The sequence below is a fragment of the Podarcis muralis genome, chromosome W, assembly GCF_964188315.1.
Source record: "Podarcis muralis chromosome W, rPodMur119.hap1.1, whole genome shotgun sequence".
In the NCBI taxonomy this organism is placed as follows: domain Eukaryota; kingdom Metazoa; phylum Chordata; class Lepidosauria; order Squamata; family Lacertidae; genus Podarcis; species Podarcis muralis.
The window spans coordinates 14,701,167-14,762,114 of NC_135674.1; the positions used below are offsets into that span (position 1 = coordinate 14,701,167).

A 60,948-nucleotide genomic window follows, 5' to 3' on the forward strand; every position below is an offset into this window, starting at 1 on the left:
TTCTTACAGCTCCGCTGAAGATGCCCAGTCTGTCCACAATTGCAACGTTCAATGCTACAGCATGCTCTTCAGTAGCAACATCAGTGAGGGAATTAGAACTCCGTTCCTCCCTCCCCCTGTGAGCAACATCCATTGCAGCTTGTTCAGGAACAGCAACAGTAACAGTTCCTTCACGCCCCCATCTGGGGTCAAAGCTCTCCTCAGCTTTCGATGAGCTCTTAGGAACTTGGCCAGCATCATCTTGGCTCACCCCTTCTGGGGTAGTTATCCATCCAGACCATGATGAATAACTGTCTTTAGTCAGGGGAGGTGGATAAGGTAAGCCTCCCCCCTTCTTGGCATCCATTTTGAACCCAAGCCTCAGCTCTCACTCTTGAGCCTGTAAAAAACCAAAAGTCTTTGCTGGGTTGTTTACTGCATACTCTGGCAGGCAAACTGCAAGCTGTTTCTCAGTCCTTGCACAGCAGCGAAGATAGCCAAAACAACTTTCTCTTCCCAGGCTCTCTCTGAGCCATCCCCTTAGTCAGTACTTTTCCACTTATTGACGGTCGTTGCTTAGCAACTGTGCATTCCAATCTTTGAACAGGAAATCTTATCAACCACAAGAATTCCTGGTATGCAAGCCTAGCTTCCAAGCTGCAGGCTTCTTCTATCAGAGCTGTTTTTCTCCCAAACGCAGCTCCCGTGAACCAGAGAATGAATCAATCTGCGTTCACACTTTTAGCCCGAAATTCAGCATACCTTGGGGCTCCGTTGCTGGTAAAACACCTCCTCTCGGTGTCCAGCCGTCTGTTCAGCTTCTGGCTGCACGCAGACGTTATCTTCTTTCCCTTGGTGCAGAGGATGACAAACGATCCCATCAGCCTCTCATTCTGCATTTCCATGGATCAGTAAACCACCGGCAATGCTACCAGTTGTCAGAATTAAGCCTTATCAGAGGAATTGGCCACTCTCCAGGCACCGGGCTTAATTCCTTGTTGACCTCCCCGTCTGCGACTCCCGGCAAGACCAGGCGAGATCTTCTATCGGCGATCCTCCTCTAACGTGAGAAGGACACACCACTCCTCCCCTCTTCCCTGCCATCCCCAGGGAGGGGAAAGAGACAGACAGAAATGTATTTACATGCCTTTATTTCTGTCTTTCCAGCAGTACAAAGAAACGTGTCTGCACTCTCTTAACACCAACAGCAGAGAGTGCAGACACGTTTCTTTTATCCGTGGGTCAAGGGTGAAGAAGCCCCTCTCAGCCTCCCCATCAGCATCACAGCACGCCCCACCTCAGGCCCCCCACGGCCATCCCGATTCCCGACAGAGGCGAGGCGGAAACGCGGCAGCCACCCCACAATCTTCTCCCCACCTCTGAGGGGAGTGAATGAGGCGAGGTGGCAGCTGGGAAGGGAAGATGAGGCTGGGTCAGGACGATCGCTCGCTCGCTACCGCTGCCCCCCCCTCGGCCTTTCCCTCCTCCTCTCCAGGCCTGAGACGACCTGAAGCATCTCCTTCTCCTCTCCCTCGGTCTAGGAAGATGGCCATTGTGGGGAGGGCTCACTCGCCCGGCTACTTGGGCCACCTTTCTCTCCACCATCTTCACCACCACCACCGTTGTTTGTTGTGTCCCAAAAGCAAGGAAGGATTGGACTCTGATTAATAAAAATACACACAAGGCTTGACCAGCAAGACTCTGGGAGGAAGTGCCAATAATAATCCTGTCCACCCCTTGGCCCAGGTCGTTTTATTCAAAAAAGAACTTTTTATACAGTGTTTGTAAGAACCAATCAGATATCCTCTGAGCAATTAAAAAAACCCCACGTGGGACAAAGTCAGATCAGAAGAAAACCTTTTAACTACAAAAGACTACATTGACCATGCATACATATCTGATAACTCTCCTGTGTGAGTGTCTGAGGGCCCTGCTCCTTCCTGCCACTCACCATCTGGCCTGGGGCGGGGCCTGAAGCCTCATAAGGACTGCTGCGCTCTGCTGCCCAGGAGGACTCTCCTGTATGAGTGTCTGAGGGCCCTGCTCCTTCCTGCCACTCACCATCTGGCCCAGGGCAGGGCCTGAAGCCTCACAGGAACTGCTGCGCTCTGCTGCCCAGGAGGACTCTCCTGTGTGAGTGTCTGGGGGCCCTGCTCCTTCCTGCCACTCACCATCTGGCCTGGGGCGGGGCCTGAAGCCTCACAGGAACTGCTGCGCTCTGCTGCCCAGGAGGACTCTCCTGTGTGAGTGTCTGGGGGCCCTGCTCCTCCCTGCCACTTACCACCTGGCCCAGGGCAGGGCCTGACGGGCCTCACTAGGACAGTTGCTGTTATTGCTGGAGGGGTGCAGAGTGCTTTTAAAATGCTTTTTAAATTTTCTTTTGAATTTTTTGTATGTGGGGTGGGTGGGGGTGGGATGGATGTTTATTGGGCCTGGGAATTTGCTTGATTTTACGTTTTTGTAATTTTTACTGTTTTTTGTTTGTATTGTTTTATTGGTTGTTTTTTTTAAAGGTGTTATTTTGTTCTTAAGGGGAAGGGTCAGGGCTGCCAGGGAGTAGGTCCCAGCCAATAAAATGGCTGGGGCATGTTCCACAGGGGGGGATGCACTGGGACAACCGATCTCAGTGATCACGGGTAGGAGGAGGAGTTACGCTAAGACCAGACCATGTCATTACAGAGGAGGCAGGTTTAGTCGTTGTCTGAGGACTATCCCTGCCTCCGGGTCTGGTCCTGACCGGATGGATACTAGAATCAGCAAGGGATACCCACATGACCTGATGGTGCTGCTGTGCAATGCCAGGTCAATGATTCATAAGACCACTGCCATCCATGACTTGATCATGGATGGAGGACTTGACCTGGCATGTGTAACAGAGACTTGGTTGGATGAAGCAGATGGGCCTGTCCTTGCCGCCGCTTGTCCACCAGATTTCTCTTACGCACAGCAACCCAGGTCATGTGGGCGGGGAGGGGGGGTTGCAGTGATTTTTAGGAAGTCATTAATTTGCACCAGGCGTCCTATTGGGAAGACCCAGTTTTCTGAGTGCATGTTCTGGAAGTTGGGCAATAGGGGCAGTACAGGATTCCTTTTGGTGTACCGACCTCCCCGCTGCACCAAGGATTCCCTGCCCGAGCTGCTTCAGGTTGTGGCGGATGTTCTCCTGGAGACACCTAGCTTGGTTGTCCTAGGGGATTTTAATATCCATGCCGACATGACCTTTCAAGGGGCCGCTCGGGACTTCGTGGAAAGCATGGCCTCCATGGGGCTGTCCCTGAATAAGTCTGGCCCAACCCATAGCCGCGGACATGCCTTGGACCTGGTGTTTACCTCTATGGATGTTGGTGATCTGACACGAAGTAAATGCGAAACGAAAGAAGTGCCATGGTCAGATCACTTCCTGGTGCAACTGGACTTCTCTGCGACCCATCCCCTCTGCAGGGAGGTGGGACCGATTCGGATGGTCCGCCCCCGCCACTTAATGGATCCAAATGGTTTCCAGAGAGTGGTAGGGGATGCTTTATCCCATGTTGATGGCCTTTCAGCCGATTCCCTGGTGGCCCGCTGGAATGTGGAGTTAACCAGGGCTATTGACTGTTTGGCTCCGGAGCGCCCTCTCCGATTGCATGGAGCCCGGACAGCCCCGTGGTTTTCCACGGATCTGAGGGCAATGAAACAATCGTTGAGACGGCTAGAGCGCCGGTGGTGGATAACTCATTCCGAATCTGACCGGACACAGGTTAGAGCTCAACGTCGAGCCTACCACTTGGAGATAGCGACGGCGAAGAAGACATTCTTCGCCGCCTCTATTGCATCTGCAGAAAACAGCAGCAGGAGACTTTTTCAGGTGGTTCACAATTTAGCGGAACCACCTGAGACATCGGGGCCCAGTAGGGGCCACATGATCTCCTGCAATGATTTTGCAAAGTTTTTTGCAGATAAAATCGCTCAGATTCGGGAAGAAGTAGACTCCACCGTGGGAGCAGGGCCAGGGCGGCAGAGTGCTAGAGTCCTGTCTAGTCAAGTTGTGTGGGATCAATTCCAATCTGTTACTTCCGAGGATGTGGACAGGCTGCTTGGACGAGTGAAGCCAACCACCTGTCTCCTGGATCCTTGCCCATCCTGGCTTATAAAAGCTAGCCGGGAAGGACTGGGCGATGGGCTTCGTGGGGTGGTGAATGCTTCCCTCCGTGAGGGAGCCTTCCCAGATCCGCTGAAAGAGGCGGTTATTAAACCGCTTCTTAAAAAAACATCTTTAGATGCGGCCACGATGGCCAATTATCGCCCAGTCTCAAATCTTCCATTCTTGGGCAAGGTGATTGAGCGTGTGGTTGCTGAACAACTCCAGGCACGCCTGGAAGAAGCGGACCATTTGGATCCCTTCCAGTCAGGATTCAGGCCTCATCATGGGACTGAAACTGCCTTGGTCGCACTGGTTGATGATCTCCGGCGGGCTAGGGACAAAGGTGAGAGCTGTTTCCTAGTTCTGCTGGATCTCTCAGCGGCCTTTGATACCATCGACCATAACATCCTTCTGGACCGTCTTGAGGGGCTGGGAGCTGGGGGCACTGTTATACAGTGGTTCCGCTCCTTCCTCCTGGGCCGTGTTCAGAAAGTGGTGGTGGGGGATGAGTGTTCAGACCCCTGGGCTCTCACTTGTGGGGTGCCTCAGGGTTCTGTCCTCTCCCCCATGCTTTTCAACATTTACATGCAGCCACTGGGAGAGATCATCAGGAGGTTTGGACTGGGTGTTCATCAGTATGCGGATGATACCCAGCTCTACCTCTCTTTTAAGTCAGAACCAGTGAAGGCGGTGAAGGTCCTGTGTGAGTATCTGGAGGCGGTTGGAGGATGGATGGCGGATAACAGATTGAGGTTGAATCCTGACAAGACAGAAGTACTGTTTTTGGGGGACAGGAGGCGGGCAGGTGTGGAGGATTCCCTGGTCCTAAATGGGGTAACTGTGCCCCTGAAGGACCAGGTGCGCAGCCTGGGAGTCATTTTGTTTGTTTTTTTTATAAATTTTTATTAATTTTCCAACACAAAATAAAAACAAAACAATACACAATACATACACAAACAAACATATAAACACGTATAATTTCATAACCTCTTTTTCATAAATCTTACTTTCCGGACTTCCCCATGCCTCCCCTTTCCTGCATCCCTGTTTTATAATTTCTTCAGCAACCCCTCACTTCAATTAACTAATTGCTTATTTTCTTTTCTTTTCCCCCCCTTCTTCTCTTACTTAAACAATTACAGCTGAAATTCTATATTTTTCTTTTCCCTTGACATTTTAGCACTCATTAATTTTACAACAGTTCTTAAGATAAACTTTAAATTTCTTCCTGTCTTCTTCCACCGTCTCTTTTCCTTGGTCACGGATTCTACCAGTCATCTCCGCCAGTCCCATATAATCAATCACCTTCGTCTGCCATTCTTCCAGCGTGGGTAGTTCTTGTGTCTTCCAATACTTTGCTAAGAGAATCCTTGCTGCTGTAGTTGCATACATAAAAAACATCCTATCCTTCCTTGACACCAATTGGCCGACCATGCCCAGGAGAAAAGCCTCTGGTTTCTTATGAAAGGTACATTTAAGGACCTTCTTAATTTCATTATAGATCATTTCCCAGAAGGCCTTAATCCTCGGGCACGTCCACCAAAGGTGATAAAAGGTACCTTCCGTTTCATTACATTTCCAGCATTTATTATTGGGCAAATGATAGATCTTTGCGAGCTTGACTGGGGTCATGTACCACCTATAAATCATTTTCATAATATTTTCTCTTAAGGCATTACATGCCGTGAACTTTATACCGGTGGTCCATAACTGTTCCCAGTCCGCAAACATAATGTCATGACCAATGTCTTGTGCCCACTTAATCATAGCTGATTTGACTGTTTCATCTTGTGTATTCCACTTCAACAGCAAGTTATACATTCTTGACAAGTTCTTAGTATTGGGTTCTAACAATTCTGTTTCTAGTTTTGACCTCTCCATCTGGAAGCCAATTTTCCTGTCTTGTTTAAATACCTCCATTATTTGGTGATAGTGAAGCCAATCTCTTACTTTAAACTTCAATTTCTCATAACTCTGTAATTTAACTTTTTCACCATCTTGCTCTATAATCTCACAATATTTTGGCCATTTAGATTCCATATTAAGTTTTTTCACCTCTTTAGCTTCCATTGGCGACAACCACCTAGGGGTTTTGTTTTCCAACAAATCTTTATAGCGTGTCCAAACATTATATAGTGCTTTCCTAACAATATGGTTTTTTAATCCTTTATGAGTTTTTACCTTGTCATACCATAGATATGCATGCCAACCAAATCTATTGTTAAACCCTTCCAAATCCAAAATGTCCGTGTTCTCAAGAAGTAGCCATTCTTTCAACCAGCAGAAAGCTGCCGATTCATAATACAGTCTTAAGTCCGGCAGGGCAAACCCCCCTCTATCTTTTGCATCAGTTAATATCTTAAATTTTATTCTGGGCTTTTTGCCCTGCCAGACAAATTTGGATATATCTTTCTGCCACTTCCTGAAACAGTCCATTTTGTCCACAATCTGTAATGTCTGAAACAAAAATAACATTCTAGGCAATACATTCATCTTGATAACAGCAATTCGGCCTAACAAGGAAAGTCTCAAACTTGACCATATTTCTAGATCTTTTTTTACCTCTGTCCAACATTTATCATAGTTGTCTTTAAATAAATTCACATTCTTAGATGTCAAGTTAATCCCCAAGTATTTCACTTTCTTTGCCACCGTTAACCCCGTTTCACTCTGAAACCTCTCTTTTTCAACGTTTGTTAGATTTTTCTCCAATACTTTAGTTTTTTGCTTATTCAACTTAAATCCTGCTACTTGACCAAATACTTGAATTAATTCTAGAACTCTTTTCGTACTAGTGTCTGGCTGTTGCAATGTCAATACTAAGTCATCTGCAAAAGCCCTCAATTTATATTGTTTGGCTCCGACCTGAACTCCTTTAACCAGCTGGTCCCCTCTAATCATATTTAACAAAACCTCCAAGACAGATATAAAAAGTAGTGGGGATATTGGGCACCCCTGTCGTGTTCCTTTTTCTATAGGAAATTCTTCAGTAACCACATTATTTACAATTAACTTTGCTTTTTGTTCAGAATATATTGCACCTATACCATTTTCAAAACCTTGGCCTACCCCCATCCCTTGGAGATTCTTCTTCATAAAGCTCCAAGAAATATTGTCAAAGGCTTTCTCCGCGTCCACAAAAATTAAAACAGCCTTCGTATTAATATTTGCTTCTAACAATTCCATAATGTCTATTATATTTCTCACATTGTCTGACAAATGTCTCCCTGGGAGAAAGCCAGCCTGGTCCTTATGAATCTTCTTCAGTCTTTTTGCCAAAATGTCTGCAAAAAATTTGTAATCCACATTTAGTAGTGATATAGGGCGGTAGTTCTTAATCTGGTTCTTTTCAGTCTCAGTTTTTGGTATAAGTGTAATAAACGCTTCTTTCCACGATTCAGGTGCCTTTTTCCCCTCCATAATTTCATTACAGACCTCCTTCAACAGTTGTACCAACCATTCCTTCAAAGCTTTGTAATATCTGGAAGTCAGTCCATCTGGTCCTGGAGATTTTCCCAGTTGCATATTCTGAATGGCACCCTCTATTTCTTTTTCTGTTATTTTCTCATTCAAAACCATTTTACTTTGTTGTGAAATTTTTTGTAATCCATATTTCTTAAGAAATTCATCTATTTCTCCTTCTTTCACCGGCCCTTGTGCATACAGTCTTCTGAAATAACTCTGAAAACAATTACTGATCTCATTTGGCTTATAAATGTTCCTTCCTTCCACTTCTAAACTCGTGACCGTATTCAATTTTTGTCTTTTCTTCAATTGCCATGCAAGAAGTTTCCCACATTTATCTGCTGATTCAAATGTCCTTTGTCTCATTTGTTTGATTTTCCATTCTATCTCTTGATTCATCAATTCCATATACTGCATCTGATAATACTTAATTTCTCTCAATATCTCATGTGACTTTGGTTTAGACCTCAATTTCTTTTCTCCTTCTTTCATCTTTTCCAGAATCTTATCTTTCTTCTCATTTTGTTTCTTCCTCTTTATAGAATTCTGTTGTATTAGAAAACCTCGCATCACGGCTTTACTTGCGTCCCAAATTATTCTTTTTTCCACCTCTGTATTCAGATTTATCTCAAAATAGTCCTTCAAAGTTTTTTGGGCCTTCTTGTAGATCTCTTCATCTCTAAAAAGGGTGTCATTCATTCTCCATCTGAAGGAACCAGCTGTTGTTAGTTTCATCTCCATCTTTACGGCGTTATGGTCAGAGCAAGTCTTTGGGCAGATTTCTACTTTTTTTATCTTTGGAGCCATGCCACTAGTAACCCAAATTTGGTCGATTCTTGTCCATGTCATTTTTGCTTCAGAGAAAAAAGTTCCCTCTCTCTCAAGAGGGTTTCTTGTTCTCCAAATGTCAATCAAGTCCATATTTTCAGTCACTGTGCCCCTGAAGGACCAGGTGCGCAGCCTGGGAGTCATTTTGGACTCACAGCTGTCCATGGAGGCACAGGTCAAATCTGTATCCAGGGCAGCTGTTTACCAGCTCCATCTGGTACGTAGGCTGAGACCCTATCTGCCTGCGGACTGTCTCGCCAGAGTGGTGCATGCTCTGGTTATCTCCCGCTTGGACTACTGCAATGCGCTCTACGTGGGGCTACCTTTGAAGGTGACCCGGAAACTACAACTAATCCAGAATGCGGCAGCTAGACTGGTGACTGGGAGCGGCCGCCGAGACCATATAACACCGGTCTTGAAAGACCTACATTGGCTCCCAGTACGTTTCCGAGCACAATTCAAAGTGTTGGTGCTGACCTTTAAAGCCCTAAATGGCCTCGGTCCAGTATATCTGAAGGAGCGTCTCCTCCCCCATCGTTCTGCCAGGACACTGAGGTCCAGTTCCGAGGGCCTTCTGGCAGTTCCCTCACTGCGAGAGGCCAAGTTACAGGGAACCAGGCAGAGGGCCTTCTCGGTAGTGGCGCCCGCCCTGTGGAACACCCTCCCATCAGATGTCAAAGCGATAAACAACTACCTGACATTCAGAAGACATCTGAAGGCAGCCCTGTTCAGGGAAGTTTTTAATATGTGATATTTCAGTGTATTTTTTATCTTTGTTGGAAGCCGCCCAGAGTGGCTAGGGAAACCCAGCCAGATGGGCGGGGTACAAATAATAAATTATTATTATTATTATTATTATTATTATTATTATTATTATTATTATATAAAGAAAACAGGACTAAAGGAGGAAGGCATTCAGCAAAACCCCGGAGGTCATAAACAGGCAGGAAAGGAAGGAAGGATGGCAAGGAAAGGGTATTTACCATCTCCTTGTGAACTCTCTTCCTGGCCCTTAAGATCTACCTAAAGATTAACAAACTACATCAAAGCTACCTTCTATCTTTATGACCCAGGATGCTTGGTGAATCAACTGGCCTGTGTATTTAGAATGCTTATACGTGCCTGTCAGGCGTAGAGAAAGCAAATGGCAGAGGTGCAGAGGCTTGTGGAATTTGATCAGAAATTATTGTCAATCAAGCCCAGTCAACGCAATGCTTTCATTGCGGACACAATGGCTTGCTCCATATTTCATAATTCCTCATAGCAATCCCACCTGACCCCCACACTCTGGATATTTGCACCCCCACAGTTGTTGTTGTTGTTGTTGTTATTTTCCGTCCTTAACCCTAAGGTCCCTAGGGCAGGTTTCAACATTTAAAACAATTTTTTTTATATCTTTTGTTTTGTTTTATTGTTTGTTTGTTTGTTTGTTTTTTAAATAAAATTGAATGCACCACCTGATTGTGTTGTCGTTTTTTTACACAAAAATAATCCCTCAAAGCAGTTTGCAAAAAGGTGAAATGGCAGAGAATCGAGAAAAACAATCCCTGGCTTCCTGTTTCCGGCGGTGGAAAATGGCAGATCCCACACGATCGGACCTCAGCCGTTCCGATAATTCAGGGCTGATATGGGGGTAATTAGCCCTGGCAGCCTTCCCAGGGCAGGGGAGGACTGTCTTGACGACCCGCGGTTTGCCCCAGATTGCCGATGTGGCAGACGGCAGGGGCACTGAGTCACGGAGCAAGGGACGGACTGACACTCCTGTGACGCCACCCCATAGCCGGACGCATCTGTTTGGGAAAATATAAAGATTTGAAAAACAAACAAACAAACAAACAAACAATCTTTATTACGGTCCAGAGACCAACAAAACATTACAAATCAATACAGAATTCATACAGCCTACCCCCAGGTTAATCAAGCACTTTGTTTGGAATATAGGGCTCATTTGTTCTTTCAACCACCGATAAAAACTTTGCCACTGCCAAAGTTCTAGCTTTTGTCCGGTCTTCCAGTAGGAACCTGACATAGTGAGCCTCTGACTTTCCCGGGAAAGGCACCAGCAAGGGTAGTATCAGTTCAGCCCTGGCCTGCTCATACTTCGCACAATGTAACAAAATATGATTTATGGACTCGATGTCTTGAGCACACGAGCAAAGTCTGTCCTGGTAGGGAACTCCTCTCAACCTACCATCCAGCACTGCAGAGGGGAAGACATTCAGTCTGGCCTTGGTGAAAAGGCTTCGATAGTTAGGTACTGTCAGGTTTTTGATGTAAGGTGTTAACTCAAAGACATACCCATATTGAACTCCTGCTGCCAGTGGACTACAGACTGCGTGTGACCGAGATCGCAAGTCACTGTGTGCATTGTCCCATAATCTTTGCTTTAAAGCCTTTTGGGCGCCTTCATAGCCCAGGTAATACAGTTGGGGGGGAGACAGACCAATAGAGGTGGCTTTTTTAGCCATGGTTTTCTGCCATTTGCTGACAAATTCCTCATTGGTGATATGTTGGTACAGACCCTTCCCTAGATTAAACACTGAAATCCTGAGCCAATGTCTTAGGGCAGCCCACCATGCTCTAGCTGAAATTGGGCATTCACCAGCTTCCAACAGAAGTACGGAGTTGGGGACGCAGTTAGGTACCTGCAGCAGAGATCGTATAAATTTTGCCTGAAAGCCATCTAGCTTTGGCAGGTCCCCATTATGCCAGACATTTGCTGCATACAGGAGTTGGGAAACGGGCTTTGCGTTGAAAACCCTTAAGGCTGCTGGAACATATTTGCCGCCCTTTGTGAAGAAGAATTTATGTATGGCTAGCTTTGTAATCTCCGCCTTTTGAAGGGAGGTTTGCCAGTGGTGCTTCCAAGATCTTGTATGATGGAATGTGAGCCCTAGGTAGCTGAAGTATTTTACCTGTTCGAGGTTATGGCCATCCAGCACCCATTTAGACTGGGAGAATCTTCTTTCGAAGACTAAGATTTTAGATTTTTCATAATTAATGGATAAACCATTTCCAGAACAGTAATCAGAAAATTTCCTCAACAGATAATTTAAGCCCGGCCTGGAACGCGAGATGATGGCTGCGTCATCAGCATACAACAACAAAGGGGTCCTTCTCATTCCTATTTTTGGAATGTGTCCATCTGGGTCCATTAAGTTCTCTTCTAGGTCATTTAGGAATAGGCAGAACAATGTGGGGGCCAAAATACAACCCTGTCTCACCCCCCTAGTCATCTCGATGCTGTTCGATAGCTGTCCCTGTCGACCGCATCGGACCTGCAGTTTGGTTCCATTGTACAGGGCTTTTATAAGAAAGAGAAGTCGTTTGTCCTGCAAGATCAGACTCAATTTGGACCATAGCTGGGATCTGGGGATGGAGTCAAATGCTGATTTCAGGTCCATAAAGGCCACGAAGAGTTTACCCTGTAGGTGTCTGGTATACTTCTCAGCTAGGAAGGACAGCATTAGACAGTGGTCTGTTGTTGAATGATTCTCACGGAAAGCTGCCTGGGCTTCAGATAGTATATTATGTTCATTTAGAAAAGTTGTCAATTTGCTACTGAGGAAATGGGCATATAGTTTCCCAATTATTGAGAGCAGGCTAATAGGCCTATAATTGGAAGGTACATTTGGGTGGCCTCTCTTAAAGATTGGGACTACTATAGCATGTTTCCAGCTATATGGTACCTTACCAGAGTTATTTACTACCGTAAAGAGTGCTGCCAGAAGCGGGGCCCACCAGTGCTGGTTTGATGTAATCACCTCAGCTGGGATAAAGTCTTTCCCCGGAGCCTTTCCGCTCTTCAGCTTCCCAATTAATGTATGGACTTCCTCCACAGTTACCGGCCTCCAATTAGGGAGCAGTGACAATTGTACCCTGTCATCCTCCTGTGAACTGGAAGGGAGGTTTGGACTTTCCATAAATATATTTCTGAAGTGGTTCTCCCAAACCTGAGCTGGAATGACACAGCTGGGGGCTGAGGAGCTATTTCTCATTGAGTCGGAGACCAGTTGCCAAAAGAGTTTAGTTTCATTGTTTAGTGAGGCATTCAATAGTAGGGACCAGGAATTTTGTTCGGACTGCCTTTTTTTTGAGGCCAAAAGGGCTTTGTACTCTTTTTTGATTTTGAAATAAGATTGAGGTAAGTAGCTTAATCCAGCGTTTCTATAGGCCAAATAGGCGTTCCTTAGGGCTTCCTTCTTTGTGTGGCACTCTTGGTCAAACCAACTGCGCCCTTTCGCAGTGCGTGGCTTGCCGGCTGAGTTTATGTTAACCGAGACCACATCCTGCAAGGACTCAATGAGATTTTCGTAGGCTGTCAGGGAGGAGTCTATTGATAAATTGTTTATTATAATTGATCTTAACTTAAATGCAGTTTGTGAATTCAATCTGTTCTCAACTGCAATTGCTATCTCAGGTGTCCATTTTTTCCTACGCAATGCTGGATCATTTGCTTTGTCTATGTCCTCATGTTCTATGTGAGAGTGCTGAATTGAATTTTGGCCGGTAATGGAGATGATAAGAGGTAAGTGGTCACTTTCAGTCCTATTATCTATTGTGAATTTTTTAATTGATTCGAAGGCCTGTCTGTTAGTGAGACAGTAGTCTACTGTGCTGGCCCCATTTGAATTTATGAATGTGTACTCGCCTTCTCTGTCCCCGGGGAATGCCCCATTAGCAATGATCAGATCCAGACTTATTTGTAAAAAAGCCAGGCAGAATCCAGCATAGTTGATTTGGCAATCTTTCGAATGTCTACGTGGGGGTGGGTTTAGCAAGAGGGCGCTATTTTCCTTTAGATCTCTTAATATTGGGAATTTTATTTCCAGGCTATCATCATTTGAGCCTATTCTGGCATTCATATCTCCCATTAGGTAAAATGGTGAGCCAGGGTACCTAATTTGTAGGGAATAAAGGAAACTATGGATTTTACGCCACGTGCTCTCTATCTGTGTTTGCACTGTATATGGTGGAATATACACTGAAACAAAAATAATACTCTTGGATTCCATATGCAAGGTGATCCCCAGTGCCAGCTGCTCGAAAACTGAGCACTCAATAACTTGTGACGTCAATTGAGTGGAAACCAGAGTTACTAGGCCCCCCCTCGGTCGTCCCCTTCCAAGCGGTTTAGAGGCCTTGATTTCATAGACGTCGTAACCGTCAAGAGCTATGTTATCAGTTGCCCAAGTTTCCTGCAGCATTATTATGTCAAAACCCATTATATAATCACGAAATGGCTCGTCCCCAAGTTTGTTAGCCCAACCCGCTATGTTCCATGAGATAATGTTAAAGCTGCTCGTTCCATAACTGGCTTGGCTTCATTGTGGTGGGGAAATTGTTATCAGCTCTCCCACTGGTTCGGTAATGATGCAACCGTTCTTAGGGTATGCACGGTGTTGTTGTTCTCGGGGTTGATTTGCAGCATTTTCCCGATTTCCTGGCATCGACGGTGTTATTTGGATTGCTGGTGCCATCGGGGGGTCTTCGTCAAAGATAATTAAATCTGTCTCTGGCTTTCTATGTGTCCCATTTCCCTTGGGAGGGTCGTCACTTGGCATTGGCTGATCAGATTCCAGTTGGGATAGAGGGTGGTGAAATTCTGGATCTGCCAAAGGCGTAATGGAGAGTCCTATCTTTGAATTATCTAGCTTGGGCTGGCGTTCTTTGTGTGTTTGACCTTTTTGGTCTGATGTTTTCCTCTCCAAGTGAGTGTTGCAGCTGGGTTCACCGCACATATTCATCTTTGACGGCCCTTCCGAATGAATCATGGCCCTGTGGCGAAAGCCCTTCGGCAGAGAGGGTGCTGATTGCTTGGAGTTGGTCCGGCTATATGACAAGTTTGGCAGTAGTTGTTTTCGTTCTGTGTCTTTAAAAACACGCCTCAAAACAATATTATAGTCCTGTAAAATGGCCCTATATTTCAATAGCATTTTAGGGGTAGCTGAGTCAGAAAATGTCAGCGTGAGTCTAGTGTGCTGGGGGTCCGTGCAAAGCAAGTTTATCGCGATCAGAGTGTTGCAATGGATATTTAGTAAAAGCTTAAAGTTTCTCTTCACACTGTCGATTGATTTCCAGTAAGGCAGGATACCATTAAAAGGATATATGTCCAGAGCTACTTGAGTACTTTGTAGGATCAGGTCCCTACTTTCGCTTTTGTTGTTTTTAGTATTTGTAGTCTCTTGGTTATCAAGTCTGGGCCGGTTGCACCCCTGTACATGATGGTCTAGAGGGAGGGCAACGCTATGGTCGGTCTCTTTAGTACTGAGTTGGCTATTTTTGGCTGTCAGGAGCACCAACTCCGCCAGGAGAGACGTTACCTTTTGTAATTTGATGTTAATTTCCTCCACTGTTCTTGCAGTCAGCAGACAGTGGTCCGCGAGTATTTCTGCATAGAGCGGTGCCCCCTCAGATGGTAGTTCATGGGATAATTCATGAGCGCTCATCTCAGCATTCTCCCCTGGGCGATCTCCGCCCAATAAAGCATCCCCACCTACCTGGGAATGAGTTCTGTTTGGTGTGGTAGGTTCTGAGTTCTGTGCTTTTACAAAATCATCCATTTTGCTCTGCTTTCTCTTCTGTGGGCTCCCTTCTGGAGATGAGGCCGGTCGTTTCTTTTTCCTAGTCATTTTCCAGGGATAGAGCCGCTGTAAATCAGAGCAGCTTCTGCTGTAAATCAGGAAGCTCGGCGTCTACCCACGATAGGGCGTCTAATCTCCACTCCTGCTGGGCTGGAGCTAATTAGGGCTTTCTAGACTTTCTGTAACTCAGGCCCTTGACCTAAGCTTTGTAAATTAATAGCTGCCAACTAACAAAAATAAAGAACTGAGGCTGATAAAAGCTAATAAAAACTGATAAAAAAAGCTAGTAGAAACTGATAAAAATAATAAAAACAGCATCAACTGATGCGGAGTTCAAGTCGACGCTACTACTAACGACGACGCCATCTTTCCTTTCGAACAGAAAAACAAACAGACACGCTCTGAACTGACGAAGCTGGGAAAAAACCTGCAGTATGTACAGTCTCTGGTGCAAAAGATTGAACTTCAAAGAGATCCTCATCATGATGTTTGGAATCTGGAGGGGCTTGGTATGTTGTTTTTTCTTCTTCCTCTAACATTAACAATTCGTATTGCATGCCAAGCCTCATTAAGAACCTAAATTGCTCTTCAAAAAGTGAGTACAGGTGGACTTTCATATATAATTGGGACCTATTCGCAGCCGCTTTTCTTCTAAGATTTGAAATGCCTGTTAAAGACGAAAACAAAGAACAAAGGACAAAATGGCTTCTACCCACCACACACTTATGGAATATCTGAAATACTTCCCTGATTAAGAGAAACAGGAGCTAACTGGTGGTTGGTCATAAAGACTGGAAACAATATTATATATACAACTGTTTGCAAAATGAAGTTTTTTATTATGAGCGAGAGAGAGGGCTAAATGGATGTCTGGCAGCCCCCCTCTAGGGCCCGGAGGGGGGATTGGGGGGATTCCAAAGGCCAATTGTTAACTGTCTGATATATGGCTACATTGCAAACAGTCTGCTTAAGAATAAATTAACAAGGAGTTTCAAAAGGAGGTTTCTCTCTGTTTCTTTGATAACACCTGGACGGGAAAGATCAACGATTTGGGAGCTGCCAAAATAACAATTCTCAAAGAGCTGGACAGAACCTTGAAATTGGATGCAATTAAATGAACCAGTGCGATGAAAAAACAAAAACAGCTGAAAGAGTACAATATACGGACAAATCTGCACTCCATAGGGAAAAAAGTATCTGTTTTCTGACATGAATGAGGATCACAGAACCAGAGTCAAAACGTGGAGGGAAAAATCGGATATGGAATTATGAAAAACATTGAGGATGATGAGAGGCAGGACTATGATGTTGAAAGCACTTCGGAATTCAGACCATGGGAAGCCAAAACAAAAATTATTACAGTTTGGAAGACAATTGGACTTTTTTATTTTATTTTTTTATTTTTATTGGATTTGATTTGATATGTTAATTGGATGTTTTTATTGGAAAATTAATAAACACTTAAAAAAAAATCACAATCCTAGTTAACGCAGACAACAGTGCAACATGTTAAAAACTCCCGCCAACTTTTTAAGAGACTGGGGAAGGTATTGCCTCAACAGGGAGAGGCGCCAAAGAAAAGGGAAGAGTGAAGGTTGTCTGATCTCAAAAGGCAGAAAGTTCCCCAAGTGATGGCGCTGCCCGCCTGAAGTGATCAAGTACTAAGCAAATGTGGGAAATGGGTATGATGTGGCACCTGGAGCACTGCCAGTCAGCTTGGTCAGAGAGCGGCCCTTTTATTGAGACAACCCTCAAACATGGCACAGTGAAGTGTGGGGAATAACCCTATTAGAAGAATACTTGCCTGTTTAAAGAGTAGTAGGAGGACAAAAGGACACATTTTTTTTGTCATATGGCAGGGTGTCAAATTTCTCGGAACTCCGTTCGACCGAGCTGATAAGGCTCATCTTCAGAATCGCCGCCCGACAGTTAAGTCACGACTTGATCCTTTGATAAGGCCTCAGGCACGTCGTCCCAGCAGAGCATCAAAACAGCATATGGAAGTGATGAGATTTATGGCTACATTGCTATGCTTTATTTTTTTAGCTACGCAGAGAGCAAAGAAATATACATCCTCTCCCTGTGAGAGCAGAGAGCAACTGAACAAAGGAACAAAGGAACAAAGGAAACAGGAAACCAGTAACGTCACAGCCGTCTCTAGTCTCCTGTGAGACTTCCAATAGCCTGGACTGTCTCTGGAACGTAAACACAGTCCTGTGACTCCAAGCAGCTGCTCAGTGAGAAACAGAAACTAACAAAATTAAGTGTACAGAATGAAAAACAGATGACTCGCCCGACTTCCGGGCTGCTGCGGAGGAAAATGTCGGTGTGCTAAGTGTCGTCTGTGACAGGGAGCCGGCAGAGAGGCTTTGAGGGCAGCGCCAGAGCTCAGCACACCCCCAAAAAACCCTCACAGGAGTGTGGGGACCCAAGGGTTCCTGCAGAGCAAAAATTCTTGCCCCCCCCCCAGAACCCCCCGGCTGCTGTTTAGCACACGGGAGGAAAGGGGGAGAGGCTTGGGGACGCTCCAGGCAACATCGCAGCCTCCTGCCAAAGCTACGATCCGACACCAGAAGCAGCAGACCTTCCTAATTAGAGGTAAAAGCCAATAAAACAATTTAAAGGCACAATTAGACAATAAAACTTCAATTTGGCGAAATGGCGAAATGGAAACAAAAGAGTTTCCGATCTTTGCGGACAGGCTCTGCAAGGGAACTTCTTTGTGAATGGGACTCAGACTTTGTTTATTGCTGTGGAGAATTGCTACAGCTAACTTTGACTGGAAGGATGGTTACATTCTAATGGCTTGCAGCTTTAATTGTATCCAGTTACCCAGTGAGATATAAATGAAAATCTACACAGCTGGAGGTTTAACCAACTTTATAAAAATTTGGAGGAGCTAAAGAAGAAAGGGGGAAGTAAAGACAGGAAGCCTGCAGGGAACTCTTGCATATTTGGGGGGGCAACCTCCAAAATAAAAGTGGAAAAGAGCCTGGAACAGCTTCCCAAGTATTCTAAAGTACCCCAAAAAGAAAATGGAGAGCTCTCCAAATAAGATTTGTTAATCAAAGCCTCAGCTGCTTGCAAATTGGAACTTTAGTTGCCTGTGAATTTACGATTTGGAAAACAAGACTACGGTCATGGGATTAAAAATAAGAACCAACTAAAAGGACCTACAAGTTCTGGAAATATTGCAAATCACCACCATTTGAGAGGTTATAAGTAGATAAGTATAATTTAAAGAATAATCTCTTCTCTGCTGGTTTTTTTAAAAAATTTGTTTTGTGCATTCCTTTTGCTCCAAGACAATATCGGAAATTGGAAATTGGACTGACCTAATATATTTTTTAATTGTACTTCCCTTGTTCTTGGAATATTAACTGGTTCCCCCCCCTTATTTTTAAATATTGTATTGTATATTTATATACTCTATGTTACATGCTTTATTGAAAGTTTCCCCCTTTTTTGTTTCTTTTTCTTTTTATATCTTCCTTTGCCTAGGGGATAAAAGTGAATATGAAAGTGTGACAGGGAGAGAGATAGCTGACAAAAGGGAAAGGGAAACCGGGAGAAAGTGGGGGGGGGGTAGCTGTACGGCCGAACAGACTCAGAGCTGGCAGGTGTGACCTTGAACAACTCATATAATACTGGGAACCAACAGATAAGAAATGTTGGGGCCAGACAGAATAACAACACGGAAAACAGCAGCTTCGGTTGCTGCAGCAGCTGCAAGACGGGCCAGTGTACAGGGTGATAATGGGGGGAAAGGCGACAAAGAACAGACAGACCCTTTTGCACTGCAGCTTTTAGAATTCAGGAAAGAGATGATGAAATCAATGCAAGAATTTACACAACTGGTCCATAGTGACATAGAAAAATCTAATTTATCATTGAAGGAACAAGTACATAGAGATATTGAGAACTCAAACAAAGTTCTAAAAGAACAGTTTGGGATATTGGGAGACAAGGTTAGTAACTTGGAGACAAAAGTAGATAAATTAGAAAAATTAAGAGAGGCGGTCACAGAAGTAAGGGAGGAACAAAAAGGGATGTTAGGATTGGTACAAGGGGTTCAAGAGAAACAGAGTGATTTAGAAGATCAGGTTTTACTTCTGCAATTACGAGAACGGGACAGGACGATCAGAATCAGAGGGCTACCAGACTCTGACTCTGAGCCAGTCCTAGAGACATATGTGACACAGATAATTTCAGAGTGGATTAACATGAATTCTGGAATGGAAACAAGAGTTATTTGGGACACAAGTAAGGCAGTGATGAGAGGATTTCTCATTCAACAAAATTCATTTAAGAGGAAGATACAGAATGAAAAGAAAGATAAAATTTTGGACCAATTAAAAGACAAGGAGAATAATTTGAGAAGTAATCCAGAGAATTTGCAGATACAAAAGGAAATTAAAGCTTTACAGATTCAGTATTCACAGATTATAAATCAAGAAATAGAATGGAAATTAAGAATGATGAGACAGAGGAATTTTGAATCTGCAAATAAACGTGGGAAACTCCTAGCTTGGCAGTTAAAAAAGAGGCAGAAACAAAGTACTATCACAAATATTGTATCAGAAGGAAAGTCTGTAGAGAACCCTGTGGAGATAAGAAGATGTTTCCAGAAGTACTATAAACAACTGTACAAAAATGGTAAAGACAAGGATAAAATTGAGCAATTTATTAAAACTAACGGTTTGCAGGAAATTCCCGAAGGTAAAAGGATCCTACTAAATGGTTTAATTACGACAGGAGGTTGATAATGCAATAAATTCAATGCAACTTGGCAAAGCCCTGGGACCAGATGGATTATCAGCAAAATACTAAAAGACACTGAAGGACTGGCTTATTTAGCCACTGCTAGAAGTTTGCAACAAGATCATAGGAGGGGGTAGAGCACCTGAAACCTGGAAGGAAGCTTACATTACTCTGATTCCAAAACAAGACCAAGATAGATCCAATGTAAAAAATTATAGACCAATCTCATTACTCAATGTGGATTACAAAATCTTTGCTAATATTTTGGCCAATAGATTGAAGAAGGTGTTGTCTGATTATATTCATAAGGACCAGGCAGGATTGCTGCCTGGGAGACATATGAAATATAATATTAGGAATATAATCGTCATTTTGGAAAGGTTCGAAGCAAAAAAAAAATTGTAAAGCAATGTTAATGTTTATTGATGCGGAGACGGCCTTTGATGATGTGTCTTGGAGATTCATGATACAAAACTTAGAAAGTATTGGGGTTGGACAGGAGTTTTAAAATGGTATTAATGCGATCTATCATGAACAAAAAGAAAAAAATACCGATATAATTAATAATGTGGTGTCAGAGGAAATTAGAATTGAGAAGGGTACCAGGCAAGGGTGCCCACTTTCCCCTCTGCTTTTTATATCAGCTCTGGAGGTTTTGTTAAGTATGCTAAGGAAGGAGGATCAAGTTAAAGGTATAACAGTAGGATCTAAACAATATAAATTAAAAGCCTTTGCTGAGGATTTGGTGTTAACACTTCAGGACCCAGACTCCAGTGCAGTAAAAGCACTGGAGTTGATACAGGAGTTCGGACAGGTAGCAGGATTTAAGTTAAACAAGAGCAAAACCAATGTATTGGAGAAAGATTTGGATAATGAGGAGAGGAAAATATTTCAAGAAAAAACAGGCCTAGTGTTAATGAAAAAAGTTAAGTACCTGGGTGTAAATTTGTCGGTGAAAAATTTGAATTTATATAAAGAAAACTATGAGAAACTATGGAATGAAATTAAGAGAGATCTTGAGAAATGGTCAAATCTAAAATTGTCACTAATGGGCCGGATATCTGTGGTTAAGATGAATGTATTGCCAAAGATGTTGTTTCTGTTCCAAGCCCTCCCAATTATTATTGATAATGTGAAATGTTTTAAAGAATGGCAGAAAGCTTTATCTAAATTTATCTGGCAGGGGAAACCCCCAGAATTAAATATAAATTATTAACAGATTCAAGAGAAAGAGGGGGATTTTCCCTGCCAGATTTGAAGATATATTTTGAAGCCGCAGCCCTTTGTTGGTTTAAGGAATTAGATAATGCTGATATTCTTGATTTGGATGGATTTGACAATGTATTTGGTTGGCATGCTTATTTATGGTATGACAAGATAAAGGCACATAATGGTTTTTAAAATCATGTAATCAGAAAATCTTTATATAATGTTTGGGTAAAATACAAAGATCTCTTAGAAAGGAAAACACCCAGGTGGCTCTCACCAATGGAGGCAAAGAGTATGTAATGTTTTAATAATATAAATGTTTTAAGCCTTTTTTTTTACCAATTCAGTATATTTACTTTTAATTGTCAAATAATTCTGTGTACATTGCGGCAGCCTTTGGCTATGTGCAATAAAACTGACTGAGACTGAGACAATGGAGGCAAAGGCCCAGAAAAAGTTAAATATGGAGAGTAAATGGTTGAGATATTCTGATTTATTGCTGGAAGATAAAGAAGGATTTAAATTAAGACCATTTGATCAAATCAAAGAAAAATTAAACTGGCTACTTTACCACCAGATTAATGAATTGTATAAGTTAGATAAGAAAAATGGTTTTGCATTGGAAAAAAACCAAATTGGAAACAGAGTTGTTAGATACTAATGTTAAAAACCTATCTAAAATGTAAAATTTATTATTGGAGTGGCATACAAAGGATGAACAAGTTAAATCTGTGATGATAGATTGGGCAAGAGATGTTGGACACAATATAATGTTTGAAGATTGGGAAAGGTTGTGGAAGAAAGGGGTCAAGTTTACTGCATGTACGGTGTTAAAGGAAAACATTATGAAAATGATGTATAGTCTAGCAGAACACACAACCACACAGTGTTTTGGAGTATGCTGTTAGCAATATGCTGATGATACGCAGCTCTACTTCTTTACATTTGCAGGTGAGGCAGTGAAAGTGCTGGACCGGTGTCTTGCCTCAGTAATGGACTGAATGAGAGCCAACAAACTGAAGCTCAATCCAGAAAAGACTGAGGCAATGTTAGTGGGTTGTCAGGGAACTGGGGGCTGAGAAGGGGGAAAGAATGGGGACATATAGAGATAAGCCTCCGATCGTTAGTAGTTGTACGTCCTCGGAGGAGGAGGGTGACGAAGGGTTGTCAGGAAGCAATGAATCAGAGGGGGGGTGCAGTTTCTGGGGCTTAGCTCTTCACATAACAGAGGAAGTAAATGGGGAGGGCTCCGGAAGTGGCTATGCTGGAGGAAAATAAAGGAACAGGTAGTCTCTGCAACTGATACCAAATGATGCAGATGTGCTCTGAGAGCTCTGTGTAAATAGGAGAATGGAACTAATAAATCCTGTAAATCTGGCTGGTTTCCCAGACTCTTATCTCTTCTAGCACCCACCAATCATCCCCTGACAGCTTGCAGAGACTCTTATGCCGGGTGCTAGCAAGAAAGGACAGATAAGAGCAATGGAGAGGGAATTTGCTGCTTTGAAGGAAAGCCACGCCGATCTGGAAAGACACGCGGAGGAGCTGCGTATCAGATTGGAAGAGAGTCGGGCGCAACATAAAGAACCGAAAGGGGACCTGCTGGGAAGAAAAATGCCTATGTTGGTGGGTAGGTTTGACAGCGATCCTCAGGAATATTTAAGCTTTAAAACGGAGATGAAATATGCACTAGGACTGCAGGGAGCTGATTTTTCTAATGATGCACAGAAAGTTGCCTTTTTAATTAGCCACTTATCGGGGCCAGCTAGAGATTGGGTGAGACCACTGATAGCAGCCGGTAACAATGCTCTTTGGGACTTGGCAAAGTTCTATCAGGCGATGGACGCCATGTTTACAAATGAGAGTCAAGATGATATGACTCAGCAGGAACTCTTGGCTTTGAAGCAAGGCAATTTGACTGTGCGCAGTTACTGGTCTCAGTTCGCAATGCTGGTCCACAAGCTGGGTTGGGATTTGAGTTCCAAACCAGTGCAGGCCCTGTTTAAGGCCAGGCTAAATTCTGACGTGAAAGATGAGCTTGCCAGAGGGCCCCGGCCCAAAGATATGGACGCGTTAACTAAGGCTGCCTTAGCGGTGGGCCTCAGGCAGGAAGCCCATTTGCTGGAGAGGAGGCAGAGCATAGAGGAGCGTTTCCATGGCAATCACATTCTTGAGATGCCGGCAGGGGCTACTCAAGGTCAGAGTCAGCAAGAGCCCATGGAGATCGACTCAGCCTGCGCGCGGGAACATTCAAAAGCCCAACTGCAGAGCAGAAAGGAGGGAAAGGACTGGCAGGCGGCCAAGAGGTGTTTTTTGTGCCAGAAACCAGGACACTTTGCCAGAGTGTGTCCGGAGCGTCGTAACTGGCAGGGAATGGTGGGGGCCACTCCACAGGGAGAAGAGGAAGTGCCCCAGGTGCAGGGAAATGGGAAGGCCTGGCTGGTGGTGAACCGGGGTAGCAGCCAGGCAGCAGCAGCAGTGAAGAGCCCCGACCAGGCAACCCCAAACCAGGCATAGTGGTGAGGGTGCTGCTGGAGCTCCCAAATGGCCACGCAATGGAGGTCCACGCCCTAGTGGACTCAGGGGCCAGTGTGAACTTCTTCAGCAGGGACTTTGCTGCGCAGCACCAGTTGCATCTTTGGCCTCTGGATTTTCCTCTGCAAGTGACCACCATTGATGGAAGGGAACTTTTGGGAGGGGAAGTGACGCATCAGACTCCTCCCATGAGGATGAGGATTTCCATGCACTCCGATACCATCGCCTTTCACGTAGCCACCTTGGTGGGGCCACCGATTATTCTGGGAATGAGTTGGTTGGCCTTGCACGACCCGGTGGTTTCATGGCACCAGCGGTCCCTGACTTTCGGGTCAGCGCACTGTTTGGAGAACTGCCTGGGAGTAGGGGAACCTCGGGAAAGGAGGGCCAACGTGTCTGGGAAAGAAAGGCGGAATCCCTCCACAATACCGAGACTTGGAGGAAGTGTTCAGTGAGAGAGAGGCCAACACGTTACCACCGCACCGGCCTTACGATTGCCAGATTCCCGTAACTTAGTCCCGAATGATGCAGATGTGCTCTGAGAGCTCTGTGTAAATAGGAGAATGGAACTAATAAATCCTGTAAATCTGGCTGATTTCCCGGACTCTTATCTCTTCTAGCACCCACCAATCATCCTTTGACATGGGTGGTTCCCTAAATCGGATGGATGGGAGGTTACCTGCTCTTGATGGAGTGGGTACGTAGCTTAGGGGTAGTTCTGTGTCATTTGTTGTCACTTGAGGCTCAGGTGGCCTCAGTGGTGTGGAGTGCCTTCCATCAACTTCAACTGGTGGTCCAGCTGCACCACAATCTGGACAGGGATAGCCTAACTATCATATATGCTCTGGTAACTCCTAGGTTAGATTAGTGCAATATGTTATACGTAAGTCTACCTCTGAAGACAGTTGGGAACTTCAGCTACTGCAGAATTTGGTGCACAGGTTGCTCACTGGGGCAAGACAGTTTGACCATATTACACTGATTCTGGTCCAGCTGCACCGGCTGCCAATTAGTTTCCAGTCCCTATTAAAACTACAGTGGCACCTCAGGTTACAAATGCTTTGGGTTACAAACACTTTGGGTTACAAACTCCTCCTGAGAGCCAGTGTGGTGTAGTGGTTAAGAGCGGTAGTCACGTAATCTGGGTAACCGGGTTCGCGTCTCCGCTCCTCCACATGCAGCTGCTGGGTGACCTTGGGCCAGTCACACTTCTCTGAAGTCTCTCAGCCCCAGTCACCTCACAGACTGTTTGTTGTGGGGGAGGAAGGGAAAGGAGATTGTTAGCCGCTTTGAGACTCCTGAAGGGGAGTGAAAGGCGGGATATCAAATCCAAACTCTTCTTCTTCTTCTTCTCTAACCCAGAAGTAGTACCTTGGGTTGAGAACTTTGCCCCAGGATCAGAATGGAAATTGCGCGCCCGTGGTGTGGTGGCAGCGGTAGGCCCCATTAGTGAAAGTGCACCTCAGGTTAAGAATGGTTTCAGGTTAAGAACGGACCTCCGGAATGAATTAAGTTTGTAATCCGAGGTACCACTGTACTGGTTTTGACTCATAAAGCCCAAAGCGGCTTGTGACTGCAGTACTTCAAGGACTGCTTTTCCCCCATATAAACTGTCCCAGACCCTGCAATCACCACCAGCCCTTCTTTGTGTGCTTCCTCCACAAGAGTTCTAGGGGGTGGCAACATGAGAATGGGCCTTTTCTGCTGTGTCTCACTGTTTGTGGGATGCTCTCCCCAGGGAAGCTCGCCTGGCACCTTCATTGCATATATTTATGTGCCAGGCAAAAATGTTTCTCTTTGGCTAATTAGCAGTCTATGACTTTTAAAATGTGTTTCTGGGAGCGGGTTTACGGTTTTGTTTTGTTATGTTATGTATTTTGTAATCTTATTTTGTGTTTTTCTGTTGTGAACCGCCCTGAGATCTTCAGATGAAGTATACAAATTATTAATGTTAATTGATGATGATGATGATACCAGTTGCTGAAAATTGCAGGAGGGGAGAGTGCCCCTGTGCTCAAATCCTGCTTGCCGGTTTTTGCACAGGCATTTGGTTGGCTACTGTGAGAGCAGGATGCTGGACTCAATGAACCATTGGCCAGATCAAGCAGGCTGGGCTTATGTTCTTATGCATCAATAAGGAGGAGGGCAGCCAAGACGAAGCCTACAGGTACTACAGAAGAGGCTTATACACAGGATGGTTTCTCCCTCCCCTTCATAGCTGTCAACTTTTCCCTTTTCTTGCGAGGAATCCTATTCGGAATAAGGGAATTCCCCTTTAAAAAAAGGGAAACGTTGACAGCTATGCTCCCCTTTTCCATTGGTATCGTCCAGAATCTTTCGGTTTACGTCACTGCCCACTCTTAAGTGTGATCACTTTCAGCTTCTCTCTAGTGGTATTGCCCTGATTTGGCTTAATCTAGCGCAGCCTCTTGTCTATTACCAAAGACCCCTCCCTCGCAACGGCAGTGGTGCGGTCTGGAACTGCCCAGCAGCCTCCGCCATTGTTAAGACGCGTTGTTTGATCGCCCTGCCATCAGCCCCGCGCCTTTGTTGAAGTGTTAGAAGGTGTTACAGCTCAGGGAGCCTCTCGGAACCTGCCACTGCCTTTTGTGCCCCGCGCCCCACCTTCCCTGGGGGCTGGTGTGTATGAGTGTTTTAACATCGCGAGCTCGCGATGTCCACGCCCGCCCGGAGGCGCCTCATGCGGGACTTCAAAAGGTAAGCGCTGAGTCGGGACCCCACTTCCCAGAGGCTAACGAGGAAAGCAAGTAAGGAAGAGGTGAGGTGATCCAACATGGCGCTAATAAAGGTAGCGTAGTGACAGAGTTGTGTTACTTGCACAAGGCAGGCAGTGGCGCCCATGGATGGAGAGTTGCGTCGTTTGCCCTGATTGGGTGGACGGTGATACTCTCTCCCGCCACTGAATTGGGTGTCTCTTTTTCCCCGTCCCTCCCTCCCAAAACAGGCTTCAGGAGGACCCTCCAGCCGGAGTCAGTGGGGCTCCCTCGGAGAACAATATAATGGTGTGGAACGCGGTCATATTTGGGTGAGTAGGCAGGCCTGGATCGCCTGTTCTTCCTTTTCCAAATAAATCCGAAAAAATAGGTTTAAAACTCTTATGTAATCTCATTGTCTAGATCTCCGTTTCTCTCAGAATAATAATCAGCAATCCTTATCGCGCATCTTGAGGGGGGGGGGTCTGCCAGTGTGTGCTCTTCATACTATTATTATTCTTATTTCACTTATATCATGCTGTTCCTTCTAGGAGCACAAAATGAAAATGCCTGTTCCCATTCAGTGTTTTTCATAAAGTTAGGTATATATGTATCTTTCTATGCTTTCCAGGAGTGCAGAATGATATGTCTTTGATACATGTATTTATTATACTAATATTATTACAGTAGAAAACTGCTTGTATTTTGGGAAGAAAAAGAAAGACACAAGTGTAATAATTATAATTGTAGCTGCATCTCGCTCCTCTCCTGTTTCTAAGATGTTCATAGTAGGGTCTATGTGCTATTAAAATTATTGCTTTAATGATTATAATTAGTTTTGCTCATCCTCTGAGGTCATGTAGTTTTGCAGGGATGACTGTTTGTAACAGCTATTGTTCTTAATTGTATTTTCCTCTTTGTCCAGTGATGGCGGAAGGTCTTTTTTTTAAAAAAAATCAAAAATCTCAACAGTGTTATAAAGTCATATATCCAGGCAGAGAGGGTTGTGTTTCTGTGTGAGTTTACAAAAACTAGAGCTGGTGCTGGACAAAATTTATTTTAATTCCAATAAGCAGCCTCTGGTGTGTTGTACATTTTTAAAAAAATCTCTTGCTGTAAGGCAGGAATCGCCAACCTTTTTGGGCCTATGGACACATGTGCAAACAGGTGAAACTGCTGTGGGCACCACACACCCATCATGACCTATTCTGTTGAGTACAACAGAATGCTTTTTTCCAAGTCTAATTTCAGCTGCAAAGAGAGGACCATGTGGGCTCCAGGAAAGGCTTCTGCAGGCATATACTGTATTTTTAGCACCATAGGACGCACCAGACAATAGGACGCGCCTTGTTTTAGAGGGGGGAGAACAAGAAAAAAAAAATCTCCCCCTCTCTGCCCAGCGCCCCTTCAGCGAAGCGGCAGGAGGCGCTGCGCAGAGAGGGGAAGAGTTTCCCCCCTCTTGTTTCCCCCCTCTAAAACAAGGTGCCGTTTAAGGTGCGCTCAGTCGCCTTCAGGCGGCTACCTTGGAAGCCTGGAGAGCGAGAGGGGTCGGTGCGCACCGACCCCTCTCGCTCTCCAGGCTTCAGGTTCCTTTCGACCTGCTCTTTGGGGCTGGCGGGGGGAAGCCCACCACCAGCCCCAAAGAGCAGGTCGGGGAGCAGCGGGAAGGCGCACAGCGGAGAGGCTGCTGCCATAGTCGCGCGTCACCTCTCCAGCTGGGAGAGGGTCGCGGGGCTATGGCTTCTTTAGCCCCGCACGCGCTCTCCCGGCTGGAGAGGTGGCTCGCGGCTATAGAGGCTCCTGCCATAGCCACGCATCACCTCTCCAGCCGGGAGGGGGTCGCGGGGGGCTTCTTTGATTCTGAAATACTTTATGTACTTTTACTTTATCATACCATAAATATGCATGCCATCCAAATCTATTATGTCCTTCTAGATCTAACACATATCTGTTTTTCAATATTATCCATTCTCGGATCCAGCAGATGCAAGATGCCTCATAGTATAATCTCAAATCCGGCAGGGCAAAACCTTCTCTCTCTCATATCTGATAATAATTTATATTTTATTCTTGGTTTCTTCCCTTGCCAGATGAATCTAGAAATATATATTTGCCATTCTTTGAAGCATCCAGTACTGCTTATCACCGGGATTGATTGAAATAACATTCTTGACAATACATTCATTTTAATCATTGAAATTCTCCCCCATAACGATAAATTCATTCTCCCCAAATTCTAAATTCCTTTTTATTTCTTTCCATTTTTTTCATAATTATCTTTGAACATATTAATATTTTTAGCTGTCAACCATACCCCCAGATATTTTACTTTTTAATGTATATTTAAATCCATTATCTGTTGTAACTCCTTTTTGTATTGCTCCATCACATTTTTCAATAAAACCTTAGTCTTATTTTATTCAGTTTGAAACCTGACACCTGTCCAAAGTCCTGAATTTTTTCCAATACCTTTGGTAATGAGTTTTTTGGGTCCTCTACCGCAATCACAAAGTCATCAGCAAATGCTTTTAATTCATATGCTTTATTTCCTACAGTTATTCCTCTAATTGTTTCATCTGTGCTTATCTTCCTCACCAGGACCTCTAGCACTAAAATAAATAATAATGGTGACAGGGAACAGCCTTGTCTTGTCCCCTTTAATATCTTACATTTTTCTGTTGTAACATTATTCACAATTAACATTGCTTGTTGATTGGAGTATATTGCATCAATACCTCTCCCAAAGGTCTCCTCAAAATTCATCTTTTATATTACCATCTCATTTCTAACTTCCAGGTGTGCTCTATAACATCAATTATATTCCTTATATTATCCTTCATCTGGTGTCCTGGTAGGAAACCAGCTTGATCATGATGGATTATTTCTGTCAAGACTCCTTTCAATCTATTGGCCAAGATGTTTGCAAATAATTTATAATCGTCGTTTAATAGAGATCGGTCTATAGCTTTTAACCAAAAGTAAGTCTGCGTCTTAGGACGCGGGTGGCACTGTGGGTAAAACCTCAGTGCCTAGGACTTGCCGATCGTATGGTCGGCGGGGTGAGCTCCCGTCTTTCGGTCCCAGCTCCTGCCCACCTAGCAGTTCGAAAGCACCCCTAAGTGCAAGTAGATAAATAGGTACCGCTTTATAGCGGGAAGGTAAACGGCGTTTCCGTGTGCTGTGCTGGTGCTGGCTTGCCAGAGCAGCTTTGTCACGCTGGCCACGTGACCCGGAAGTGTCTCCGGACAACGCTGGCCCCCGGCCTCTTAAGTGAGATGGGCGCACAACCCTAGAGTCGGACACGACTGGCCCGTACGGGCAGGGGTACCTACCTTTAAGTCTGCGTCTTGCTTTGGGATTAAGGTAATGAATGCCTCTTTCCAGGCCTCTGGTACTTTACCGTTCTTTAAAATTTCATTCATAACATCTTTCAATGGCTGCACCAGAGAGTTCTGGAGTTGTTTTTTTAATATTTAGCTGTCAGGCCATTGGGTCCTGGTGTTTCAGGGGAGGAAGTTTCTTAGTTGAGTATATGTCCAGTCACCTGTGAACGATGATGGCTGTCTTCAAATATCTGAAGGGGTGTCACATTGAAGAGGGAGCAAGCTCGTTTTCTGCCGCTCCAGAGGCTAGGACCCAAACCAATGTATTAAAATGCAAAGAAATGAGATTCTGACTAAACATCACGAAGAACTTTCTGGTGGTAAGAGCTGTTCGACAGTGAAACGGTCTCCCTCAGAAGGTGGTGAACTCTCCTTCACTAGAAATTTTAATGCAGAGGTTGGATAGCCGTATGTCAGGGATGCTTTAGTTGAGATTCCTGTGTTGCCGGGGGTTGGATTAAATGACCCTTGGGGGTACCTTTCTGTGTGACAAATTGGTTGCCATCAGACCAGAGCCATGCAGCACCATCATGCTGCTGCCTTTATTTTTAAAATAGCAGCAAAACTGGGGCGGTGAGCAGTGTGCAGTTTCCTTAGCACTGCTGTTTTAATTACACAATGCTATGGAGTATTTGGGGGTGGTATCCCCACCATTTGACCCAGATGGCATCTGGGTTGAGAGCAGGATTAGAGGTGGCAGCAGCACAGGAGCAGGTGACTGCTTGGTAGAAGTTATTTACATAAGTAAAACTACCCACATGTAGAAATTGTGAAATTGCTAAAACTTTTGGTTTTTTTCTCCCGAAACTCTTAAAGCTTGCTCACTCTGACACCCATTTCTGTGCTGGGCATGGGTCAAAATTCAACTATACAGTGGAACCTTGCCTGTCAAATGCTTTGGAAGTAAAATGTTTCGGCTTTCGAATGCCGACAACCCGGAAATGAATGCTTCCATTTTCGAACGTGCCTCGGAAATCGAACAGCTTCTGAGGCACGTTTCTCCATTTTCCCCCCATGGATTTTGCCGACCACCCATTGCGCCTCGATTGTTGAACGTTTTGGAAGTAGAACGGTCTTTCAGAATGGATTACGTTCGGCAACTGAGGTACCACTGTATGTCATTCTGTAAAGGCTGACTGCCAGTTCAACAGTAAACTAACTTTGGCAAACAACATGTGAGGTGCTGATATGCTTTCTCCTCTTTCAGGCCTGAGGGAACCCCATTTGAAGATGGTAAGTATTAAAACAAAACTAAAAAATGTTTTCAGTGAACAGAAGGTGGATGTAATCCATATATTAACGACTCCCAGGATTCCATGGATCAGCTGTCATTGCTCTCTCTTGGCTAAAACACAGCCAGCTGCAGTTAAGCATTTTGCCTTGTAAGTGGTGACTAGGCTTACTGTGTAAATAGTGCCCTTTACTTAAGAACTTATTTGAATTTCTTCTTATAAACGAAGTCTGCTTAAGGTAACAGTGTATCATACGTGTTCAGAGGCAATATATCTTTGATCACCGGTTATCAAGGATGGCTATCTCCATAAATAGAGAGTGTTTCAAATACATGGTCCCTTTTCTCTTTCCTCTGGATAAAAACACTGGTTCATTCCCTCCCATTTTGACAATTGTAGTCTTCTCCTCAATCCCCTTTCTAGCACTTTGCTGTCAACTTCATTCACCTCCCTGGTTGTTCTGATCATGTGGTCTATCTATACATTGTTCAAAACCAGTTTGAAGCCCACATCGCAATAACAGTTTCATTATATTTGACCCAGCAATATATTGCGAACAGCCTTCAAAACTCCAGGTAGCAGTACAATTGCAAGCAATTTGAGAAGTCCTGTCCCTGTGTATGGTGATTACTGGTTGCTGCTTTCCAAATACTGTTTTGCCTCCCCCAAGTGAGATGGGCTGGCTGCTTCCTTCCAAGCAGCAGGAAGGTCAGGTGTAGGACTGGGTGATAACTAGTTTTCAATATTGCGGTATATCACTGGCAACTGCTACTACTTAAGGTTCTGAAATGGATAAATGATGATATTATCAATCACCTAATGGTCACTTTCATCAGCAGGCAAGCCAAAATGCATCCAAATGAGACACTTGGGTTTGGGCTTCACTACCAAATGGTGGTATTCAGGACAGTCCAAAGTACGGTGATGAGTCATAGTGAATACAAATAATCTGGGACTGCCAGCAGGCCTGCTAGGCAGCAGAAGCGGCAGCCGCCTGGCAGCAGTGGCACAATAATCAGCAGCCTATGAAGCCTTGCCACGGCAGTGGGCGGTGGTAGCAGAAGCCTGCGAGGCCTTGTGGTGGCTTGCAAGGCCTTGCGGCAGTGGCAAAAGCAATGACGGCCTGCGAGGCCTTGTAATTGTGGTGGCAGTGGCAGCGGCCTGTGAGCTTCCTAGAGGCATCTGGCTGGCCCACTGTTGTCAGTGGAATAGCAGACTACGTAATAATTGAATCTCCTATACCTAGGGAATTCCGTGAAACTGCTGGCGCATCTGCACAACAGGTACAGGGGAAGTTTCAATCTGTGAACAAGATAATTAGGCCTTGCCTCTTTCAATTGCAGGAACTTTCAAGCTTACCATAGAATTCACCGAAGAATATCCAAACAAGCCACCTACTGTTAGATTTGTTTCTAAGATGTTTCATCCAAATGGTATGTACCATCTAAAATGGAGTGGTTTATGTCTTTAACTACAGCAATAGTCATGGAAATGGACTGGATACTGATGATTTAAGGGAATTGCAGTCATATAAATATATGCTAAATGTTGCTGAGAATCCATTCTACATGGCCTTTTAAATTTCTAGCAGAATAGGGTGATTTCCCCAGTGACTCCCCTGATCACTGAGGTGTAGAATCCTTTAATTTTAAAGGCAAGAGGAAAACTTCTAAATGAAACCAAATCTACTTAGTAGCAGTACTAGTTCGTTGTTTGGGTTCTTATAATCCTAGATCTTGTCTGCTTCTGATATTTTGGTCTGATATATATATGGAACCCTATAGTAGACAAACTTTTCTTGACACTAGCCAAGTGTAACCAATTAGATTTCTAGCACTCCTATAGATGCTAATGCTTTTGTATATGAGTTTTTAATAGCTTTATTTTCAGTGGATTTTCTCATCCTACATTTATATCCTCTCCTCTCCCCACTTTATGAAGAATTCTAAAGCCTATATTGCAAAGTTCACATTAGACTTGCATTAGACTTGCATAGATCTTAGAAAGGAAATGTGTTCCTGGTGCTTAATCCTTGCTTGAAATACCATGCTGTGAACATCTTCATAAACATAGTTGTGAGGTCAGAAAGGAGGATGTGTTGGTGGAGCAAGGTGCAGTTTACAGATTCAGTTCACCAGGGGCCTGTTTCATAACTTGTGGAAATCAGATGAGGAACAAGCTTCAGACACTTACTCTGTGCGTGACTTTAGTTAGTTATTCAATAAATGCTGACAATGAGCTGTGAGTGACAACCTGGCAAGAGAAACTTGCAGGGCACTGGCTCTTGTTATGAAACCCATTAATTTCCTTTTGTAGTCTATGCAGATGGTAGTATATGTCTGGATATTCTTCAGAACCGTTGGAGTCCTACCTATGATGTATCATCCATCTTAACATCCATACAGGTAACATCAGGGATTTAGTTTCTGTAATAACCATGAAAGCAGAAACACAACTATCTGGTGAACTATCTGCCATGTGATTCCATCATCATTATTTAAGACCCATCCTTTTATTTCTGTTAATTATAAAATGCAATAGTATAACTACAGGGGGGTGGACTAGATGATCCTCATGGTCCCTTCCAACTCTACAATTCTATGATTGTGATTCTATAAATGTACATACAATGTGGGTAAAATACAAAATAACTGAAACACTACTGACTAAACAACTGGGAAGGGCCTAAAGTGTTAAAAGCACTTCAAAGAAGACTCCCCCCCCCAATTGAATTAGTGATACATTGCATCCCCACTCTGTGACTTGCCCAAAAAGATTAACAAAATGGCTTCACAAACTGAAGCAGCTATACATTTCAGAAGCACTGCATCACTACATTTTTCTAGTGGTGATGATTACCTTTTGCGTATTTGGTGTAGCAGAAGCATATTCTTAGTCTTGAGAGTGTGCTTTCTCCTCCCCTTCCTTTTTGCACTTTTGAAAATGTTCAGAAGTTATCCACCTTCAAACTGTCGCTTGAAGCCCATGCAAGATGTCTGCTGGTAGGGTGTTCACAAAGCCAAAAGCCTTGGACGGTTCTCTAATGGACTGTTCTCCCATCAGAACTGATTCTGAGCATAGTTATGTAGGCTTAAAGGAGTGGCTCATTGCACACATTAAGCTTTGCTGTTGGAACAAAGATAATTGTTAATTGTGTAACTTGTACATGTGGAGAGTGCATGTCATTGTGTTAAAAACAATGGGATAGGTGCAGGCTAAGCAGGGGACCTGAAATATCCAAGAAACGTTCCTAATATACATGGTACATCTGTCAAGTTTTGATATGTTGAATTACCGTATTTTTCGCACCATTGGACGCACTTTTTCCCCCTTAAAAAGTAAGGGAAAATGTCTGTGCGTCTTATGGAGCGAAGCCAGCAAGAGCCGCTGCTGCCGACAAGCTCTGCGCAGCTCTCCCTTTAAAGCAAGAGCTGCATAGAGTGTGTCTGCGGCTCTGGCTGGGTTTACAGGGAGGCGGGAGGAGGGACTGCCGTCTGTCCCTCCTTCCGGCTCATTGTAAACCCAGCAAGAGCCGTGGCTGCTGAGCTGAGGCGGGGAGGAGGGAGGAAAGGGGATTCCGTTGGTCCCTCCCTCCTCCGTGGCTTGCTTTGAAGCAGCAAAGTGGGAGGGAAGCCGCTTACACCCGTGTAAGCAGCTTCTCTCCCACTTTCCTGCTTCAAAGCAACCACGGAGGAGGGAAGGAGGAGACCCATGGATCCTTCTCACTGCTGGAGGCTGCAGCGGATTCCCTCCTCCCGGGCTCCCTTTGAAGCAGGAAAGTGGGAGGGGAGCAGCTTACACCCGTGTAAGCAGCTCCTCTCCCACTTTCCTGCTTCAAAGCAACCACGGAGGAGGGAAGGAGGAGACCCATGGATCCTCGCTGCTCGAGGCTGCATTGAAGCAGGAAAGTGGGAGGGGAGCAGCTTACACCCGTGTAAGCAGCTTCTCTCCCACTTTCCTGCTTCAAAGCAACCACGGAGGAGGGAAGGAGGAGACCCATGGATCCTTCTCACTGCTGGAGGCTGCAGCGGATTCCCTCCTCCCGGGCTCCCTTCGAAGCAGGAAAGTGGGAGGGAAGCAGCTTACACCCGTGTAAGCAGCTTCTCTCCCACTTTCCTGCTTCAAAGCAACCACGGAGGAGGGAAGGAGGGGACCCATGGATCCTTCTCACTGCTCGAGGCTGCAGCAGATTCCCTCCTCCCGGGCTCCCTTTGAAGCAGGAAAGTGGGAGGGGAGCAGCTTACACTCGTGTAAGCAGCTCCTCTTCCACTTTCCTGCTTCAAAGCGGAGGGAATCCCCTCCGCTTTGAAGCAGGGGTTCAGTGGGGAAAGAGGGCAGGAAATAGATGCTGGGCAGGAAGACTTTGACCACTGGAAAGTCCACCTCAGCCTCCCCAGATTTCCACTGAGACAGCCAGGCATGGCCATAAGAGCTAGAAACTTGCATGGGCTGTTTATTTAAAGATGAAAACATGCACTCATGTGAAAGAAATCCTCCCAGGTTCCTGGACACAACCCACACTTGATATTCACACAAGGTTACATGGATGGCATTGGCAACTGGAGAAGCAGCATGGTTAAAGAGCAAGTCCTGGTTTCAAGCTTAAGATCAGCTCTTTCGTGGTGGCCTCAAACAACCCTTTGGCTGCAAGGGGAATCCCTCCCTTAATTCAGGATGCTACAGTCTACACATGCTGTGGCTGCCTGCCCTTTTCCCTGAGCTGTAAAAGCACCTTCAAGAGGGTGATGGGAGGTGACACAGTCATCTTCCAGATGTGCAAAGAACCACCCTCGCCACACTAAACGTGACAGCAAGCCTCACACCCAGATCTGAAGCATTAATGGGAACCTAGGAAGCTACCTTATAAGGAGTCGGATCCACTACTCCATCTAGCTTAGTAATGTCAACACTGACTGGTAGCAGTTTGCCAGAGTTTCAGGCCTGGAGAGGCTGGGGATTGAGCTTGTGCTGTTCTGCATGCTGAGGTTACAGCTGTTCCCTTTAAAAACAAACTAAGATTGTAGTCCCCATGGTTCTGAAGAAAGGGCTAATTTAAACAGGAACAGAGGGACCTTCCCTGTACCACGTCAGGACCCCTGAGCCCATTTAGCTCAGTTTTGTCTTCACTGATGGGCAGAGGCTCACCTGGGTTTCAGGAGACACACCTTCAGTCCTACCTGGAGAAGCTTTCAAGGACTGAACTTGGGATCTTCTCCATGCTCTCCCCATTGATCTATGATGGCTCCCTCTCTTCTCCTCCCCTCCTCCTATGCAGGAGGCCTATCTCAGCTTGTCATTATAATGTATATATGTCAAGGGCTTTGAGATGCATATAAAATCAGGCTCAGCATTATTAACTGGACTTAGATAAGCCATGGTTCCCCTTCCTTCCCTCCTCTGAGGCTCGCTTTAAAGCAGCAAAGCGGACAGGAGCCACCCGCTTTGCTGCTTAAAATAGTTTAGTACAACATTTGATTCAGAATATTTTTTTTCATGTTTTCCTCCTCTAAAAACTAGGTGCGCCTTATGGAGCGAAAAATACGGTAACCATTTTGCTTGCTTTGTTTGAAACCTCATTATGAAGCCTGATCCATCTTTTTCTTCTCAAAACAGTCTTTACTGGATGAGCCTAATCCAAACAGTCCTGCAAACAGCCAGGCAGCTCAGCTATACCAAGAGAATAAGCGGGAATATGAAAAACGGGTTTCTGCAATAGTAGAGCAGAGTTGGCGTGACTGTTGACCCTGGATGATGCGTATGTATGAAGTGTCTGAGTTCTCCTAGCATCACTGCATTTACTTTAAAAAGCAAAATAGCTGTTGTGCTGTTGCCACTCAACCTTACTGAAGCTTCTTTCTCCTTGGACAACAGAAAGCAACCCCTCCCCCATGAGGTCAAATGTACTGTACTTGGGTTACTTGTAAAAGACTTAATAAGGCTGAATTCCACTTTCTGTGATCTACCACCTCATATTAGGGCAGTATTGTGCATTTCTCTAGTGCAGGGACATCCAACTCCCAATAGACTGCAATCTGCTCACATTATAAAAAATCTGTCAGTGATCTACTCATTGTCGTAAAAAGACTAGCAGTTATCTACCCATAATTGTTGAACTTTTTTCAGGAAGCCAAAGTTGTGGTTGGGGTTGTTGTTTTTTTGCTTCTTTTTGCTTCTTTTTAAGGAGATCGCTGAGGGGCCAGAGATCTGCCAGGAACACCCCACAATCTACCTGTTGGACATGCCTGCTCTATTCTACACTAATATTTTAATTGTAATTGTGTTATACACAATGTAGCTAGATTTTTTAAAAAGAATGTTTATCTACAATATACATTTTTAACTGTGACTCAAGTGCTGATCTATCTAGGCTGGTCATTTAACTGCTTGTATCAACTTCAATGCATCTGTAAGTACTGTGTGAAGAACTAACTTTTCCCTGCTGTTTTCTCATTCTTCCTTTTTTCTGTTCAGCAATGTGATGAAAGCATTTCAAATTGCAAAATGGGCTATTATTTTAAGCTCATCAGAGGTGAGGGAAGCAGGTTACAGTTTGCTCTGTGGGTCATGTGCAAAGTGATTTATCATTGTAGTGTGATAACATATCTAAGGAAGTGCTAGGTATCCTTTCTTTTAAGAATATCCGAACTGCTTAGTAGTTTTCAAGGCTTTTTGAAGATTGCTATGGGACAAGGGTTGACAATAACTTTGTGGCGCGCAAAGAATGAGAGAAAAATCAAAGTGCTTGTTTCCCTTTCTACAGGTGAAACTCGGAAAATTATAATATCGTGGAAAAGTTCATTTATTTCAGTAATTCAACTTAAAAGGTGAAACTAATACAGTGGTACCTCGGGTTACATACGCTTCAGGTTACAGACTCCGCTAACCCTGAAATAGTACCTCAGGTTAAGAACTTTGCTTCAGGATGAGAACAGAAATCGTGTGACGGCAGCATGGCAGCAGTGGGAGGCCCCATTAGCTAAAGTGATGCTTTAGGTTAAGAACAGTTTCAGGTTAAGAACAGACCTCCAGAATAAATTAAGTATGTAACCAGTATGTAACCAGTATTACGTATGTAACCAGAGGTACCACAGAGAAAGATGAGAGACATGAGACCTAGCAATGCAGAAGAGCTGAAGGCTGCTATTGAAGCATCCTGGTCTTCCATAACACCTCAGCAGTGCCACAGGCTGATAGCATCCATGCCACGCCGCATTGAGGCAGTAATTGATGCAAAAGGGGCCCAAACCAAGTACTGAGTACATATGCATGCTTCTACTTCTCAGAGGTCCAATGTTGCTCTATTTGCAATCCTTGTTTTGCTGATTTCATTTAATAATCTAATTTTCTGAGATGGTTAATTTGAGGTTTTCATCAGCTGTACGCCATAATGTCACAATTATAACAAATAAAGGCTTGACATATCTCACTTTGCATGTCATGAGTTTATCTCATATATTAGTTTCACCTTTTAAGTTGAATTACTGAAATAAAAGAACTTTTCCACGATATTCTAATTTTCCGAGTTTCACCTGTATAACTAATCCTTCTGTCTCTTACTAGAGAAAATAAGATGCTACTGCTTTGCTTTCTGTTTTAAAAAAAAAAACAGTAAGGAGGTCACAAGTGCTATTACTGCATTTTTCAATCTCTCACCTCCCTTATCAAGTTGTTCAACCTTTGGAAAAGCAGTTTTGTAAGCTCAGTTTCTACATTTTAGATACTTTAAGCAGCAGTGTCGGAGGAGACTGATCAATGTGTTTGTCTGCTCTTCCAGTGTCTTCTGTGTATATATTAATTCAACTTCACACAATTAACCCACGTACAAAACATTTTACAGTTACTTGTAAATAAATGTATAATCTTAAAGTGCTTATTGTTGAAGGCGGCAAAATACCTATCACTATTTTTATTCTGGTAAATGTTCTGGAAATAATAATGCTGCTGCTAGTTGCCCTTCTTCAAGCTGGCTTCACCTGCTTGGGGAGCTTATATTATAGAAACAGTCTGAAGCAGCTTACCTTCCATATGCAATTGAAATTATTCAACCCCCATTGCAAATCAGGTTTATTTGCAAACAGCTGAAAGTCTGTAAATTTTGATATGAGCAAATCAAACAAAAGCAATTGAAGTAGCTCAACACAACGGATGCTTCAAGTGGTTTCCCCAAATTCAGCTGAAATTGCAACTTATATGGCAGGCATAGGCAAACTCGGCCCTCCAGATGTTTTGGGACTACAACTCCCATCATCCCTAGCTAACAGGACCAGTGGTCAGGGATGATGAGAATTGTAGTCCCAAAACATCTGGAGGGCCGAGTTTGCCTATGCCTGTTATATGGGCTTCTCCAGCCTCACTATTATTGAATCCCCTAAATAGAATACAACAGGTGTTGTCTCAAGCACACCTGATGCAACTAATTAAGGGCTTTATTAGTTGCACCAGGTGTGCTTGAGCTGCAACACATGAAATACCAGAGCTGGCTAGGGGGTTGTGGAGTGTCAAATTTGGCTGCAAGTTAGAAATATGGCCATAGCTGTCAACTTTTCCCTTTTCTTGTGAGGAATTCTATTCGGAATAAGGGAATTTCCCTTTAAAAAAGGGAAACGTTGCCAGCTATGAATATGGTTAAGTCAAGAGAATGGTTCAAGAAGGTCAGAGAAGAGATCATTGGCCTTCACAAACAAAGAGCAGGATACAAAACGATAGTGAAGGTGCTGAATGTTCCTAGAGACACTGTTGGAAGCATAGTTTGGAGGTTCAAAGTTAAAGGAACAGTGGCCACACTACTTAGATGGGGCAGAAAAAGGAAGCTATCTAATAATAATAATAATAATAATAATAATAATAATAATAATAATAATAATAATAATATAATATCTTTATTGTCATTACCCCCTCTCGGGGACAACAAAATTACTTGACTGCTCCATAAAAACACTAATTAAAACAATACAGTATAGTACAGCAAGGAAGATTAGATGACTTTCAAAGTCCAGGCTTCCCATTCGGCGCCGAGATCGCTCTGGAGAAGAAGCTGTTCTTAAGACGGCTCGTTCTTGTCTTCATCGTCCTGTATCTCCGTCCCGACGGCAGGAGCTCGAAGAGACAGTGACCAGGATGCGATGGATCTTTTACTATGTCCAGTGCCTTCCTATGGCACCTTGTGGCATAAATCTGCTCTAAGGTGGAGAGTGGGCAGCCAACAATGCTCTCTGCTGCCTTAACAACTCTGCACAACCCCATCCTGTCCTGGGTAGTACAGCTTCCGTACCACACACATAAGCCATAAGTGAGCACGCTCTCAATGGCACAGTGATAGAAGGCAAGCAGCAGTTTCTGCGGAAGATGGTTTTTCCTTAGAATTCTCAAAAAGTACAGTCTCTGCTGCGCCTTCTTCACAAGCCCCCTTGTGTTGACACTCCAGGACAGATCCTCTTGTAATTCAATGCCCAAAAATCTGAACGTTCTTACCCTCTCCACACAGACCCCATCAATCAAAAGTGGCTGGACATTGCTCTTCTGTCTCCTGAAGTCCACCACAAGCTCCTTTGTCTTCCTTGTATTTATGAGCAAGTTGTTAGCTCTGCACCACTCTGTCAGCTGCTCCACCTCATCTCTATAATCCGTTTCACCCTCCCTTTCAGAGATGAGCCCAATCACGGTTGACAGCAACCAGATTTCTGAGATGGTAGGCTGGGAAAAACCCTCAGTGACTGCAAAAGAGCTGCAGCAAGACTTGGTGGCAGCAGGCACTGAGGTTTCAGTGAGCACAGTAAAGCTCATAGTAAATGCAGGGGGTTTCCATGCCAGAACTCCCAAGATTTACACAATACTGACCCAAAAGCACAAGAAAGGTTGGCTCCAATATGTTCAAAATAATATACATAAGCCACAAAAGTTTTAGGATTCTGTTCTGTGGAGCAATGAAACAAAATTGGAACTTTTTGGCCCCATGGATCAGCACTACGTCTGGAGGAAGAGGAATGAAGCATACGCTGAAAAGAACACTCTGCCTACAGTGAAGCATGGTGGTGACTCGATGATGCTCTGGGGCTGCTTTCCATCCTCTGGCACTGGAAACTTGCAGTGTGTGGAAGACAGGATGGATTCACTGAAGTATCAGAATAGCCTAGGAGGAAACGGGGGTGTGTGTGATCCATTGGAGCAGTCAAATACAACATTCCTTGTTTCCCTAGAGTGGACACAGACAGGGGGTGTTATTACAGCCAAGGTAGAATTTCTTGTTACACCTGGTCTGGAATATCCTTCCACCTGCATGTGACCAGGTAGGTGGACGTGACCCTTGCAGACTCTACAAAGGGGCCAGTCATGCAGCCATCCCTCCTCTCTTTTGCCACTCTCTTCCATTTTGGCCACTGCTCCTGATGCTGTCTGCTGGCTCTGTGCCAGCAGCACATCGGCCCATCCTTACAAGGATGTAAGCCACACTGTATCTGTAACTACAAGCTAAAGGCTGCCTTCAGGGATCATACTGTGAACTGAACGTGAGTAAACTTCATTACTCATAAGGAAAAGATTTGTGTCTTTTATTTCTTTTTAAGAGGGAACAAAGGGGTCTTACCAGGAATATACTCCAATCTGGGCATGCCAAATTGGATTGCTTAACTAGATTCAAATGAATCTGCAAACTAGCTTTCTGCCGTGTGAAGGCGAATGAGCTCTGAGATATCTATCTATCTCACTAGCATGAGTGAGGAAGGATAACATTTAATCAATATATCCTCTCCTACTGTCCACAACATTCCCACAGAAACGTCATGTCATCTGCTGAAGTTTAGGCGTCTTTGGATTTTCCAACAAGACAGTGATCCCAAGCATACCTCAAATTTCACCAAGGGTGGGTTGCAGAAGTAGTCCTGGAAGGTTCTATAGCGGCCATCACAGTCACCTGACTTGAACCCCATAGAAAAAATCTGGTGGGATCTGAAGAAGGTGGTTGCAGCACACAAACCCAAGAATATTAGAGTCCAACAGGATCTCTGCCTTACATGGTATCTTACGAGCGAAATTCATGACACTCCTCTCACAAGTGGTGCCCTGCATGCTACTGAGCAAACAAAAGTGAAAAATCCAATGAGCTCTATAAGGCTTTAGTAAGTGTCTCTTGCTTCTTAACCAGATACAAGGTTAAGTAGGGTGGTTGTCCCCTGTTGCAGTTCATTAATGGTCACTGGAGTACTCCTTCCATGCATCTGGTTCTTAATTGCTGAACGCATTCTATGCCACCTTCAGCAGTTCCTTAGGGCTGTACATTTCCCAGCTTCCTCTGTAAATGCTGCAGTAACTTTTTACATTGGCAACTGACAAGCAAAACTATGTATGCATGTGTGCAGTGGGAACTAGATTTTGGACTAGATGACCCAGGGGGTCCCTTCGAACTCTACAATTCTATGATTGAAATGGTTCTTCTGACTAAATTGGGCAGTAGATTTAATCTCTTGGTACAAATATCAGAAAAGGCGTTCCACTTTCCCTCAACTATCATTGGGGGTGGGATGGATGCCTCTTCTTGGATAGCACCTGCAATGATCTTTGTGCATAAGCTAAAATTATTTTTATGCATATACAAAAGTTATGCACGCTTATTAGTAAACCAGCTTATTGTTCCTGGCTATGGAAGTTAGTAGGACCAGTAGTCTGGGATGACAGGAATTGTAGTCCAAAAGCAGCTGGAGACCCAAGTTTGGGAAACCCTGGGATAGAGGGTTGGAAGAGGTAGTAGTTTCTTAGATCCTTAACAAGCCTACATGTTCCTTAAGGGCTCGTGCTGCTGGAAGGGAAGGGCCTTTTCCATAAAGCCTAGTTTTGGAGTGAGAAAAAAGGGAAATTAAAATTTCTCACACGCACATACACACCACATGCCTTTGAATATTTTTTTAAAAGAAAAATCTGACTCTGGCTTTGCTGATTTCACCTCCCATTCCAGCTTCTTCAGGGCTTATATCAGGGATGGAGAACCTGTGGGCCTCCAAATGATGATGGACTCCCAATTCCCATCAGCCCAATATGACCAATGGCCAGGGGACTACATCTGGAGGATCACAGCTTCCTCATCTCTGGCTTTTAGGGCACAAATGCAGAACACACAACCTTGGGTAAACCAATCACCAAACACTAGTTACTTTGACAATGATCTGAAAAGGTCCCTGTTCTTTCCACAATATAACCCAACATTTTAAATACAAAACATGCCATTCTGTACATGTCCACAAATAAATAAATGTATTATTAATAGCAACTTTACATATAGGTTTCTTCATACTGCCACCTTTCAGTTTTTCAACTTTATTTTTTTTAAGGCAAAATAAAGAGGGGAATCATGCTTTTTTTTGTTTTTTATTCACTTTAACACACCAACAAAAAGACAAATATCCATATACATCAACACAAAGCAAAAAGAAAAAGAAATATATATCAAATAATAGTCTCAAAACAGTAAAATAAAAATGGTCTTTTTCTACAGTCCACTCCTTACTTCAGTTACTCACCATTGGCTTGCTGCCGAAACAGAACAAGATATTATTAAAATTTATTAAATTTTAATCTATCTTAGGTCATACATCATACTTAAAACTGCTACTGATATTATTCAAATGCTGTGACAGAGTTTAAACTACAATAATTATTTTTCAAATAGATTTTAAAGACTCCCTATTTTGAAACAAATACCTTGTTTGGTTTGGTTTGTATTTTATCAAACAAGCTATCTAATTCCACAAATTCAGCCAGTTTCTAAATCCATTCAAACCTTGAAGGAAATTTATCACTCTTCCAGTTTGCCGCAATAAGAACTCTTGCTGTGACCATGGCATATAGAAAAGCCCTCTTACCTTTTTGGGAATGTCCAAATCTGTAATTCCCAAAAGGTTGGCTTCTGGTTTTTTATTAAAGGATATTTTAAACATTTTTTTCCAATTCTAAATGGATATCCTCCCAAAACACCTTAATTTCCTTGCACTGCCACCACATATGAAACAGAGTACCTGGCTTTTCTTTACACCTCCAGCAGTTGCTTGGGACACTTTTATACATCTTGGAATGTTTCCAAGGGGTTAAATACCATCGGTGTTTCATTTTTAGGAAATTCTCTCTCAAAGAGTAGTAAGCTGTGAATTTCCAATTTGTTTTCCACAATTTTTCCCATTGGGTCATGATTATTGTGTACCCAAAGTCTTGCGATAACCATAGCCACTGTGACCTCCTCCTCGACTTCCCAGTCAAGGAGGAGTTGGTATACTTTCAAAAGTGTTTTAATTTTGGAATTCACCAAATGAGATTCAAATCTGGAAATCTCTGTGGCAAAACCCTTCAGTTTACTGGTTTTAAATGTCTCAAATAATTGGTGGTATTGAAACCAATCAGATATGTATTCCCTTATTTCCTCGAAATTTTTTAGCTTCAATTGGTTATCTTCTTCCTTTATGAGTACTTTATATGTTGGCCAAGCTCCCTGGGTATTTTTTCTCTTCACTGCACACACCTCTATTAGTGAGATCCACCAGGGGACTTTGGGCTCTAACAAGTTCTTATATTTCTCCCAGACAGTAAATAACGATTTCCTGTCAATATGATTCGATTTTTTTAAAAACGAACTTTAGCTTTCCCATACACCAAGTATGCCATCCCCATCAATTATCAAAACCCTCCAGGTCTAAGAGGTCCAGGTCTTGCAATGTACACCACTCCTTTAACCAGGTAAAGCAGGCTGCTACATAATATAATTTCAGGTCGAGCAGGGAGAAGCCTCCTCTGTCTTTTATATCAATTAGGATTAAATGTTTAATTCTGGGTCTTTTCCCTTGCCATAAAAATTTAGAAATCTGTTTTTGCCAATTCTTGAGACAGTCTGCTCCACCCAGTATCGGAATCATTTGGAATAAAAATATTAGTTTGGGGTGCACATTCATCTTTATAACGGAAATCCTACCCAGAAATGAAAGTTTCAACCTGCTCCAAATCTCAAGATTCCTTTTGATCTCTGACCAAGTTTTCATATAATTGTCCTGGAATAAATTTATATTTTGGGGGGCAATCCAAATACCTAAATACTTTGCTTTATTGCATATCTTCAGGCCCAATGTTTTTTCTAAGTCTTCCTTTTCCTGTGTTTGTACATTTTTAACCAACAGTTTTGTTTTAATGGTATTAAATTTAAATCCTGCCACTTGTCTGAAATTCTTAATCAGTTCTAACACTCTTGTCAAGCTTTCTTTAGGATTTTCAGTCATAATAAGTAGGTTGTCGGCAAAAGCCTTTAGTTTGTATGCTTTATTCCCCAGTGTAATACCTTTAACAAGCTGCTCTTCACGTATCGGAATATTCAGAACCTCCATCACTAGGATAAATATCAGTGGTGACAATGGACATCATTGCCGAGTTCCCTTACTTATTTTACACTCGTCCGTGATTTTACCATTGATCATTATTTTAGCCAATGGTTCCGAATAAATGACATTTATTCCTTTGCAAAGATTTTTGCCAAGTTCGTTTGCCAAGTTCGATTTCTTGTATTAAATTTTTCATAAACTTCCAAGAAACATGGTCAAATGCCTTTTTGGCATCGATCAGCATAATAGCAGCAGGTTTATCAATTTTATAAACAAGGTACTGTATTCTAAAGCAGTGTTTCCCAACCTTGTGCCTCCAGCTGTTTTTGAACTACAACTCCCATCATCCCTGACTAGCAAGACCAGTGGCAAGGGATGATGGGAATTGTAGTCCAAAAACAGCTGGAAGCACAAGGTTGGGAAACACTGTTCTAAAGCATTGATCACACATCTGAGATTGGTTTGCATATAACGTCCTGGGAGGAACCCAGTTTGATCTTTGTGGATTATTTCTTTCAGAACTGTTTTTAGCCTGTTTGCAATGATGTCAGCAAAAATCTTATAATCATTATTTAACAAGGCATTAGGTCTATAATTTGAGGGATCAGTTCCTTGTTTGTGGATGAGGATGATAAAACTTTCTTTCCACAAGTTCGGTAGCATTCCGTTTATGAAAATATCATTCATTATGTCTTTCATAGGTAAGAATAGTGATTCCTCTAATTTTTTAAATAATAGATAGTTGATCTTTGGATTGCTTGCTGCACCTCCAGAGCAGTTATTGGGGAATTCAATGTAGAGATTTTCTCCTCGGGGATTATGGGTAATTTGCTTTTATTCAAATAATAGGTCATTTTTTCAATTTTCTCCGGTCCTTCTTTATATAACTTTTTTATAAAAATTGGCAAAGTGCCTACTAATTTCCTTCGGGTCTTGGATCCACATCTCATCAATTTTAATTTTATTAATAATTATTTCGTCCTGTTTCTTTTTTAATTGCCAGGCCAGAAGTCTGCCTGAATTATTCGCAAATTCGAAATTTCTTTTTTCCTTTTAATCATTTTTATTAAGTTTCCATTTTATATAAATATAACATACTCAAACCTATCCATTCTGAAGGAAATCAGCCCTGAGTGCTCACTGGAAGGACAGATCATGAAGCTGAGGCTCCAATACTTTGGCCACCTCATGAGAAGAGAAGACTCCCTGGAAAAGACCCTGATGTTGGGAAAGATGGAGGGCACAAGGAGAAGGGGACATCAGAGGACGAGATGTTTGGACACTGTTCTCGAAGCTACCAGCATGAGTTTGACCAAACTGCGGGAGGCAGCGAAAGACAGGAGTGCCTGGCGTGCTCTGGTCCATGGGGTCATGAAGAGTCGGACACGACTAAACGACGACGATGAACATACTCAAATTTTTCACATTATATTCCGCTCTCACTAACACACAACTCCCCTCCCTCCCAGTCCATGATTACCTTAAATTATCTTTTTTAATTGCTGTAGTGGAAAAGCAGAAAACAATTGTTGTCAGGGGTTCAGGGAGAGAGGCGCAGATGAGGGAGGAGACTGAGAGCGAGGGGGAAGGATCCCAGGGCGACGAGGAAGAAGATGACAACGAGTCGAGGGGTTCCATGAGTCTCTCCAGTGAATCGGAGGATTCCCAAAAGGGAGCGCCCCTGGTCAGGCCAAGGGGAGCCGCAGGGGGGAGTAGTCAGGAGCAGGGCAGCAGCAGGGGAACCCCCAGTGGGAGTTGGAGATCTGGACCGGCTTCTCCGCCGGAACGGAGTGAAGGGGGTGGAGTTCCCAGTGTGTCAGACGGAGCAGAACAGGAAGCAGAGAGGGGAAGGAGATCGGGGCAAGACGTCCTGCCGGAAGGGGCGGAGAGTAGTACCGAGAGCAGTGTAACTGTCAAAAGGAAGGTCAGAAGCAGCGTACGCGCGCCAAGTTCAAATGTGGAGGCGCGCGGAAGTGAGGAGAGCCCGGAGGAGGAGCCTGGTCCCAAAGCACGGAGGAGGGGGGAGCAGGCGTCAGAGGATTCAGCCTCTGGGGAATCCCGGAGGGAGGGAACCCAGGGGGGCAGAAAGACCCTGCGGAAAAGGAAGGAGAGGAAGAGGTGGTCCAGCGCAAGCCTCTTAAACTGGTGTAGAGGCAGGACTGATTCAGAAGGGACTTCAGCGGTCTAAGCCTAACAGACGTGGGGTCACGCGCCTCGGATGTGGAGCTAACAATGTTCTTCAATAAAAGCTTTTGTACATAAGCTGGACTTGGCGTTGGTCTCTTGTGAGCTGGGACCTTGGGTGGCCCTGACAGTAAGTCCCTTCTCAAAAAGAACGCAAAATTTTTTTTTGCAAAGCTCACGAAGTGTGGCAGCCATGAGTGCGGAGGAACAGATGACAGCACTGCGGAACGCAGTCACCGAGCTCTCCGCTGTGGTCGTTGCATCTCAGAAGAAGAGTGACGAAGCGGGAAAGCGCTGCCAGGATCTGCAAACCAGGTGGGAGCGTGCATGCATAGAGGGGTTCCCAAGATCCAGATCAGAGGGTATTGGACTTGGAAGGCGGGGGGGCAGTTTAGTTGCCCACTTCAATGGGAACCTGAAGCACTACCCAAGTTTCAAAGCAGACGTCTTATATGCACTGCATTTGCTTCGTAATGACTTTAAAGATGAAGAGGAGAAAGTGGGATTTATTGTGTCTCATTTGCATGGGGACGCTAGAGCGTGGCTGCGCAATTTGTGGCGCGAAGATGGCCCTGCCCGCCGCGATTCTGACGAATTTATTAAAGCTATGGACGCTTGCTTCCAGTCAACCGTGGATGTTGATGTTGCGCGCAAAGAAATGCACGGACTCCGGCAAGGCAAAGCCACTGTGCGTCAGTATCATTCACGCTTTTTTGCATTGCTGACTGTATTGGGCTGGGAAAAGGACTCCAAACCAGTGAGAGATTTGTTCTGGGAGGGTCTCAGCGGCCCCATAAAAGATGAATTAGCCAGGGGTGACAGACCTCAGACCCTAGCAGACGTAGTACAGAGGGCTCTTGCGATTGGAGTGAGACACGAAGAACGTCCTTGGCACAGTGAGGAAGGTCGCCAGGTGCGTGCGCCAGCGAGGGCACCTCCTTTTATCCCCAGGGAGTTCGGCCAGGCACATCCCTCGCCTCTGGTGCGGCAGGGGGAGGAACCGATGGAGATTGGCGGCGCTAAGGCTCAGACAGCAGCCAGAGCCCCAACGTCCGGTGCAGTAAAGGCGAAGCCTCCTAGAGGGAACAGGAAATGTTACATCTGTGAGAGTCCACAGCACATGGCTAAAGAGTGTCCCCAGAGGCTCCAGAAGCACACTGCAGCGTTAGCAACAGTGGCAGCAGACGTGCTGCACGAAGAGCAGCCTCAGGGAAACGACGATGCCTGGCTGGAGACAGCGATGCTGGGGCTCAGCCAGGTGAGTCTGTAGAGCAGTCCCCAGCGCCTTTGCAGCACACAGACCCTTTACCACCCAAGCCAGCGGTGCAGCTCACTGCAACACTCCAGTTGCCGAATGGAACCACCCTGGAAGTCCCCATCACAATCGACTCTGGTAGCAACGCGGACTTTGTGGGGGTGCAGTTCGTCAAGCAGCATCGCATAGCGCTTCTGCCAGCTACGACGCCCCTGAACGTAGTCACGGTCGATGGCAGGAAATTGCTAGGAGGGCAAGTTGTGCAACAGACGCCTCCCATGGTGATGCGGATTGGAGATCACCGAGAAGTCATTAGCTTCAATGTCACCCGCCTGTCAGACACGCCTATAGTATTAGGCATGAGTTGGCTAGAGAGACACAGTCCAGCTGTAGCGTGGTACCAGCGGCAGATCACCTTTTGCTCATCGTACTGTGCTCAACATTGCATCCAGTCCAGCCGAGAGCAGGAAGCTCAGCAGCAGCTGCAACTAGGCATGGTGCAGGCAGTCCCTCGCAAGTACGAAGGATTTTTGGAGGTTTTCTGCGAGAAGGAAGCTGACCAGTTGCCACCCCACAGGCCTTACGACTGTGCGATCGACCTGCTGCCGGGGGCGAAGCTGCCGACTGCAAAGCTGTATTCCATGTCTGAAGATGAGATGCAAGAACTCAGGGAGTTCATAGAGCATAATTTGAAGCGCGGATTCATCCGGGAATCCAAAGCAGTGGGGGACAGTCCTGTGTTTTTTGTGAAGAAAAAAGACACGCCCCAGAAGAGGCTCATCGTGGACTACCGGGCCATAAACTCGATGACTAAGCCCAAGGCCTTTCCCATGCCCAAGATTGACGACCTCCTAGCAACCGTGCGGAAGGGGAGGATTTTCACCAAGTTGGATCTGCGTGGAGCGTACAACCTCATACGTATGCGGGAGGGCGATGAGTGGAAGACGGCCATGTTCACGCCTCTAGGCACGTATGAATACAGAGTTATGCCATTTGGTCTCCAAAATGGATCTCACTGTTTCCAAGCCTTTATGCATCACGTGCTGGCGGGACTCCTCTACAAGAAGTGTGTGTGTTTCCTCGACGACATCCTGATCTTCTCGGAATCGCCGGAAGCTCATGAGAGAGACGTAAAGGAGGTCCTGCAGAGACTACGGGAACACAGGCTTTACGCCAAGTTGGAGAAGTGCCAGTTTGATGTGACGGAGGTGGATTTCCTGGGCTACAAGCTGTCCGACAAGGGGCTGGCCATGGACAGCGTCAAGGTCCGCGCGGTGTTGGACTGGAAGAGCCCACGCAATCGGAAGGAAGTCCAGAGATTCGTCGGGTTTGCCAATTTTTACCGCAAGTTCATCAGAGGTTTCGCGAAGGAGACGGCAGCTATCACGGACACTCTCAGTTCCAAGAAGAAGAAGTTCGCTTGGACGGACCAGGCGGAGCGCTCTTTTCAGAAGCTTAAAAGCCTCTTCGCCTCCGAGGAGCAGCTGCTGCACGTGAATCCCGGCAGGCCCATGCGAGTCGAAACTGACGCGTCAGACAGAGCGGTTGGAGCCGTCCTTCTGCAAGAAGATCCGCAAGGGAATTGGGGACCTTGTGCTTTCTACTCCCGAAAGCTCAGCAAGGCGGAGCAAAACTACACTATCTGGGACAGGGAGCTGTTGGCCATTCACGCAGCTTTCAAAGCGTGGCGGCACTTCCTCATAGGAGCCAAGCACACCGTGCAGGTCCGCACGGACCACAAGAAAGAGTATTGGCGCACGGCGAAGCTCCAGAGCCAAAGGCACATGCGCTGGGCGGAATTCTTCGCGGATTTCGACTTCCGAATAGAGTACATCCTGGGGGATTCCAATGTCATTGCTGATGCGCTCTCCAGGAAACCGCAACATCTCAAGGAAGCAGCAACAGTAGCAGCCAAGCACATTTTCGCACCGCAGGCGTGGGCGTGCGCTGCCATCGCCGTCGACCTGGACGCGGTGCGACGCGCGTTGCAAACGGATCAGTTTGCACAATCCAAGATGGAGGAGCTGCGCAGGGGTGCAGCGAGAGACGATGAGTTCCAGCTACGCGACGGGCTGTTAACTCGCAAAGGTGCCCTCTACGTGCCAGGGGACGAGCTCCGCGCGAAGGTTCTGCAGCAGTTGCACGACACACCCAGCGCGGGCCACTTCGGCAAGGAGAAGACAGCGGAACTGGTGGCCAGGGACTTTTGGTGGCCCCAGATGCGGGGAGAGGTCGCGGATTACGTCGCCAGGTGTGACACCTGTCAGAGGTCCAAGCCAGTACACCAGAAGCCAGCGGGACTACTGGAACCGCTGGAGACGCCACAGCAACCGTGGGAGCGGGTAGCGCTGGACTTTGTTACTGATCTGCCCAGCTCCAGAGGCAAGACGGCGGTACTGGTGGTTGTGGACCTGTTCACCAAGATGGCGCACTTCATTCCTTGCGCGAAGGTGGCGACAGCGGAACAGACCGCCAAACTCTTCATCGACCACGTGTTCAGAGTGCATGGGCTGCCACAGTCCATCCTGTCCGACAGGGGGCGCCAGTTTGTTTCCAATTTTTGGCAGAAGCTCCTAGGTATCCTGCACGTCAAGATCAACCTAGCGTCGGCGAGACGTCCACAGACCAACGGCCAAGCAGAGAGGGTCAACGCGATCATGCAGCAGTACCTGAGATGTTACGCCAATCAGCGACCCGCAGCTTGGGTGGACTACCTGCCGATGGCTGAGTTTGCCTATAACAACACGAAGCACACGTCGACGGGGGTGACGCCGTTCTTCGCGAACAATGGGCGTCATCCCAGAACCTTCCCGGGGTTCGTAGCGACGGGAGAGGGGGTGCCGCAAGAGGCCGACCAGTTCGCAGCAGAACTGCAAGAGGTGCACGAGGAGCTGCGGAGACATTTGGAACTAGCCAAACAAGCCTATAAGGTGCAGGCGGACAGACACAGGAGGGCGGGAGAAGACATCCAGGTGGGGGACTGGGTATGGTTAGCAGCCCAAGCGATGCCGGCCAAGTCGTTAGCTAAGAAGAAGCTAGGACACAGGCAGCTAGGGCCATACCAAGTTGAGGCCAGGATCAATCCCGTAGCGTTTCGACTGGCCCTCCCCGAAGGCTCCAGAGTGCACCCGGTCTTTCATAGGTCGGTGCTCACCCCCTACAAGGCCCCGCACAGGTTTCAGGAGTCAGGGACGGCACCAGACCCACGCAGAGAGTCACCCAAGAGGGGGAGGTCACCTAGGGCAGAACCACTCAACGAGGTCACAGAGATCCTGGACTCGAGATGGGGGGAAGAGGGAGTAGAATACTTTCTCGCCAGAGAGGGTACCCCAGCCAGTGCCAACAGTTGGGTGCCGGACTACGCTTTGGACGAACCTCTTCTCAAAGACGAGTTCCATGCCCTTTTCCCACATAGGCCCATGCCAGCCGAGTACTTTGATGACTGGCTCTTTACGCCCACACTTTCAGCCAGCACTTTCCGGGGCTTTTCTTCCGCCGAGGAGGAAACGCCAGAGTCAAGCCCGCCCAGGGGATCGTGCTCGGGGGTGGAAACGGAACCCTCTTATTGGTGGGACGAGCAACCGGAGGAGGACTGGCGCAAGAGGTGGATGACGGGGCCTTGGCCAACAGCACCAGACGAAGTAACAATGGAAGAGGAAACTGAGAACACTTTGGGTGACGAACCCGAGTTTGAGCACACATACACCGAGCTGCTAGCAGAGGACATCGAAGTAGACGAACTGTATCCTGCATCTACCTCCGAAGAGACGCAGCTCCCACAACCTGCGCCCGACGGGCGGGAGGGGGGAAGGGGGGGCTTCGAGGGGGGGATGGATGTCAGGGGTTCAGGGAGAGAGGCGCAGATGAGGGAGGAGACTGAGAGCGAGGGGGAAGGATCCCAGGGCGACGAGGAAGAAGATGACAACGAGTCGAGGGGTTCCATGAGTCTCTCCAGTGAATCGGAGGATTCCCAAAAGGGAGCGCCCCTGGTCAGGCCAAGGGGAGCCACAGGGGGGAGTAGTCAGGAGCAGGGCAGCAGCAGGGGAACCCCCAGTGGGAGCTGGAGATCTGGACCGGCTTCTCCGCCGGAACGGAGTGAAGGGGGTGGAGTTCCCAGTGTGTCAGACGGAGCAGAACAGGAAGCAGAGAGGGGAAGGAGATCGGGGCAAGACGTCCTGCCGGAAGGGGCGGAGAGTAGTACCGAGAGCAGTGTAACTGTCAAAAGGAAGGTCAGAAGCAGCGTACGCGCGCCAAGTTCAAATGTGGAGGCGCGCGGAAGTGAGGAGAGCCCGGAGGAGGAGCCTGGTCCCAAAGCACGGAGGAGGGGGGAGCAGGCGTCAGAGGATTCAGCCTCTGGGGAATCCCGGAGGGAGGGAACCCAGGGGGGCAGAAAGACCCTGCGGAAAAGGAAGGAGAGGAAGAGGTGGTCCAGCGCAAGCCTCTTAAACTGGTGTAGAGGCGGGACTGATTCAGAAGGGACTTCAGCGGTCAAAGCCTAACAGACGTGGGGTCACGCGCCTCGGATGTGGAGCTAACAATGTTCTTCAATAAAAGCTTTTGTACATAAGCTGGACTTGGCGTTGGTCTCTTGTGAGCTGGGACCTTGGGTGGCCCTGACAATTGTATTTTGAGGAGTTAGGTGCCATGTCCCTTTCCCTTTAACACATGCAGTCTGGACTAGATACCCTGCTGCAATGGACTGGGAGGAACAGATGCCCCCATGGCAAACAATTGATGAAGCAGTAGAGCAGTTGCGAGGGATGGTTATGCAGACTGGACTTTACTTGCAAGGTTTTGCAGGGCCGGATGTTCAGCGTTTTACCGCAGGAATGAGAGCACGTGTAATGAAGGGTGCCCCTCCCCACATGCGAGGTCCCGTTAGCACTGCTTGGACCGGCACAGGGGGTAGCAGTGGGGGAGGTAGTTGTGTTGTTAAGTCAACTAGGAGAGATCCACAGGGAAAGTGTCACCAAGCCCCAGGCACATGCGGCAAGAGAGGGGGAGAAGTTTCAACAAGTCAAGAGTAGGCAAGCCAAGAAGCCAGCTAGTAAGATAACATGGGGGCAAATGTTCATGGAGCTTCTCAAGGCAGGGGTGCCTAAAGTAGACATTGATGGTGTTGCAACAACGAAGATATATAAGATGTGGAAACAGAGGTGTGCTGATGGTCACAGGGAGATAGACAGCAATCCTCAAGTAAGGGGAGCCGCCCCACCAGAGGAGGCATTTTATCCCTCTTGGAAGGAGGCCCAGGGGTGGGAGATACCACAGCCCATGGATTAGGGGGGTGGCAAAACTCCGGAGGTAAGGCTAATAAAGACAGCCATCCCTGGAGATCAGCGCCCTCATATACCTCTGACCATATATTGGTCTTGAACAAATGTGCAGCATGTAATGGCCCTCATGGATACTGGGGCCGAGGTAACCCTGATACATGGCAACCCCGATAAGCATCAGGGGGCCACAGTTTATATCAATGCTTATGGGGATGGGGAAGAGCGTACCACTCAGGTGGCAGTATGTCTAGCTTTGGGAAAGTCTAGACCCTTTTGGGCAGATGTGTTAGTCTCTCATGTACCTGAATATATCATTGGAATAGATTTATTGAAAGGGAGAGAATTTCAAACCCCATGGGGTCAGTTCTCTTTTGGGATTCGGGCCATAATGCTGGGAAGGGCAAAGTGGACCCCATTAAAAGTACCACCACCTTGCAAAGTGGTATATGTAAAGCAATATCGACTGTCGGGGGGGGGGGGCATAAAGAGATATCGCAAACCATTCAGGGATTTCTGGAAGTGGGAGTTCTAAGACCAGTGGTCTCCCCTTTTAATTCTCCAGTACGGCCACTGAAGAAGCCAGATGGCACGTGGAGAATGACAGTTGATTATCGGCAATTGAATAAGCATGCCCTGCCACTGGCTGTAGCTGTGCCAGACATAGTGACCTTATTGGTACAAATAGAGAAAAATGCTGGTGCTTTGAGCCAGGGGGCCACCAAGTGGCGCATTGGAAGATGGCCGACAATAACATCTCTCCGACCCACATGAGGTAATTAAGAGGCTGCTATGGGAAGTATGCAGTCTTCCCAACCCCCCAAGGAGATGGGGGGGGGACTTCCTTGCCAGCGGTGTCCATAATGCACCCCCGGAATCAAAAGAAGGGGGTGCCGGACACTTGGCACGAGCCCTCGGTGAAGTCGGCTCTTCCTGACGCTGTCTCCAATTAGCGCGTGCTGGTTCGCTTTAGCTCAGAAATATAATTGGAAACATATAATTGGAAAGAAGCTAAAGCACATACATCAAGCAAAGTTCGGGAGATAAGACTGCTGATTAATGGATCTCTGTGATCGGAGCGATGGGCGGGACAAATAAATCAAGTGATGAACCACCATTAAGAGATTGGTATGTTTGGAGTGAAACAGAGGGGGGTGGAGGAAAAAACTTTTATTTTCTTTGCCTTATGTGAGTATTAATAACCCTCCACCCCAGAAAGAAGATCGTTGCATGTTATTAATCACAAGCAGGAATTTAAGAACTGTGTGGAGTGAATTATTGATTAAAAGAGAGGATCGATAAACATCGGAGTACGGAGGAAATTTTTATGACGCAGCTCTAAATGGCGTCTCGCTAAAACAGGCTTGTCTAAGAAAGATGGGGGGAGGAGGACCAGGATCATCGGAATGCGAATGATGATTGGAATGTGATCTAACCTGGCAGAGCCCTCTGTGATATATTTAGCAAGCCTGGGAAAATTAAAGGACAGACCGAGGATAAATTCTTTACGGAAGTGTGGAATGGCGTCTGTCCCTATGTGATATGATTTTTGGAAGTGTAAAACCCACACAGAGGATGTTTGTTTCCAACCCGCTTGTGAAGATTATCAGAGATCGCAAAGAAAGGAATATATGATAACAACAAGAAGATGAAGAAAGTAATAAAGAGACTATCTGGACAGAACTGTCTAATTAAAGCAGCAATATAAGAGATGCTTGGACCCGTTCGGAGCTTGAAGTATGGGTACCCCCAACAAAATTTAAAAATCTGGCTGTATAATTTGGAATTAATGTGATTTGGAAATAATGTGATTTGATTGGCCTGTTTTGAGAGCCAGTATGGTGTAGTGGTTAAGAGCGGTAGTCTCGTTATCTGGGGAACCGGGTTCGCGTCTCCGCTCCTCCACATGCAGCTGCTGGGTGACCTTGGGCCAGTCGCACTTCTTTGAAGTCTCTCAGCCCCACTCACCTCACAGAGTGTTTGTTGTGGGGGAGGAAGGGAAAGGAGAATGTTAGCCGCTTTGAGACTCCTTAAAGGGAGTGAAAGGCGGGATATCAAATCCAAACTCTTCTTCTTCTTCTTAATAAAAATTATTTAAGATAGAAAAATGCTGGCACCTGGCATGCCGTAATTGATCTGGCTAATGCATTCTTCTCAATAGCAATTGCCCCTGAGTCCCAGGATCAATTTGCATTCACCTGGGAAGGCAGGCAGTACACCTTCCAGGTTTTACCACAAGGGTACGTGCACAGTCCCACGCTATGCCATGGGGTGGTGGCTAGAGACTTAAAGGAAGTTATACTGATCTCTAACTTGTTTATGGCCCATTACATTGATGATATTATGCTATCAGGACCTACAGAAGAGGAGGTTCAGCAGGGCCTAGCCATTTTAAGTGACCACATGAAAGCCCGAGGGTGGGAAATTAATCCCGGAAAGATCCAGGGACCAGCACGACAGGTGCAGTTCATAGGAGTGATCTGGGCAGGACCTATGCGGCATATTCCTGAGAAAACCCTCAATGTAATTGCCACTTTGCAGGCTCCACGCTCCAAAGAGGAGGCTCAATAGCTGGTGGGGTTTTTGGAGGCAGCATATCCTCCATTTGACACAGATATTGGGGCCAATTTACAACGTGACAAGGAAAAAGGCCCAATTTGAATGGGGGGAGCTGCAAGGGAAAGCCTTAGCTGAAGCCAAAGCCGCAGTAGCGACTGCCATGCCATTCGGACCCTATGAAAAAGGGCAACCTTTTGAATTGCAAGTGTCAACAGATAAGGAAATTGCTGTCTGGAGTTTGTGGCAAAGGGGGCCAGAAAGGGAAGCAGATTCCTCTAGGGTTCTGGTCAAGGAAATTGCCCACTGCATCATACACTCCATTTGAAAAACAGCTTCTTGCCTGTTACTGGGCCTTGGTAGACACTGAGCGCTTAACTGGGCAAGACCCAGTAATGTTAAGACCTGCCATTCCAATCATGGCATGGGTTCAGGATGAATCTGTTAGTCCGAGAGTAGGACGGGCTCAGCAGTCCTCAATTGTTAAGTGGAAGTGGTACACTGCCGACAGAGCAAGGGTAGGGCCTCAGGGAGTCAGTGCACTGCAGGAGCAGGTGCTAGCACTGACACCTACAGGGGAGGAGGTGCAAGAGAATTCTGTGGTCAAACTGGATAAAGTCCATTTCACAGATGGGTCGGCTGGATACCAAGGAAATGAGAGAGTGTGGTGCGCTGCAGCCATCAATCCTAAGAGAATCCCCAGCGATGGAGGCGCCCCCATAAAAATTAAGCAGCTAACACCTACCCACACGTTAAAGGGGTGGCGGAAGGTATTTGAGCAAGCTGAATTTGAACAGTCGTCCTCTGTGTGCTGGACTTTGCTCACAAGGAGTATTCTTACCAGTAACCCACCTCAAGGTATGGAAGGTTCAGCCATACGGTAAGCTACCCCTCCGGGCAATGCCTGATAGTGCAGGAGCAGATCTCATCACGCCTGAGGAAGTAGTGGTACCAGCTGGAGGGCAGGTAACAGTATCCTTAGGCATAGGGATTGCAGTGCCTCCTGGTACGTATGGGCGAATTGCACCGCGGTTGGAGCTGGCCCTCAAGGGCATCCAGATACTAGGAGGGGTGGTGGATACTGGTTACCAAGATGAAATAAAAGTACTACTGCATAATATTGGTGTGCAAGATGTGATTCTCCCCACAGGACAGCGAATAGCTCAACTTATCTGTGAAAAATAAGGATACCAACTATCCAGGGAGTAGCCGGTCCAAACCAGCCTACAAACAAAGGTAGCAAAGAGTCTGAATCAATAGATTCAGATTTCATGGCAGGACAAAAAGTATGGGTGGTGTATCCCAACCGGTCTGACCAACCAGGGGAAATAATTGGTAGGGGCCCGAGGGCCACCTATTGGGTGCTGCTATCCCAAGCCAGCGCTCCAATTTGTTTGGATTATGCTAAACTGAAGCAAAGAGAATGATAAAACGCATTTTCAGAGTTACCTTAAATGTTTATTAGTTGGTATTAATTTTGTTTCTTTCATTTAGGATCTCTTAAGTATCCCACAAGAACATGCACAAGCCTTCCTTTAATGAGGAACAACCTATCTTCTCCCAAAGACGATGGCTCCCAGGCACCCAGGACAAGCGCATGAACAGAACGGGGCAAGGGATAAGAACGATGTCCAGAAGATGTGGAACACCGTCACCCAAATGAAACCAAGGATGTAAAGGAAATGGAACATGCCACGGGGTGGAATGTAGTGGAAATGCGGAAGACAACTGTATTTTGAGGGGTTAGGTGGCATGTCCCTTTCCCTTTAACATCCCCAGTTGGATTCTTGTGTTTCACACACCTGTCAGGAGTTTCTTGGGTTCTTCTGTGTTGCAAGTGCTGGCTGGATGCCGGCTGCAGGTAGTGGGAGACTCTCAGCCGCTCTGTATTAATCATGAGTAATGCCAGGTGCACTTGATTACATCAAGGCAGACTATAAAAGCAATAGGTGGGGGGGGGGGGGAGCTTCTGCCCAGATCAAAGGACCTGATGCTGGGAGACCGACGGTCGGGGTCTTTCTCCTGCTGCTCTACCTGGGGGCTCCGGGCAGCTGAAGAGGAGATTGGGTGGCCCCTGTCGGGTATGTTTTATGTTATGCTTTGTTTGTTTGTTTGTTTGTTTGTTTGTTAATAAAACTGTTTTGGTTCCCCTTCCACCTCCTCATTCCTTTTGTCCTGATATTCTTTGAAAGAACTGCCGCATTTGGCAGCACAATTGCTTTTCATATTTCCCCTCTTTACTCTCTATTCAATTCTGATAATCACAAAATGTTTATTGTAAATCGGTGCTTTCTATAAACTATAGTCCTATCAGTGTTGTTAGATGTTCACAATTATCTTTCAAATACTCTACGAACTTATTGCAGTCTTTGTGAAATGTTTTGTCCCACTGGTTTCTGATTTTCCCAGTCAATTTCGCCAACTCAGCATATTCCAACATCTTTGTCTACCAGTCCTGGATCGTTGGTAAGTCCTGTTGTTTCCATCTGTGCGCTATTAAAACGCTTGCTGCAACAGTTGCATACCTAAACAGTTTTTGGTCTTTCTTGGGTATTTCCTCACCTAATATTCCTAATAATAATGCTTCTGGTTTCCTTACAAATGTAACCTTTAACATTTTCTTCAGTTCATTATATATCATATCCCAAAAGATTTTGACTTTATTACAAGTCCACCACATGTGGAAAAAGTTGCCTTCCTTGACTTTGCATTTCCAGCATTCCTTATTTTTACATTTTAGATAACTTAGTTGGTGTTATATACCATCTATACATCATTTTCATCACATTTTCTTTCAATGCAGTACATGCTGTAAAGCTAAGTCCCTCTTTCCATAAATTTTCCCAGTCTTCTAGATGAATATTATAGCCAAAATCTTTTGCCCATTTAATCATAACCACTTTAACTTCATCATCTTTGGTGTGCCATTCTAATAGTAATTTATACATTTTTGATAATTTCTTCTTATCATCCAACAATTCTGTCTCTAGCTTTGATCTCATCTTTTCAAAACCATTACCTATCTTGTCCTCACTGAATACTTTATTTACCTGGTGGTGTTGCAACCAGTCTATCATCAGATCTTTAACCTCCTCATAAGGTCTTAGCTTTGATTTATTATCTACTTCCATCAATAGATCTCTGTATGTTGCCCAGTCTCCTTTCATATTTACTTAAGTGCTATCGCTTCTAATGGTGAAAGCCACCATGGTGTTTTTCTTTCCAGCAAACTCTTATATCTGTTCCATACCTCATAGATAGACTTTCTTATTACGTGGTTTAAAAAACCTCTATGAACTTTGACTTTATCATACCACAAATATGTGTGCCAACCAAATCTATTGCTGTGACCTTCTAAATCTAGAAGATCTATATTTTTTTAACAAAATCCAATCCCGTAACCAGCAAAGGCATGCTGCTTCATAATATATTTTTAAATCTGGCAGTGAAAATCCACCTCTCTCCTTAAATCTGTAAGTAATTTATATTTAATTCTAGGCTTTTTCCCTTGCCAGATAAACTTTGAAAGCACTTTCTGTCAATCTTTAAATTGTCTCAGTCCGCTGGTCACTGGGATTGTTTGAAACAAAAATAGCATCTTGGGTACAACATTCATCTTGATTGCGGATATTCTGCCCCAAAGGGACAGTCTCATCCTTGCCCACACCTCTAAGTCTCTTTTAATCTCATTCCATGTCGGTATGTAATTATCCTTATATAAATTAATAGCTTCTGCTGACATCCAAATTCCTAAATACTTCACCTTCTTTACAATTGTTATTCCTGTCTTTCTTTGCAGTTCTACAGTCTTTATCCAAATTCTTAACTATCATTTTCATTTTGGCTTTATTCAATTTGAAGCCTGCTAACTGTCCAAATTCATCAATCATTTCTAAAACTTCTAGTGGTTCCTCTACTGTCAGTACCAAGTCATCTGCAAAGGCTTTAAGTTTGTATTCCTTAGTTCCAACTCTTATACCTGTTATTTTTCCACACATTTTTATCCTCTTTGTTAGGATCTCTAGGACTGTAGTAAACAATAAAGGTGACAACGGACACCCCTGCCTAGTTCCATTGGTTGTGTAAATATTATCTGTCAAGACATTATTCACTATTAGTCTTGCTCTTTGCTCAGTGTAAATAGCTTGTATGCCTTTAAGGAAGGAGTCGCCCATATTCATCGATTCCAAAATTTTTATCATAAATATCCAAGAAATATTATCAAATGCTTTTTTCTGCATCAATAAATACTAACCCAGCTTGTTCATCATTCCTGGCCTCAATATATTCCAGAATATCTATTATATTTCTTACATTGTCCTTCACCTGCCGGCCAGGAAGAAAACCAGCCTGGTCTTCATAAATCACATCCATCAAAATATATTTTAATCTATTTGCAAGGTTACTAGTAAAAAGTTTGTAATCATTGTTTAATAAGGATATAGGTCTGTAATTTTTGACTTGTCAATGATCTGTGTCTTGTTTTGGAATCAGTATGATATATGCCTCCTTCCAGGAT

General features: G+C 45.2%; 1 protein-coding gene across 6 annotated transcripts; it reads left to right on the forward strand.

Moving 5' to 3' along the window:
* The first annotated feature begins 25,876 nt into the window (after nt 1-25,876).
* On the forward strand, nt 25,877-58,546 carry LOC144326369 (ubiquitin-conjugating enzyme E2 A). Of its 6 annotated transcripts, none has more exons than XM_077922935.1 (6): nt 25,877-26,202; nt 26,450-26,530; nt 30,789-30,814; nt 32,157-32,246; nt 33,130-33,218; nt 36,427-38,679. In XM_077922935.1, the coding sequence occupies exons 1-6, from the start codon at nt 26,159-26,161 to the stop codon at nt 36,553-36,555; spliced, it is 459 nt and encodes a 152-aa protein (XP_077779061.1). In that variant the 5' UTR covers nt 25,877-26,158; the 3' UTR covers nt 36,556-38,679. The 6 variants fall into 6 exon arrangements, with proteins under 6 accessions (XP_077779061.1, XP_077779062.1, XP_077779063.1 ...); XM_077922936.1 differs by lacking the exon at nt 25,877-26,202 and adding an exon at nt 26,227-26,263; XM_077922937.1 differs by lacking the exon at nt 25,877-26,202 and adding an exon at nt 26,275-26,293.
* The last annotated feature ends 2,402 nt before the right edge of the window (nt 58,547-60,948 follow it).

Excerpts from the sequence above, each read along its gene's own strand:
- LOC144326369 (XM_077922934.1), top strand. The coding sequence starts at position 30,523 with ATGAATGCTTCCATTTTCGAACGTGCCTCGGAAATCGAACAGCTTCTG. Across the intron at positions 32,247-33,129 it reads TAAGATGTTTCATCCAAATG|TCTATGCAGATGGTAGTATA; the intron begins GTATGTACCATC and ends TTCCTTTTGTAG. Across the intron at positions 33,219-36,426 it reads CCATCTTAACATCCATACAG|TCTTTACTGGATGAGCCTAA; the intron begins GTAACATCAGGG and ends TTCTCAAAACAG.